Source organism: Onychomys torridus, chromosome 4 (genome assembly GCF_903995425.1).
Source record: "Onychomys torridus chromosome 4, mOncTor1.1, whole genome shotgun sequence".
NCBI classification, from domain to species: domain Eukaryota; kingdom Metazoa; phylum Chordata; class Mammalia; order Rodentia; family Cricetidae; genus Onychomys; species Onychomys torridus.
The window spans coordinates 66,882,659-66,954,520 of NC_050446.1; the positions used below are offsets into that span (position 1 = coordinate 66,882,659).

Here is a 71,862-nt window from a genome sequence, read left to right on the forward strand (position 1 = left end):
GTCACATTATCCTTGTAATGTAAGAAGATTATTAATAAAAGCATTTAAATTGGCGCATCAAGCTTGACTCCTTGCCTCTGTGATGGGCCTCAGTGAGTCATGTGGACCCCATCAAAGGCTCAGCTGTGGGGTTGGAAGGGACTTGATTCCTCTTTAGCTGTTTTCTGCTGCTCTTCATTTTCCCACTGCAGTCCACTTTGGGCAGGAAGCCCCTGCATGGATCAATCAGGCCAAAGAAGGTGTGACTTAAACCGTGTAAAACACCTAGCCCATGGTCACTGTCCCTCCAGGAATCTCTGAGAAGCATCCAGAACCTTTGCAGATCAACGGGCTCCAGCTCTCCTGCTTAAATACCTTTGGGGACTCTCCACTTGCAGGCCTGGTCCCTGCCTGCTTAGAAAGGTCTTTCCTGAGTACTTTGTTGTTGGCACTAGTGGGGGTGAGATTTTTTTCCCACATCTTTTGAGGAAGGAGTTAGGCAGGCATATAGTTAATCATGACATTGCTCTAAGTGCAGGCTTTTCCCCTTGAGATGCTGAGGCCTCCAGTCTTGGTCCTTCTTCCCATCCAACATCCTCACAATGTTCTTCCCTCTTCCTTTCTCCTTATTTCTGCCTTCTTAGCATTAGACATTTTCCTTTCAGCCCAGAAGCACCATCACCTCCACATTGGTCACCTAGTGACTGTTGTGTGACGCTATTTCTAGGGAGATGTGAACAGAAGTCTTCTCAATACAGTGACAGATAAAGTAAGGATTCCACCCAAGTCCAACTTGGTGAGCCAATGAGTTTATTGGCATTACTTAGGGGAATGTGGGTGAAGGCTTACTTACAGTCACATGGATGATTCACAGGCAGCTATATTACCAAAAGATTGTTCCAGCATAGATAATGACTCATGAAAGCTGGAACCCTAGCGATATCTTGGAAGTTTGCAATAACTTAACAGAAAGGAGATTCTACTCTTACCACTTACATAACATTGGAGAGCAAAGGGCCTTGGAAGTCTGATTAAGTTTCAGGGATTTCCTGAGACTTATGTGTTATCCAGATTCTTAAGAAGCTTCTCTTCAGAACCTCTCAAGTCCTAACAAGCATCCACTCAGGATGCAATGTTTCTGTTCAGAGGAAATTGCTACACAGCACTCTACCCCTTTCTCCAGTTCTTTTATTCTTTACACTGCCTGTCTATGGTGTTCTCTGAGGCTTGGAGGGTTGATGTAAATGTCCAAGCCTTTGGGCTACTCAGCTGCAGCAACAGCCTCTTGTTTTCAGGCCTTCACTGATGGTTACTAGGCTCTGCCAGTTCACCATCACTTGCAAAGGAAATATCCTTTTATGACCAGTTGCAGCTGACAGCATTTCCCTATGGCTCATCCTAAGCATACAAGTATTTAGAGGAAAGTTTAACAAAGCCATATCACATCCATGTAACAAAAAATAACAGTAGTTGCTTCCCTACTGGGTCCTGGGACCTTCTCAGCCACAGGTTTTTGTACTAGATTGCAGTATCAGACATGAACTCCTTCCTGTGGAGTGGGCCTTAAATCCAACCAGGAAGTTGCTTGTTGAGCCTTCAATAGTCTGTGTTATGGCTGTACCTGCAGTCCCACCTTTCTTGGCACAGCCAAGTAAGACTGTTGATAACAACTGTCCCCTAGCAGGCTGCACTATACCTTCCAACATTATAAAAACAAACCAGTAGGGAGTGAATATTCAGTTCCATCTCAGCCTTATTTCACCATGTCTTACAATCAGAACATGCATTGTCTTCACCCATAGGGCCATATTATCCAGTTCTGGCATACTGCTAACAGCAGTGGCAATGACATTATTTGGGGGACCTTTGGGACCTCCCTGGCCAACAGCTCCCTGCTCTGAGCTTTTTGTCCAACAACCCTTTGACTCCCCTGAGTGCCCATTCCATTTCCATTATATGACATGTCTGTGTCATACAATGTCAACAATGGCCTCTACTGTTCTTTTACATGTTTTTACAAATCTAAAAATGCTGAAAGGTTGACATTATGCAACAGAAGCTTTTTTTTACAGAGAATGGGTAGGATCTCAAAAGCCCACTGTCATCCACCCTAGATAAGAAGTCCTAGTTGGTCTTGGACAGCTAAGGGGGTGATAAAAATAAAAGTCAGTAAGGACTAATACAGTATAAAAAGATCTCATGACTTTTTTAAAAAATCAATTCTTTAGTCAAAAGAGCAGTGCTGGGTACAGTGACATGGACAGGAGACGCTGCCCCATTTACCCTTCCATGGTCCACTGTGGTGGTATTGTGTTCCCCGAAATATTGTGTGTTCCCTGAAATAAACTTACCTGGGGTCAGAGAACAGGACGGCCACAATATTAAACAAGAGGATAGGCAGTGGTAGCACACGCCTTTAATCCCAGCACTCGGGAGGCAGGGCCAGGCGGATCTCTGTGAGTTCAAGGCCACATTGGAAACAGCCAGGCATGGTGACTCACACCTTTAATCCCAGAAAGAGAGCCTTTAATCCCAGGGAGTGATGGCAGAGAACAGAAAGATATATAAGGCGTGAAAACCAGGCACCAGAGCTAATTAAGCATTTGGCTGGTTAAGCATTCAGGCTTTGGAGCAGCACAGTTCAGCTGAGATTCATGTGGATGAGGACTCAGAAGCTTCTAGTCTGAGGAAATAAGACCAGCTGAGGAACTGGCAAGGTGAGGTAGCTGTGGCTTGTTCTGTCTCTCTGACCTTCCAGCATTCACCCCAATAACTGGCCTCAGGTTTGATTTTATTAATAAGTACCTTTAAGATTCCTGCTACGGATTGGGGATTTAGCTCAGTGGTAGAGTGCTTGCCTAGCAAGCATAAGGCCCTGGGTTCAATCCTCAGCTTAAAAAAAAAAAAAAAAAAAAGATTCCTGCTACAGTCCACAGACATTTCCCTTGATCCATCTGCCTCCTCATCCTGGCATGATGTTGTTGTCATGGGGACACTGTGCATCTCCCAGCCCCTAGTGGTCTCAATAGGCCTGGCTTGTATTCCTTGGCTCAGTTCAAACCCAAGGGCTTCACTCTAGCCTCCCAAGCCCTTGGCTGGAGCTTGACCCTTGGTTCTGACAGACTGCAGACCAGCACTGTGGAGCTTGCTTTTCCATCAGCTACGTCTGGCTGTTAAAGGACCCCAGTCTGGGTGAACAGTCTTTAACTCCAGTGTACTTTACAGTACATACTCGGCGGGGGGCAGGGGGGCGGGGAGAGAATGAGGTGGACTCCATTCATTGAGGAGACATGTCACTCCATACCAAGCAGAGGAAGATGGCCACCTGGGATTCCCTTCCAAAGATTCTCCACTCATAGACAGTTCAGCCTTGTGTATTCTGTCAACCGTCTAATGAACCTTGCAACAACCACTATATTAACAGGTGTTCCATCTTCACATCCATCAGCCTCAGTTTTATGTCTTGGCATCTACTTCAGGTGTCATGCAGCCTCCCCCACCACTACCGCCCACCCCCAGCTCATCTTTGGTTTTATTAGTCCCTGTTTGGGTACCAGTTGTATTGTGTGATACTATTTTGGAGGAGACTTAAATAAATATTTTCTCATCCTAGAGAAAGAACCAGTGACAGACCAAAGCAACAACAGTCCACCTTGGTAAAACAATTTTATTGGAGTTCCTTACAGGATTATGAGTGAAGGCTTACTTACAAAATCATGGATAACTTGAAGGCAAGGTATATCACTAAAAGCCCACCCCAACACAGATTACAATTTATGAAATCTGGAACCCAGAAGCTTTCTGTGCAACTTGCAGAGTCTGGTCAACTCCTACTGTTCCTATACCCTTGGGCAGAGAGGGACCTCCAGAATCTAGTCAGTTTCAGGGACTTTCATGAAACGTGTAAATTGTTTACTTCCTGAGTCTAAAGGAGCCCCTCTGTCTAGGGTAGAATGTTTCAATTAAGAGACATTATTATACAATACCTCCAAATCTGACTGACCCAGGATTGCAGAAGTTTCTGGAATGTGATGATTTTGTCACCAGGAAGCAAGGAGGGGAAGACCCGCCACCCGCCCTTGCCTGTGAAGTCAGTCTCCTCAGAGCGACTCTCAGAGGATGTAGTAACTCCTTATGTTCCCTTCCCTCTTTCTCCCAGTTTCCCAAGGTCGATAGGACAAGTTGAAGTCACTCCAGAGAGAAGACTCAGGAGCATGGCTAGTGGTATGAAGACCAGCAGAGCTTCCTGTGACAGCATCTAGGGCAATCTTTAAAAGCAGACCTAGCCAGGGTGCTCTCTTAGCATGCCACATGGGTTTCCCAGAGGAAATCAGCCCCATGTGCTCCAGCCCTTGCCTGCTTCCTTGTCTTATCTGGTCCTCACTAAGTGGTCACATGGTCCTCCAACCCCTGCCCTAGTTGATGCCCTGAGCCCTATGCCTGGGACAGCTGTTCCCAGCATGGCAGCAGGTTGTGGTAAAATGCCACCTTCTTGGTAGGGGACTTTCATGGCCACTTATATAATTCTCTCTCTCTCTCTCTCTCTCTCTCTCTCTCTCTCTCTCTCTCTCTCTCTCTCTCTGTGTGTGTGTGTGTGTGTGTGTGTGTGTGTGTGTGTGTGTGTGTGCTGTGTACCCTTTCCTTAGTAATGCCCATGAAGGAAAAATAAAAGTGTTTCATTCTGCAGTGGGTAACTCATGTCACCAAATGGATAGGTGACAGTGTATGCTGAAGAGATGAAGGACTGAGCAGAGCCCAGTCCCAGCACCTGCCCTGGCCACAGCTAGAGTCCTGGATTTCTCTTCATTGTCCTCTCTGTCTTGGCTTCCTCATGCAATCAGAATGGTCCTGTACTGGACCTCTGGCTGCATCTGGCCTTGACTCAGACCCTTTTCTGCAAAGTGAGATGTCGTGCACAGTTGGCAAATTTGCCTCTGCTCTTTGTTCTTGCCCTTGGACAGGGTCTCAGCCAAATCACCAAGTATCTCCTACACCCCCTAGGAAAAAAAGATCCCCAGCTCTTTCTGCATTAGCCACCTTTGGACTCTGTAGTTCCATGTAACACTTGGGGGACTATGACCTTCAAGTAGGGCTGCATGGCTAATGGATGTATCTTAAGAGTCTTGACTTTAGGGCTAGACAATCTCATATTACAATTCCCTAGCCTCTTAGAACCATACAACCTTGGACAAATCACGAATCCCAGTCTACTTCAGTTGCTAAGCACAGAGCTGTGACCTGCTGTGCACAATTATCTTTTCATTGTTGTTGTGCCCCTTTTTATCAGGATACAGTGGGTGCCAGGAAGTATTGGGGTTCTCATCTCATTGCTGGGAACATCTAAGAAATGGATGACCTATACTTTAGCCTGAGTGGGAACCACCATTCCTTCCTCAGAAAGAACACTGGGGCCCCTTCCCCAGCTTGCATCTGCTCATCTCACCTGACCCCTTTGGGCTGGAAAAGCAGGTTCTCCTTGCTTGTCCCTGGGTGGCATCCAAGTTTCTGAAGTAGGACTTCTGCCACTCACATTGGCCAACACGCTGTCTCAAAACCTCTGGAAAGAGTGTGAGGAAATTGGAGGCCACTCTGACAAGTGCCAAACCCCACCTGAAGACCAGATGCCACAGGAGCTCTGCTTTACCACTAGACTGGTTTCCATGACAACATCTATTTCCCAATATCAGGAATGGCTTGGCTCCTTCACCTTGGTCTGGGGAAAGCTGCTCAGTTCCCACTTGGGACGATCTGTACTGATTCACCTGCAGGAGAAAAGGGCAGGGATTTCAGGGTGGGCATTCTCCAGCACTAAGGTGGTGCTCAGCCCCTCCATCTCTCAACTTTATCCCTGGCAGATGTCTGCTGTGGAGAGAGGTGGACATGTGCTCCAACTTGGATCTTCCAAATGGTGGCATCCAACTGGCTCTAAAAAGTAAGAACTCTTGGGCAGAAACATACCAGTGTCAAGCAGCAATCAAACAGATGAGACCCAGCTCCCTCTGAGCCTCAGGTACCATGCTATTGCTCATGGGAGCATCAGTAGCCTTCAGAGGGACTGTCAACAGATGGCAAAGCTTTGTTCAATGAGAAGCAGAGAGGGCAGGCACCCACCTTTGTGGGTTTCCTTTTATTTCTACAGAGACATGTGAAAACAAAGTTGTTCCAGTCTGTGTTGGCTAGTGTTACACCAACTTGATACAGCTAGAGTCATCTGAGAAGAGGAAACCTCAGCTGAGAAATGCCTCCATAAGATCAAGTCTGTAGACTGGCAAGCCTTTGGGGTATTTTCTCAACTAGTGATTGATGGGGGAGAGCCCTGGCTATTGTGGGTGATGCTACCCCTGACTGGTGGCCCTGAGTGCTATACAAAAGCAGGCTAAGACAGCCGTGAGGACCAAGCCAGTAAGCAACACCCCTCCATGGCCCCTTCATCAGCTCCCGCCTCCAGGTTCCTACCCTGTTTGAATTCTTGCCTTGACTTCCCTCAATGGACTATGACTTTGGACATGTAAGCCAACTACAAGCCCTTTTCTTTCTAAGTTGTTTTTACTCATGGTGGTTTCATCATAGTAATAGCCCTAATTAAGACACATGCTAAACCACAGAATCACAAATGGTTAAAGCCAGAAGGGGCCTTAGGATCATTTAGTTCAAATTGATTTTATAGACATGGGCACTGAGGCCCAGAGGCAGTATCCCACAGGGTTCCAGGGGCTCAGCTCTGACTCAGAGCTCCAAATGAAGGTGACCTTTTCCTGTCAGAGCATGGTTTGTTGTTGAGGGCTCTTCAATGGGAAGCGTTTGCTTCAGTAACCAAGGGTCTCCACCATTTCTCTTTCATATACAGCCATACCAAATGTTAGTCTGGCCTTAGGTGTGCTGTCTTCATAATTACCTGCAAATTATAGTGAATAATATTTGGCTCTGTGGAATAAAGCCCACTTATCCCATTTTATTACAGAAATACAAATGCCTCCCAGTTGCCATTAGGATGTAACAATGGGTGTAGAAAGTATAAAGTAAGGAGTCACATGTGAAAATTTCACATGACTGTTTTAGAAGTCATTCATCTTGGTTAAGAACCTTCCACTCTTCTGCACTCAGGGAGTAGAAGAAGGCAGATATCTGTGAGTTCAAGGCCAGCCTGGTCTACATAGTGAGTTCCAGGAGAGAGAGATCCTGTCTCAAAAATAAAATAAAATAAAACAAAACAAAATAAAATAAAATAAACCCTCCAAAATCAAAAAAATAAATAAAACTCAGTCCTTTGCTTAATCTCAAGACACCTCTTCCAGACGCCAGCACTGAGGTCACCTGGAAGGCCTAGAGTGGCCCAATTCCATGAGGCCCTTTGCCTCTTCCTGTCCTCTGCTTCCTCAGTCCTCCACAGATACTGGGTAGAGTCTTGAAGAGTCACAAGAGCCCACCTGACATTTATTTCCAGAAATGTAGTCAAAGCTCCAAAGCGCGCGCGTGCGCGCGCGCGCGCACACACACACACACACACACACACACACACACACGCACACGCACACGCACACACACGCACACACACACACACACACACACTTTGCCCTAGCAGTTTCACTCACTTTTACATCTCCAGGAGACTACACATGTACATGGGAAAGACACATAAGATTGTCCACAGTGGCAGTTACTATAAAATACTGCTGAGAAGGAGAAGAGAGACAGGGAGCAGGAGAGAAGGAGAGGGAGGGAGAAGAGGAAGGGAGAAGGAGAGAGAGAAGGAGAGGGAGGGAGAAGGAGAGGAAGAAGGAAAGGGAGAAGGAGAGAGAGGGAGAACATCAATGAAATGGAATATGGTAGATCCATGTAGTGGAATATTATATGAAAGAGAAATTAGTTAGAACCACATGTCTGCATGAAGCTTAAAATTTTAATGTTGAACAAAAATAGTGTGGTGCAATTTAAGAATTTAAGTAAAGTTTAGAAACACACAGATACTCTCTAGTGCCAAAGGCTCACATAATCATACAGTAAAACCATAAAGGAGTGCTTCTGATAACAAGCCGGAATGCCAGACCCTGGTCTTCTCAGCAGGGGACACTAGAGGGGATGCAACTGTAGCTGTCAAGGTTTATTGAAGTTAGCAGTGGTTCATGGGCACTTACTGCACAATTGTTTTCTGAATCTCATATATCTAAAATGTTAAGGAAAAGGAACAAAGAAAAACACTGGGCTGCCAACCCCTTTGGAAATGATTTATTTACCACTGTAAGATTTGGGTTCCAAAGTGTGACCAGACATGTGACCACAATGTCTCAGGCGTCTTTTTGTGCTTTGATTTGGGACTGCATAATGAACACGGAGCATGTGACAACAGGAAACACCAAGGGCAGGAACACTCCGCAGGACTACCTTTCTCCTCCAAAGATCCCCACTTCACTTCAGTTCAGAGACTGCCACCTTCCCCGGGGTCCCTTTACATCTGAGTGCAGCTCACCCAAACTGTACTCAGGACCCCGTTATCTGCTGTTGCCATTAAAGTGATCGCCCCCTGGAGTCATCTCAAATCAGAGTGGTGGGCACTCAACAAACTGACACATTTGTCCTGGTTGACATTGGGAGGGGACTCACAGAGGACTGAGGGTGAACTCCTAACTTTCCACCAGCAGCCCAGCCTGAAACGGCCTCTCACTTTATTTTCGCCTCAGCTTCGGTCTCTTGATAGAAAGTGTTCCCTGGCAGAGACTTAGGTTCCTTCCCACTGATCCCAACTGTTCACACAGATTCAGCCGATTCAGAAGCAACTTACAAGCATGGCTGAAAACAAGCTAAACCAATGTAAAAAGTGACTGGGGCTTTTGATTCCCCAGTCTGACATCTCTGAGTAATTTACAGAGGAGGTTTTGGAAAGAAAGCACAGCCACGAGGAGCTAGGAGTGCCATCAGGTGAGCAGTGACAACTTAAGTCTGCTTCCATGCCTCATTGCCTTCTGTAGTTGGGGAAGCAGGCTCCCGTGATATTGGTGCTGTGTTACAGATGGCCACACCGAGGCACTGTAGAGCAAGGAAGTAACTGACAATCCAAATCCCACGCTTCACAGGTATCCACGCCTGCAGCCACTTACACTTAATTCCCAGTGTGGGTATCTGTTGGAAATATCAATGGAGGCAGATATTTCCAAACCTAGACTCTTGTCACTTCCCAGTTAAAGGGACATGTCTCCCCAGCTGGAGGTCAGTGCGTTTCAAGAGGCCATATTTCCTCTTGAAGCTGTTATCCATCTCCCCATTCACATAGCCGGATGAAATAGGCCAAGCTCAGAGCTGCTTCCTTCTGAAGTATGGCCACACTGAGAAGGACATATCTGTCTCAGAGTCAGTTGGGGGAGGGTGGTGGCACTAGTGGACATGGCAGCTAGCCCTCAGAATGCACCAGTCACCCCAGAGAATGCCACCAGAGCTTGCCAGGGAAGGGTTCCTTGGGTATGATAAAAAAACAAACAAACAAAGCCCACCCCAATTTCTTAAATAAAACAGTCGAAACACACAACACAGTTCAAGAGTGGGATAGGAAAAGCAAACACAGAAAAGGGGAGAATTGGAGCAAGCAGAGCGTTCTCTTCTCCACACTGCCCTGGTGTGGAGCTCCTGGAGGACAAGGATGGAAAGCAGCCCCTCCTGCTCTACTCCAGAACCCCTGTGCTTGTTAAAGACAGGTGCCCTGTGTGTTCCACCCAGAGCATCAATGTGGCGTGACCCCCAAAGGCCCAAGGACTTTCTGGTCAGCCAGTGGGTCTCAACCTTTCTAAGGCTGAGACTCTTTAATAAAGTTCCTCACATCATGGTGACCCCCAACCATAAAATCGTTGTCATTGCTACTTCATAACTAATTTTGCTACTGTTGTGAATCACAATGTAAAGATTTTTGGAGACAGAGGTTTGCCAAGGAGGTCAGGCCCCACAAGTTGAGAACTACTGCTTTAGACTAAAGTGAGCAGAGACTGCTGCCCACAGAGTGTACCTGACACGCATCTTTTTTTCATAACACAGATGAGAAAGATACAGTCTTCTGAGTGATCCTGATGCGCCAATCACACTCACTGCCCTGGTGACTCTGCTCACATTTTAGTATTGGGAATATATATATAGAGAGGAATGAGATCCTGGCTTCAGCCAACACATCTGCATCTGTCTTCAGGTGTAGGCATGTGGGCAGGGGTAGGAGGGGGCGATTGGCAGCTGAGCCTGGAGGATGACCAGGCCCAAGAAGGACGAGGTTGGTGGTTAGCAGCCGACTACAGATGTAATTGGTGCCACATGGCGATCTGCCGGCGTGGGTTTTTTAGCATCTCCTCCCAGTGGCTGCGCTCAGAGCCCGAGGCATGCAGGCCTAGGCTGCAGTGACCCAGCTCACAGCTCGGGCCCTCCTCTCCCTGGCCCAGCACCTCCAGCTCCACACTGGATGCCCGCAGCAGGTCATCTGGCAGCTCAAACATGATCATCTCATTCCACACAGGGTTGATCTTGTGCTTGGCCCGTTTCGTCTGTTTCTTCTTCAGCTTCTGAGCCTGGTGCTTCAAGGTCACCTTGACAGAGACATCTGGGCAAGGGTACACAGGAAAGAGAGACAGGGTGGGGGTGAGCTGCTAGGGTCTGACAGCACCTGGAATACCTCTCCTTCTCCCTGCACCTCCACTGGACCGTGCATTCACTCAACAGGTATGAAGTATCTACTAGATGGCAGGCACTGGTCTAGATTCAGGAAGAGAGACCAAGTTGCTCTGTCTGTAACTTGCACTAGAATGTGAGAGACCAACCATCCAGGTTGAGTATCTTTATCTGTAAGGTTTGAGACCACAAACTTTACAGATCTGGGGTGTTTTTCAGACTTGGGGAATATTTGCATATATATTACAAGATATCTTGGGGATGGGATATGCTTGGGGAAGCATAAAATTCATTTCATGGTTCTTTTTTCTTGAACCTAGGGCCTTACACATACTAAGCAAGCATTCTACCATTGAGCAAAATCTCCAACTTTCTTTTTCTTTTTGGTTTTGAGACAGGGTTGCATGATGTCACTCCAGCTGGCCTTGAACTTTCTCTGCAGCCCACATGGGCCTGGAATTTGAGGTCTATTTGCCTTCACAGTAGCTGGGATTCCAGACCTACACATGCATCATACACACAGCTTGAAGACTATTTTACACAACATAAAACCAAGTTTTGTTTTGTGCAGAATTCTCCACTAGTGGTCAGGAGAGTTCAGATGTTGGCATTTATTGGATTTTGAATTTTCAGATTAGAGATATATTAGCCTGTCACAAAACATATGATGTCAGTGGGTGGCTCAGACCTGGGCATGTTAGAGGGCCTCTGGGGAACCAATGTTGACCGTAAGACCTTCTAACTGACTTGACAACCAAGTCAGAGACAAGGGCTTTGGTGTCTCCAGTTTGATTTCAAATCAGACCAGAAAAACAGTGTTCTCCCTACCATCATTCTCCAGTCCATTGTTAAGATGATGAGTGACCTCCTGGCTGGCTAAGTTCTGGTCACTTGTCTTTTTTCTGAGTTTTCCTTGAGGACCTGGATTTCCTGTGGAGAGGGTAAAGGCAGGCTCCCTGCTCCCAGGTCCCCAGGAAATTCACAAGTCAGCAGGCAAGCTTCCACAGCTTAGGACATTTTATTTTCATTAGTCAAGGTTGCCCAAGCTAATGTGAGAGTAATTGTTACTTTGTATTTATTGCTATCGTTATCACCCCTGGGTGGTTAGTTTGTTATTTCTGCAGAGATATTTCAGACACAAAGTGCTCTTCTGTAATGGTCCTGATGGGAGCAATTAAAAAAAAAAAAAGGCAAGACAGAATTGACTGGAAGGGATGAAGCAAGGCATCCACCTCTGACCTGTGGCTCAGGACTACAACACCAGCCCTTCTAATTTCATTTGCCCAAGACCTGTTAGGAATGCACAGGCAAATCTGTATTGTAACTGTGTATACATAATGATAATGATGATTTCTGTAATATTGTTATCCTGTTTTGTGTGTGGGTATGATCCGGCTCATCCCTGCTCATTTCCTGCTTTACTAGGAGAGCCTGCTCGGTCTGCGTGACTAGGGACCTGTGCCCAGGTATCAGAAGGCAACCCCAAACCCACAGGCTTTTATGAAGAGGCATATGTGGGCATCCATGCTATAGGCTCCTTAAGCTCCAGACTTTACCCTCATAGCCACACATTATCTGCTGTCATCCATGCTCAGCAGGTGTGTGTGTTGGGGGTGGTATTTGGCCAAGGCTTGGGACAGAGAAGAGAGTGGGAGCATGTGGGGTACACTAGCAGAGATGTGAGAGAACTTAAAGGCATGGGTGTGTCTGCCAGAACTGACTAGTGTATCCTGGGTAACAGATGTTGAGGTTGGCTCCACAGCTGGATTCCTATCACCTCCCTGTTCACCCATCTCCATTTTCTGCCACTGCCATCTGCGTGCCTCCCAGAGCTGGGGCACCCTGCCTGTCTCCTTGCAGCCTCACTTACCCTTGCCCAGAAGCTCCTTGGATTGGTTGGAGTGGAGGTTCTTGGCTTTAATCAGCACCACCAGGAGGCGATTGGCAGCCGGGAGGTAGCTGATGGACAGAAGGACCTCCCCGGTCCCTGCAGACGGTTCCTGAAAACAGGAGAGTAAGGGATTACACTTGGCTTCTGACCCATCAACTGAAGCCAAGACTAGAGTCACACAGCCCTCATGCATCACAGATACTCCAGGATCCATTCACTAAAGGTAAGTGTATCTACCACTGCACCAGGCAGCAGGGTCCAGAGGAAGGCGGCTGTGTGTCATCAGGAGTCTTGGTCTACCACAGGTAATCTTTTTGTGTTTTTTGTTTCTTTTCTTTCTTTTTCTTTGTTCTCTTTTTGTTGTTATTGTTGTTGTTTTTGTTGAGACAGAGTCTCATTGCATAGCCTTGGCTGTCCCAGAACTCACTATGTACACTAAGCTGGCCTCAAACTCACAGAGATTGACCTGCCTCTCTCTCTAGAGTTCTAGGATTAGGCATGAGCCACCACACCCTGGTACATGTTATCTCTTTACATCCAACTTACAAACAGAAAATAGCCTCTACTCAGGCTACATTGAGTGCAGAAAACAAGGGGCCCCTCTCCTTCTCTACCCTCTATATTCTGGAGGTGCTTTGGTAGAACTCTAGGGTCCTAGGAAACCCAGTTTTAGAGTCACAGTATGGACCTATCAGGCTCCTGGGAGAATAAAGAATTATGCCCCCCCTTGATTTCACTAATTTTTAAGCATATGTTTATATGTGTGTCTCTGTGTAGGTATGTGCATGTGTGAGTACAGGTCATCAGCTCCCTTGAAGCTGAGGTTACAGGTAGCTGTGAGTCACCCAATGTGAGTGCAGGAACTTGGATTCTCTTTCGGGGTAGTAGGAGCTCTGAATTGCTGAGCTGTTTCCCCAAACCCCGAATCCATTTCTTTGTTTGAAGAGGTAACTCCAGCTCTGCAGGTGATATTACCAAGGAAGTGGCTGTCCTAAAGCTTACAAGGACTGGATTCACCAACAGGAACCAGCGACATCAGCACAAGGCTGAAGCAGCAGGGACGGCTGGCCAAGGACCTAGGAGCAGTGGTATAGTCCAAGGAGGCTCGAATCCTAGTCTCAGGGGCTCCCAGGCACACTCTCTCTCTCTCTCTGTGTCCACCCCATCCACTGGTTTACAGTGTCCCCATCAACCTCCTGCAGGAGTCTGAAATGTTGCCAAGACCTTTGAAGGAACCCTGCCCGGCCCTGTGGCACAGCCTTAGCAGCCAGCTTTTGTCCATTCTTGGTGCACAGTGAGGGACTCAAGGAACCCCTTCCCCACCCGAACACTGAGGTCACTGGTGAGTGAGTGGTCACAGAGCCTTTTACCTCCTTCAGTCACATGGGCACAGGGCCCAGCTGCGGTTAGTGGAAGCTTGCTGTGTGTTCTGAGCACAGCCTCTGCCTCAGAGCTTGCCTGTCATCCAGGACAAATGTCTCCACCATGACCCCAGTGGCTCATTTCTTCCCCGGGGACTCTTTTGGAATTGTCCTCTGCTCGTGAGGGAAGAGCCAGTTCTCCATCCTAATTGACTCTGGCTTGTTCCTCTAATCTCCTCTCCTTTTTTGAGTTGTTTCTAGTTCTAAGAATTGGGGAACCTGTGGGTCATCACCTCATGTTGGGAACCAGACCCCACAAAGCAGAAGCGATGCCCCTGCAGAGAGGCACGATAATGGCGCCCACACCTTAGTCCCCTCGGCAGCTGATCCCAGATCAGGCGGGAAGGCAGACAGTGTTCTAGGAGGTTGCGGGACTTGCTACCCTCCTGACATACCACGGGGAAACAAGCTCCCTGCTCTGACCCCTTTGCATCCTTGAGGCAGCTGGTGGTCCAGCCTGGTCAGTTGAGGTGCCCAGAAACAGGCCATGGGCTTGAGATTCCAGTAGAAGTTTCATTGGATATAGGTGGCTTGTCACGTGACAAACTGAGCAGGGCATCGTGGGATGACAAGAGTGCAGGTCTGTTCAACAAGAGCACTGTGTCCACACAAGTGTGCTGCCTGCCCCCCTAGACTGCAGGGTCATCGCACATCCCTGGTACCAGGCACCCACTGGACACAAAATAAGTGTTGGCCAGAACAATTTCAGACATTTCTCTTAATCTTGGCAACGACCTTGAGAAGGGCACTGAAATTCTCATTCTTTGCAAGAAAGCCAAGTGGGGCTTGTTACCACCTGGGTCACTGGTGACGACATAACAAATCTATGACATCTGCTCTAAGGGAGCCCAAGTCCCAGGCCACTGCTCTGGCTTCCAAGGTAGACAGTCTCTCCTAGAGCTTTTATTTTATAAAAGAGGCACTCAGGTCTAGGAACAAGTGCCAAGACCATCGCCCTGGATGGAGCTCCACAGCTGGCCTGGGCTGCGGTTACAGATGCCCAGGCCTGAGCCTTCTGCTCTTCACAGATCAGGCTGGCATCTTTACAAGGCTTCTCATGTATGTGAGTGAAAACCAGGACCAGGCTTGTGGGTGTCATCATGCAGGACAACTGCAGGAACACCTGCCTGGGTTCAGATGCTCAGAGCACCACAGATGACAAGCAACCCCTTTCTTCTCCTTTCTCCTGTCTCTCTAGCTGCTCAATGAGTCACTCCAAGCTGCCCTCAGAGTTGGGTACTCTGTTGTCCCTAGTGACGCACATACCACTTTTGGCTAAATGTCTTCCGGTTGGAACTGGGGCACTGCTGCCACCTCTGTTAACCCATTCGAGCCCAGAAGAAACAGCTGGGTTGCAATAACTGTAGAGTCCTTTACCAGCTTCAAATCAGCCTTCATTCTCCATCTGGGTGGGGCTTCCTGAGCTGGCCTGAAGCTTGATGCCTCCTCCAACACTGCCCAGAGGGAAAGAGACGTGCCTCGTATCTGTGGAGTTGGTGACAGCCACAGCAAGACCGATGACATTAAGATGGATAAGCCTGAGAACAGGACTCCGCTAAAGCTGTGGCATACTGCCTGGGACACAGTAGGGGTTAGGTGACGTGCTTGTGAATGAGTGATTGTTGTCTTCTGGGGGGTGGACAGAAGCAGGCAAGATTCCCAGGATTTCTGTCTCGGTGAGGTGTGTTTCAGCCCTTCTGGGGTCATACCCAAACACTCATGCCTGCTAGGGGAACCTCCCAAATCACATACTAATTAGAAAGTATGCTTTGAGACAGCAGGTCTCAAAGGGTGGTTGTAGTTTTTCCTATCAGTTTTCCAAGCTGAGGAGGAAAAAAACAACAGATAAACAGGGACCAGAAGAAATGATGACCCAAAGTGAAGCAAGTGAGGAGTGGGGTGCTCTCTGCCCCCTCCCACTACAGTCCAGGCTTATGTAGGAAAGACCCACCCACGCCTGCCACCTCCTCTGGCAGGTGCCTGGCAGTTGAGAAAAGCATCCAGAATGAGTCAGAAGGACATGCCATTGAGGCTGAGCTGTCTGCCCTGTCTGGTATACCGGTGCTGGTGGATTCCTGATCAGGTCAGCCTCAGCTGCTCCTGTGTGCAGACGGGGTGGTCACAGTGTTGCCCTCCCCTGCCTGGGTTGGGAAGTAACTGCTAGAAGGAAGATGACTCCCTGAGCTGAGCCACTGGGATGGGGAGCACAGAAATGGTGTCTCAAAGGGCAGGTGGGCAACTTGCTTTATCCAGAAAGGGTGATGGGAAAGGCTGGCAACTCTGTGGGCCTTGCAAGCTGGTCCAGACTGGTCCAGCCTGTGGCCCATGGGCTGGTGTGGATGCCTCCCAGTGCAAAACCACAAACTCATTTAAAATAGTCTGAGACTATTTTCTGATTTTTTTTTTTTAAATAAAACTTGGTTGTGTGGCTCTTGACAGGTTACCTTTGTAAATGACAACATCATGTCCCAGTGTCAAAAGGTTGGACACATCTTAGTATGTAGACCAGCTAATTGACAGGTCATTACCACAAGTTCCCTGGAGGCTCTTCAGTGGCAGGCTCTTGACTGGACACTGGGGACTTATACACCATCCCTGCCCTGCCTTGACCCCATGCTGCCATGGCCTGTGGGGAATCATGGCTTGCTCCAAGGAGCCCAGCATCTCAGCAGCATCCTCAGCAAAGACCATCACAGAACAGTATCTGTGCAGACCACTCAACTGGGCCCAGGTCTTCACAGAGCCAAGGAGCTCATTTAGAGTCAGTGGCAGAACCCCTGCCTACCAGGCCTTCCAGAACTCTCCATAAGAGCATGTATAGGCCCAGCTGCCTCAGGCTGTAATACATGTCTCAGACAGGCTGCTAGCAGCCAGCTGTATAAGTTTACTCCAAGTTTGCATGCTCTGAGGGCAGAGGGGCTCTGGGCTTCCTTCCTCGGCTCACCTCTGCAGGGCAAAGCTTGAGAGGAGCATAAGAACCATGCATGACTGGATTTAGGTGAGGGCAACTCTGCCATAGCATGGAAGCTGTTGCCACCCTCATCGTGATACTGCTCCTGGTGGTAGGGTGTCTTTGGACAGTAAGAAGCACCCCTTGGAATGGGTGCCAGGAACCCCAAGTTCTGGACCATAGATCTGCTGCAGCCCCTGATCAGGAGACCAAGCAGCGTTTTGTGAGCTGAGAATGTCTCTGAGCCTTGTTTCACCATCTTAGCATTCTGCTCTCACCCTCGATGAGCCCGCTCTTGCTCTGGGGTCTGAAAACCCCTACCTTTGCTGTGCTCTTCAGCTCACCCCACTGTGCCGCTCCCAGGGGCACAGATGCTCCATCCAGACCCAGGCGGAGTTCCCCAATCACACTGTGGCGGGAGAAGCGGTCACAGGTCCGCAGGGTGAGCAACAGGGTGGCTGTGGGGAGCTCATCCTCACCCAGGGGCAGGGCTAGGCCCTCCTCCCAGGTGGTGTGCAGCTGCCGTTTCTTCAGAGCTGTCTGTGCCTCCACAGAACCGGTCTTGACAGCCACGCTGCCTTGGATGTAACAGTCACAGCCTCCTTCGTGGTCACTGGTGACAGCTGAAAGCAAAGACAAAGCAAGACAGACCTGGGACTTCAGACAGGCCTACAGGACACAGATGACCTTAGATATCTGCAGGACCCTGGGGCGACCACTACGTTCTGTCTCTGTGCAACTGTCTTATAGGGAAACTTTTCAAAATAGGACATCGCGGAGGAGGGGATGAGTTTTCATTGGATAATAGGGACAAGAGGAGGCACTTTTTAGGGCCCTTCTGACCTCAAGATTCAGAGATATCTGTCCCCATTGGTGCCAAGGCCCTGAAGAGCTTTTGTCAGGATAGCTACTGATGCTGTGACTCATTTGTTTCTGTATTTTAAATATTTACCACACAGTCACTTGTGATCTGAATCATCAGGCTGCTGCTGCCGCCTTGTGAATGTAGCTTCCGATTCTTGACCTTGATGTTTGGAATGCGTCACACTGTGGATTGTGTTAGTCAGCTTTCTGACACTATAACAAACACCCAAGAGAATCAACTTATAAAGTGAAAAGGTTTACTTGGACTCATGGTTCAGAACCTCTAGGCCATGAGAGCAGTGGCTGCATTACTTTGTGAGGCAGTATCACATGACTGAGCAGAACAATTCCTGTCATGGCTGGGAAACAAATGAGGGTGAGAAAAAGAGGCCAGGGGGGTTGGGGAGCAAGTGTTAGCCACGTGCACCTCTGGGGACAGTTAGGAATTCAACTGTAGCACTTGTGCCAGTCCCTTAGCAGACATTTGGCTAGTCTGATTGGCTTTGGTCTTTAACCTCACCAGGAAAGGAATCTGGGTCTCCCACAGTGTGCCCACTCTGTACCACTGAGCTCCTCCCCTGCTGACAGGAGTTTCTATGGTGTCACAGTGTGGATGTGTCCTGAAGGTCTCCAAGATGCTCTGGTGACTGTCCCTTCGGTGTGGAAGCTAACATGTCATAGAGAGATGCTGAATGAGCTCTGTTTCCACAAATGAGGCCTGAGGACCCAGCATCCCAACAGACAACAGCTTTCTGCTGAGCTTCAAGGGGTTGTTTATACCTGGCCAGGTCACTAGCTATCAGAGTAACCTGGACCCCTCAGAGGAGAGGCTAGAACTCAGTTTCCTAACCTGTAAAATGGCACTTCCCTGAGAGTCAGATGTACTAAAGTACACGGAAGTGTTTAAACATCTTAAACAACTGTAAAAAGGGAAAATTCTCACCCAAGAAAGGAAACCAGGGGCTGAGGGAAAGCTCAGAGGTAGAACACTTAGTATGGTTGAAGCCCTGATTTCCATCCCCAGGACCAAGTTCAACACAAGACTGGTATATGGTATGTGATAGTTAGCTTTGTCAACTTGGCGACAACCCTCCAGGCATGTCCAAGAGGGAGCTTTTAGATCCAGAAGCCCCGCCCTGATTGTGGGAGGCATCCCAGGGCTGAGATCCTAGGCTGAAGAAAACATTGAGCCCGAGTTCCTCACTCTCTGCTTCCTGTCTGCAGACACCAAGTGACTGGCTGCCTCAAGCCCCAGTTGCCATGGCTTCTCCACCACGGTACGCGATGGATATAGATCCTTGAACTGTGAGCTGAAATGAACCCTTTCTCTTTAAATTACCCTTGTCAGGGTGTTTTCCCACAGCAAGGAGACAAGTAACTAATGTGGGTTTGGATCTTAAAATGTACTGCAGAGGCAGTGGCTGAAGCTTGGCTAAGGAGGTGGGAGGCAGTGGAAGAGAATCAGTCACTGGGCACATCTTTGAAGAGGATATTGGGACTCTGCCCACCCCACACTTCCTTGTCACTGTTAGGTGAGTGACTTTGTTCAGTGTGTGCCCTCTGCCATGGGGTTATGCCTACTGTGATGCTCTGCTCACCACAGGCCCAAAGGGCAACAAGGCCAACTATGGACTGAATGACATCTCTGAAACTGTGAGCCAGAATAAATCTTGCCTCCTTTTTAAGGTCACCACCCCACCCCCTACCTCAGGTATTTTGTCACAGTGATAGAAAGTTAACCAACACAGACACAAAAGAAATCAGGAACAGACACACCGCACAGCTGACTCCATCACGAGCCCTCGTTTCTTTCCAAAGAGTTTTAGTTTTGTTGGCGGTGAAGTATACTGTCTGTGTAGCAGTCCCCGGGACAAACTACCCGATTCTTGGGAAAGTTCTCAGAAATGTTCCTGACCTTTGAAAGACTGACTTTGCCTGGCACAAACCCCTGTTCCATGTCACAGGCATTGCCGGCCATGGCTGCTAGCCGGTCATCAATCTCTCCCCATCCTCTTAGGCAGCCTGCCAGGCCAATTTCCTAGGATCCCTGCGAGGGAGTGTGGCGTGGCCAAGTGAGGAGGTTCCAACCAATGGGATGTGAGCAGAGTGACTCGGGCTGTGTCCATTAAGGCTATTATGGGATGGCTGTGCCCTCTGCTAGCTCCCATCTTCTCAGCTAGCAGTAGCTAGCAGGAGGCCTGGGGAGCTCAGAGCACTACAGGTGGAAGAGGCGTGAGTCACCGTGCAGAGGAAAGACGTCTGCCAGCCAGAGCCCCCAATCTGCATGGTCAGAGGAGGAGGGCGGAAGAGTGTCTGTGTCCGAGCATTGTGCATGCGGAACTGTTTGTCCGAGTCCTAACCCTTGCTCTCTGCAACTGCGGACCCTCCCATCCCACCGACAGGGCAAACCTGAGTCCCTGCCAGTCACACAAAGCAGTACCTTCCAGGCTAGTCACAAATAACTCGGCCTTCTTCTGGTCATAGTCCAGGCGAAAGTGGAGTTTGGGTGCCTGGTTCCAGGTAGCAGCCTTCTCTGGGTTCCAGGTCTCCATGACACAGACATCCTCCACCACACCTGGGAGATAGAGTGACCACAGTCATCATGTTGGGGTTCTGCTTCCCTGATCATATTATGTCATCTCTGCCATCTAAGTCATGGACCTAAGCCCAAAACTGTCCCCAGACGAGGCTATAGGCATCCCTCAAGGGATCGTTGGAGTCCAGTGGTCAATCTCTGGGCTTTGGTGCTATATTTACACTGCCATATAGTAGCTGGGTGTCCTTTAGGGGATGCTCTCAGCTCTGTGTTTGGTCTGTAGTGGGCTTTCCACAAGGAAAGCTATCACAGCCTGTTTGGTGGTTCTGGTGGAGAATGGAATTGTGGGCAAATCTCACAGGAATAAACAGGTGGAGACGGGAGCAAAGAACAAATCCAGGGTAGATGCCACCAGCAAGGATGGTGGCTTTGACTTTAACTTGTGTGCTCTCAACATTTGCTGAGTGAAGTAGGACTTTATCATTAATCAAGAAGGTCCTAAAACTGCCAATAAAACTGTCAGTATTGCTGGCTCTGCCCTTGAGCTGGAGCCTAATATATGAAAGAGTCTCACTTGTCAAACCTAAAAGGAGAATTAAGAAGCCACAGTGGCTGCCACAGATGACACTGTGTGCAACCAGAACTGAACCACGGATCCTCAGCATGAATCAGAGGGCAGGACTCTAGAGGGCCATTAATGTCCCCAAGGGCTCATTATTAGATTCCTGCTACAAATGGTCCTCTAGGGAACAGATTGACCAAGATGCCTGTGTGTGCAGGATGCACTTAGCTCCTAAAGCCATCATGAGGGTATCACAGCAGACTAGGTGATAATGGACTTAGTGGTACCTAGAGTTCTCAGTACAAAGACAGCCTCAGCCTGAGAACCCAAACCCCACTCATCTGACATCTCCTATCCCTGAACATCTTCTGTTTAGGGGCAGCATCTGCAAGCTCATTCTGCAGCCATCTTTCCTGAGTGACCAAGGGATGGTGCCATGTGAGTGGCAGGGATGGACTCCTCCTCAGACATGGGGTGCTGAGTACTATGGTAAGGGGAGCAGTGGGGCTGGGGGAGTCAAACATACTCAGTGCATCATGGGGATGTTGGCTGAAGCAGCCAATGCTGCTAGCTGTCTGTGGATCAGAACCAGGCTGCTGCCCTATGGGATGGGAAGGGAAAGGAAGGAAGGAGTCTGTATGTGCTGAAGTCTTTGCAGCCAGGCGCTGCTTCCCTGAGTGAAGAGCTCCACCCTGGTTCCATCCAAGCATCCAGCAAGCAGAGGCTCCTGAGAGAGGCTCCGACTGTGGGAACCACCCCCAAGAGTACTCACCCCCATCAGTCTTCCCTGACTTTGCACTCTCAAGGCTTCAGTTTTGAATCTAGTTAAAATGTGGGCGGGAGAGCCTGGATACTGACAGCCAAGAGGATCGCCCATTCACAGCACAGATTGAAGTGGTTCCTAAAAGCCAGGCTAATGTACACCGTTAGCCCCTGCGGTAGGGCACCGCCCACTGGCCCATAGGAATCCACATAAACCCAGGCCATTGCCAAAGCTGTTGCTTCCTGCATTGCCACATGCAGCAAACCTGGACCACAGGACTGGCTGCCTTCTTAGTTTTAGGATTATCTCTCTTGGAATATTCTCTATTCCTGTGGATTAAGGCCTGTGTCTCAGCTCCCCTGCAATCTCCCTGGATGCACCATGCTGGCCACCTATGGGTGCTGCCTTCTAAAGGCTGATGCTCACAGAAAGAAGAATGGGCACAATATCAATAGCCATGTGTTTTGATGCTTTGTGCCAAGTTCTGCCTCCAGCATTTCATTTGGGTCATTATTTATATATTTGACAGTGGCCTTCATAGCAATAATATGATCCCACTTCATCAATGAGGATGATGTCCCAGAGGAACTTAGCATGTCCAATGCCACACAGTATGCATGTAAAAAGGCAGAGAAGCTTGTTTCTAACCTTGGTTTTCTAAATCCCTTATGTAATCACACAGTTAAGAGCTGAAGGAGACACCTCAGTTCTTGCAGAAAAGCTGGCTGCCAAACAACAGGACCCACCTAACATACCACACCAGGGCTCTGGGCAGCCTTGGCAAGTCGCACACCCTATCAGAAGACACTGGCAAGCCCCTCCCTAGTCCCTGTGCTACCCTCCAGGGGCAGGGAACCCTACCATTCTGAGGAAGGATGAACAGCTCCTCTGTGACCTGCCTCTTGAGACGACTGTCACTCTGGGCCTGGGGACTGGCAGGTGCACCAGGCTCCTCTGTGGTCCCCAGGGTATAGTCTGCGTAGTTGATGACTTCTGGGGCTGTCACAGCTGGCCGGGGACCATAGATGTCTGGGAACTTAAGAAGAGGTCGAGGCTGGACAGGCTCCGTTGACTTTTTAACGTTGAACTACAAATGTGAATAGAACTGATTAGTTGGTGTGAGCATAAGGGTGTGATAGGGACCATCTCAATTCCAAGAAGGAGAAGTGGGGGGCCTGACTTCTTGTAGGAGGCAGGGTGGGAGGTCTGCTTCCATTCTTCCCCACTTCCATTCTTCCCCAGAGAGTATAGCTTGGAAAGAGAAAATGTCACTTCCAACCACACTTGAGAGTACACGTGTGTGTGTGTGTGTGTGTGTGTGTCAGACTCCATCGTTCACCCTCCCTCCATCCTTCATCCATCCATTCCTGGGTACCATCATGCTTCTTTCATACACCCTCCTTCTCTCTCTCTCTCTCTCTCTCTCTCTCTCTCTCTCTCTCTCTCTCTCCCCTTCATCTCTTCATCTTCTTCCACTGGCTGAGATGTGCCAGTGGCTGGTCCCCACCACACCTACAAAACCCAGACTCCCTGTGGTGACCTGTCAGAGCCTGCCTTGCCTCACCCACTGGGCTCCCACACTGCCCAAATCTGTCCATCCTTCTTCTAAGGCCCAAATCTGTCCATCTCTGACCCACCCATCGCCCATCTAAACTACACTCCCGCATCCGATCTTTGGCTCTGGCCTCTCCCCCTGTTACGTTTTAGCTGTTGGTGGCCTGACTGTGATCTGTCCCCTGCCCTAGGGTGTCAGACCCATGAGTGTAGCAACTGGGGCTTGCCTCACTCCTGATTCTAGAATCAGAGCTGGGCTGCTTTGGGCAGGTCATTTTGCCTCTCTGTTGCCTTAAATGACACATCTGAGCTTTGCTTCAGGTTGTAAAGAGGTAGGTGACACTGTCCTTTGGGGAGATTCCCAAACAGCAGAAGTAAAGAACCATCCCATCTGACTGGGGAGGAATCATCACTGCAACAGACTGCAAGTCAAGGGCAGGGCAGAGGCCTGTGCTCCACAGGCAAGGAGAGAGCTGGAGCCAGGCTTGCCCTTGACCTTGAAGGAGGGAGGTGTGTAGAAGGCAGAAGGACCATGTCCCTGACACCTAGTGGTAGGGAGCCACCTCTTACATCTAAGTGTGGGTTCCATTTATTTTACTATTTCACAGTGAGGAAACTGAGCCTCAGAAACACTCAGAGCCACACAGAGCCACTAGATGGGTGACTCTCACCCTTCCTGACCCTGCCCCTTTCTAATACAGTTAGTTCCTCATGTTGTGATGACCCCACTTCATAACTTTAATTTTGTTACTGTGATGGACTGTAATGTAAGTATCCGTGTTTTCCAATAACCTTAGGCAACCCCTGTGAAAGGGTCATTTAACAGCCCTCCCAAAGGGGTTGCGACCCACAGGTTGAGAACCATTGCACTAGCGACTTAGACCAGATTTCAAAACCATTTACCTGTTGGTATCAGCTGTCATTTGGCCACTGCTGTTAATAAAATGGCAATTGCACCACCCTGATCCAGCCTCGGTTGTTCTACCTTGCTCCTCAGCCCCAAAGACTGAACTCCCAGAGACTACTCCACCATCCTTGACTCAGAGCCATCCTGTCTGCCACATACTGGGACTAGAAGTGAGGTTATTTGGGTGGCCTGGGGAGTGTGTCCATGTTTAATTGGATTTCATTCCAGCTCAATTGTTTTGTAGAAGGGCTGAGTTCAGTTCTTGGGTTTGATTCATGGCTGGCTGAGCTTGTGATTTTGGTGGGGACTCATAATTGGTTCCAGGAATGAATGAGGTCCTCCATGGGGCCCTTCACAGAGCCAGGGTCTGCTCTCCTGCCTACCATGGAGCTAAAAGGCAAGAGCCCATCCTGACTCCCCTCCATCCACGTCTCCACACGTATTGCCTGGTTGTCTAGGGCCATCCTCAGCCTTGGGGTGTGGTTGCTTGCTCTGATACTCCTACCCATGGAATTATCTTGGTGACTTTTCCTATTCTGGGGTTGGAGGGCACCTGTCTTAGGGAAGCCAGCCCAGATGCTATGGTTGGCATGTTCTCCACCAGGCAGAATGCATCCCCACTAGGTAGAAAGCACATGGCTTTCTTGTGACTGCAAGGTGAGTTAGAGTTAGGACAAAGGCTACACCATGCACTGAGGGTACAAGGCTACAGAACCCGTGTCTCTGATGTTACTATAACTTGGCCACCAAGACCACCCACCCTGTGGCCACCTCAGCAAGCTCACAAGTGATGCTGTTCCTACTCTTGGAGCTGGTTTGAGTTGGAAATTTCTGCATTGCAACACAGAGCATGACAAACAGATACCCAGCAGTGCAGATAAGACCCTCAGAGGTCATCAGCCCAGCGTCTGCTCAGCCTTGGGCAGGACTCTGTCTCCCAGGAATCTCCGTGTTTCCACACTTTGTACTGATATTTATCTGGAGAGCAAACTGGTCTTTTGCAAGAATGATTAGTGGTCCAAGCTGGAAGAAGAGCTGCTGTTAGTAACTCAAGTCTCCAGGACACAAAAGTGCCTTGTTCTGCATTTCAGGAACCTGTTTTTGGGGCCATTGAGATGGCTCACTGTTTGCCTCCAAGTCTGAAACCTGAGTTCAGTCCTTGGAACTTACATAATGGAAGGAAAGAGTTGACTCCCATGGGCTTTCTTCTTCTCACCTCCACACATGCACCATGGCATGTGTGTCCCATACATACACACAAACAAATAAATGTTAAAAAAAAAAAAAAAAAAAACTCATCTTCCTGTTGCTTGTCAAATAGCTGAAACCTTAGTGCCCAAGTCATAGAAAAGAGGTTGAGGGCAAATGGAGGGAACCTGGGGGAGGGGTCTGTGTGGGGAAGAAGAATGTCTGGGAAGAAGGAGATGTTGAGAAGCAGGCCCTGCAGGCACACCTGCATCCAGGTGAAGGTGGAGAGGTGACACTCAGGACCAAGACTTCTGGTCTCCCTGTCCCTGAAGCCCAGCAAGGGGACTTGAGACAGTGGGTGCCAATAAGTCTGGAAAGGTGTTCAGAGAGGATACTGTTCAGCAGATAGGCATGGATGTCTGTCTGTCCATGTGGAACCAAACAGGAAAGACACACATTCAGGATAGATCCCAGAGAGGAGCCACTTGGAGTCTCCCAGCCTCACCTGAATCCCAGGTTGTTAGCCTCTTACTACTTGACCATGGCCAGCTCTGCAGGTACCAGGCTCAGGCTGGGAGGTGGGGGACTATACCCTAGTACCTGGAAGACCCTGCCACAGGATTGAATCATCTACACAAAAGCAACTAGGGAGTGCAGAGAGCTGAAACTCTATGGGGAAAGTCAATGCCAAAAGCCCAAACCACTCCATCTGAAAGCAGGGAAAGGACTTTTATGGTCTCCAAAGAGGAATCACAATTGAACACCTAAGCAAGGCATGTTGGGTAGTTTCTGTCCACTTGACACAAACTGGACCATCTAGGTAGAGGGAACCTCAATTGAGAAACTGCCTTCGTAAGACTAGCCTGTAGGTAAGTCTGCTAGGGAGTTTTTCATTTAGGATGGAGTGGGGTGGCCAGACCACTGTGGGTGATGATATTCCTGAGCAGGTAGTTCTGAGCTATATGAGAAAGCAAGTTGAGCAAGGCCTGGGGACCCAAGCCAGTAATCAGCATTCTCTATATCCTCTGCTTAAGATCCTGTCTCCAGGTTCCGGTCTGAGGAACAGAGGGAAGGAGAAAAAAAAAAAGAAAGAAAACTGTAGCATATGCATTGAAATACTACTCAGGCTTAAAAGAGAAGAAATTCTGCTGTGTTACTATCTGCACAAGCCTAGAGAACACAACTATAAACTGAAAGACACTAGCTACTAGACAAATCTGAGAGGCTTTGGGCAGTCAGAATACCATGCAGAGGAGGGTGCAGAAGGGTGGTAGCTGGGCACAGGCAGAGGGGATGGAGGTACTGTTGAAAGGAGACAGAGTTCCAGCTTTATGGAAGTAAAGTGATACTAAAATGCTGGAATGCTGTCCAGCATTATGAGGGTATCTGACACCATAGACTGACATACGCACACCACATGTGGCAGATTTCAACTCATGTATGTTTAGCACAATAAAGCAAAGTGAGCCTGGTGTGGTGGTCAAGCATGATGGTACCCTGTGTGCCTGTAATCACAGCAGCTGGGAGGCAGAGGCAGGAGGAGTGCCTCAAGTTGAGGCCAGCCTGGGCTACACAATGAGTTCCAGGACAGCCAGGGCTATGAAGTGAAACTCTCTTTCAAAAAACTCAGTACAGCTGGGCAGCAGTGGCACACACCTTTAATCCCAGCACTGGGAGGCAGAGGCAGGCAGATCTTTATGAGTTAGAGGCCAGCCTGGTCTACACAGTGAGTTCCAGGACAGCCAAGGCTACACAGAGAAACCCTGTCTTGAAAAACAAAAAAAAAAAAAACAAAAGCAAAAACAAAAACAAACAACCCCCCCCAAAAACCCCAAATAACCCAATACATATATACATTCACACACATACAAACACATACACACATATACAAACACACATATACATACATACACACACACACATAAATTGAGGCTGGCATAGGTGTTCACACCTGTAACTCTAGCACTAAGGAGGCAGAGGCAGGAGGATCACAGTTGGAGGCCAGCCAAGGCTATAGTAAGATTCCTCCACAAATGACATCTACAATTTTTTTTTCTTTTGGAAAAAAAAAATGTGAAAAGCCCGTATCTCTTGGGGGATCCTGATCCCTGGACAGAAGCCTGATGTGAATTTCTTTTCTTCCTCCTGTTTTCCCCTACACTGTCTTTGGAGCGTTGGGGTTGAAGGTGACCCCTGAAGCCCCAGCTGTCACCCTGGGTGCTAAGTGGAGGCTGCTCTGCTGTGTGCCAGCCTTGCCTCCCTCCTCCCTGCCTCAGCCCTGCCTTCCTGGCTCGGGCTTCCTAAGGAAGTGCAGTCTGGAAGCCTCAGGCTCCGTCTATATCAGCTGCTGCAGGCTGACAGATGGCTTGGGGGCAGGGCAGGAGGACCTGGATGTGGACCTGCATCTAATGAGCAACTATTGATGGAGCCTCACCTCAGGCTGGGCCTCACCTGACATGAGGGTTCCAGGAGAAGAGACAGATGCCCTCCCAGGTGAGGTTTACGTTGGGAAAGCAGAAGTTAATTACGGAGCTAGCGGTCTGTGATGTGACAGACGAGGTGCTCAGCAACCCTGCTGGTTATTAATTGGGGGTTTTGTGCTGGGGCATCTTTTTTAAAGTAACATTTCAGGGAACTGGAGAGATGGATCAGTCAGTAAAGGGCTTAGTGTGCAAGCATGAGAACCTGAGTTCAGATCCCCAGTGCCCACATCAATAGCATGGTATGATAGCACACATCTGTGACCATGGCATTCAGGGGATGGAGACACACAAATTCCCTGGGTTCACTGGCCAGACAGTTTAGTTGAATCAGTGAGCTCCAGACTTTGACTCAAAAAGTACGATGAAAGACACCCAAGGTTGATCTCCAGCCTCTACATTCACACATACACAAGTATACACATGCACACACATATACATGCACACAAATGTGCATGTACATAATCACCACCTCCCCAGGGGAAGGCTGCATCCTACAGGCTAAATTTGTAGTCAGAATGGCCTTGCTCTCCTGGGAACTTAATTTGGTCAGGGAAGACTACGGACAAGCTCTGTAACAAATAGCCCTCCTTCTCCCCAGTTCGGTGGCTAGACATTGTGAAAGCAGACTATTCCAGTCTGAGGAGGACCTTGGTTTCTCTAAACTCAGGCTTACAGCCTTTTCCACACCATGGTTCTGCCTGCCTGTGCCCTGCACTGCCCCATGCAGCTCCCTGTGCCCTCTAAATCTCCGTAAAGGAAGTTCTGTGAGATCAATGCCACCCTACTGACAGATACCTTGTTCAAATCATGGTCGAGTAGAGAGCAGTGGGGGCTCCTTTCAGCCTAGAGGAACACTTTAGAGTTTTACTCTACTCTCTACTGCCCCCTGCATAGCCTGCAGTCGGGGGATGGGACTGCTGGAGGAGCTAGCTGGCAGACATCACTCACACAGAGGGATTTACAATTCAGATTCCCAGGTCCCGGGCTCAGGTGGAGTCTGGGGAACCTGCATGTCTAAGAAGCCTCCCAGGGTGCCACTGATGTGAATGGTACTTGCACCTTATGTGGTACCCCAGATTGAGGTAGACCCTAGAACAGGTAAGGGAGATCAGCCTGGCGGCTCAGGGGTGAGTCCACCGGGTCCCAGGGAAAGAGGTGTGTGTTTCAAACTGCTGAGCAGAGCTTCACTTTGAAGAAACAGCTGGTCGTCTTGTCCTGGCGCCAAGCAGTGTTTCCATGGCAACCTCCTCTTCTGTGTATTCCAAGCCTGTGTCCCAAATCCCCTTCTCTTGGTACTCACCTCTTCCTACTCTATTTTCTCTGGGAGGTTATTTTTAAACCTAAAAAGGCTAGTTTTGGAGGCTGGGAATGTGGCCCAATCGGTGGAGTGTTTGTCTAACACAGATGAAGCCCTGGGTTCAATCAACACTACAGGAGTCAGTGATGGCATAAACCTTTGATCCTAATGCTTTGGGGGTGGAGGTAGGAGGATTAGCAATTCAAGGTCATCTTTGGCTACAGAGTGTGTCTGAGGACGGTCTAGGCCAGTGTTTCTCAACCTGGGATCATGACCCCTTTGGGGTCATGAGTCAGATATCCTGCATGTCAGATGTTTACATTACGATTCATAACTATAGCAAGATTAGTTATGAAACAATTTTATGATTATACATCATGAGGAACTGTATTAAAGGGTAAGTATTAGGAAGGTTGAGAACCAGTGGTCTATTGGTTGAGACCTTGCCTAGGTAGACAGACAGACAGATCGTGTAGTTTGTACTATACCTAGGCCCCCTAGCCAGCACCTAACACAGCAGACTAGGAGCAGAGTGGAGGTGTGGTAGGTACCCCTCTGTCAGTGGCAGGCGGGTGACATAATTAGAAAGGGACAGCCCTGTGTCTGTGGTCAGTCACCCATCTGACCGTTCACTCAGCACTGACTGCATCTCTGGGGGCCAAGAAGCAGTAGTGACAGTATCTTCAAGTCAGTGTCTTCATAGGGAGGACAGTCTCAGTAGACACAGATCTAGATGCTCCTAGTCACCAAAGATGATTTTGGTTAAAAAGAATTAAGACCATGGCAGAGGGTTACCAAGTGAGGGAGAGAGTTAGTTATGTCCATAAGAACTTGAGTGTCAAGAGAGCCTTCTGCAGCTAAAGTCTGAATTATTAATAATTAATCAAATCTCTGTGTGCCCCACTCAGGAGTCAGCTACAGGTCTGAGCATTCTGCCAGAGGGGTTTCTTTAAACCTCACTACCTTATAAGGAAAGTGCCATCATTCTGCCTGCTTTTCAGAAGAGGAAACTGAGGCACAGAGTGGTAAGTCTGAACTCAATGTGGTGGATGAGATACCAGCTAGGATTTGGACCCAGATATGTGACTGTAGGCTAGCCTGGCCACGTGCATCTCTGCTGGCAGCGGACAGCATCTCCCCAAGACTGTGGGAAGATGTAAGGAGAAGCCAGCTGCGGGGAGCGGGGAGATGTCCCACCTCTGTGTTCCTAGTCCGGTCATTCCCTCATTCATCTGGTCAGTCATCATCCACTATTAAGGGCATTTTTTGTGCTAGCAGCCATGGCAGCCACCTGTCTCTGTCTTCACACATGGTCTGCACCTGTGTGATGACAGGGATGGGGAGGGGTGACTATCCAGTGAAGTTGGCAGCCAGAGGGAGGTCACTGGAATCACAGCACCCAGGGAAGGGGAGGTGAGGGATAAAAGAGCCATGCAGGAAGATGCCCAGAGAACCTGACTTTGGACTAGGCACCCCAAAGTATGAGTGGAGGCTTGATAGACAGAGATACTAGAAAGGAGCATTCTGGGACACGGCAGAGGCTGAAAGTTTGTATCCAGAGAGCATTTGAGTCTGCAAGTGAGTGATGGGGAGGCCCAAGTGGATGAGGAGGTCTGAGCCCCGCCATTCTGAGAAGAGGCAGAACCAAAAACAGAGCCAAGTGTGGCCTGGCGCATAAGGAATCCCAGCACCTAGGAGATAGAAGCTGTGAGACAAGTTCAAAACCAGTCTGGTCTACATAGAATGACCCTGTCTCAAAAACCAACCAAACAAATGGGACCAGGAGCCACAACAAGACAAGGTCCTGCCCAGAGATATTTATCCTCAGAGGTGATTCCTGCATTAACTGGAACCCACTCACAGAGCAGGAAAAGGCAATATGGCTGCCGCCTCCTTAAAAATCCCTGTGTGGGGGACACTATGCAAAATGGAACACAACTTCATTATATGCAATTTCCACCTGCCCCACAGGCAATATTTTCTCTATTCTGCATTGTTTAAGTTTTAAAGTCACATTTATGGATTTATTTGTATGGGGTTGAGGGAATGTACACGGTGTGTGTGTCGGGGGGGTGGGGGTGTGGGTGAGAGGACCATTCACAGAGTCTGTTCTCTCCGTCCACCCGGTCAGTCCCTGGGATGGAACTCAAGCCTCATGTACCTGCTGAGCCATCTCACGAGCCCAATACTACCTTTAGTATTAATAAATAAAAACGGGGGGCTAGAGAAATGGCTTAGCAGTTGAAAGCACTGGCTGCTTTTCCAGAGGACCTGGGTTCAATTCCCAGCACCCACAAGGTGGCTCACAACCATCAGTAACTCCAGTTCCAGGGGACCCAACATCCTTTTCTGACCACCACAAAGGCATGGAAGTGGTGGACAGACATCTATGCAGGCGAAACACTCACACATACAAATAAAATAAAAATGCAAAAACTAAGTAAAAAGCAAAACAACTATTTTCTCTACCAAAGAGGAGAGGGAGTATCATAAAGGCTGAAGCTTGTCCAAAGCTGCACATGTGCAGCTTGGACAGACTTAGAATCCAAATCCCCCCAAAGCCATGCTGCTCAGCGCTTGTGTGGCTCCTTGGTGTCATGTCTGGATACCCACAGTAACAGCTGAGAATGGGAGTGCCCAAGGCTGGCTCTTGACTTGCTCTCAAGTGTCGAAGAATTTGACACTGTGTCCCATGGACCTCCTTCTCCTGACTCATTGTCTTTGTTTCTAATGAACGGCCTGCATGTTTGCACGTCGCCCCCTTTACTATTGGTTTGAATCTGAGTTTATTCCTTGTGTGCCTTCAGTGACTTTGACTCCAGAGCCTTCTGTCCACCAGCCTTTGACCTCCGGGGTTTCCACATGAACCCCTCCCTCAGCACTGTGTTGCATCTGCACGGACTCTGTTAAACTGAGTCAGTCTGTGGGCCAAGAGCTCAGCCAGGCCTGTGAGTGGCTTCTGTAGGACAGGAGGAGTCTTACAGACGAGCTTCATACAGCCGGTGATCCACTTTAATCCTTTAGACACTTTTGCTTCTATTTCTTATCTGTGGTGACCATGTTTGTTTGTTGTGTGCATGTGTGCATGTATGTGTGTGTGTGCATGTGTGTATGTGCATGTGTGTGCACGTGTGTGTGCGTGCACACACTTGAGTGCATGCACACATCTGGCACTCAGAAACACATGTGTGTGCAGGCATGTGGAGGCCAGAGGAACATGCCTTAGCTGTTGTTTCTCAGGTGACACATTTGTTCTTTTGAGGTAGGGTCTAACTAGCCTAGAACTCACCAAGTAGCTGGCTAGCAGGCCTGTGTGTGACTCCTCATTACTGGGTTACACATGTAACCATGCCTGAATATTACATGGTCCCTGCTCACTTTCCTTGACATTGAATCTAGAATCTTCCTCCAGAGCAGCCAGAGGAATTGTTGATTCTATAATCCTTGCATAACTGATGAAGCCATGGGCCAGGACAATAGTTTTCAACCCTGCTATTATGCCAATTTCTTGAAAAATCACATGTTACTGGAACAGGATTGTTTTTACCCATGAAATGATGAGTACACGCAAGATTATCCTTCTAACAACGCCTTCTGCTCACATTTGCATCCTCAAAGCTTTTCTCCATGTTAGAGAAGGAAGTAAATTTGCTGAGGCCGTCAAGCATATAAATCATCCATCAAGGGTGACATGGGGTGGAAAAAGTGCAGAGAGGTGCAAGTCTCTGGTAACGGCTGCCCTCTTTGCCCAGCCATGTGGAAGGCACAGCAGTCTCTACCCTGAAGGTGTGCAAACAGCCAGAGAGTACAGTGTGGCGCAAACAGGTGTGCATTCTCCTTAGGTTTTGGGCTGAAGCCCAGATCCTCCTCATCTGGTTAGGGTCCAATTAGTCAGCCCCACTTGTTTCCTAGCTGTGTATTCTACCAGCCTCCGAAGCAGACATGAGCAAGGCCCTGCTCTCAGGGAGTGGACTGAGGGGTTGTGTGAGAGGATCCATAATTAGGAACAAGGAAGTACTTATGCCACAGCTCCCAGCCTGAGCTCATGGCAGACACGGCTAATTGATCAAAGGGTCCTTTCTCGCTGAGCTCAGGCATCCTTGTGCTGTATTAATGGATAAGAACTGATATGCAAGATGGAAGGTATTTGCTACCCTGGGTGCATCTGTACAAAAAGGTTTTTTTGGCAGTTCTGGAGGTGGGGCCCATGGCCTCATGTATGGGCAAGCCCTTTATGACTGAGTTACTCTCCCAACCTGCTGAATGTGGCCTTGTATAAGTAATAGTTATTTTTCTTTATGTGCATGTGTCTGTGTGAGTGTACGCCATGTGCATAAGGCGTGTGAGAGTGCCGAAAGAGGATGTTGGCCCACCTGGAACTGAAGTCACCTAGGTGCTGGGAACTGAACCCAAGTCATCTGCAAGACCAGCCAATGCTCTTAACTGCTGATCCATCACTCCAGTTCCCTGAATATGGTCTTAAAAGGTCCAATGTCTGGACTGTGTGCTGCCAAAGGCCAAAAGAACACCTCCTCACCATCGGTGTGATCAGAAGGAGGAGGTCTTCAGCCTAGAATCTGAAGATACCAAATGGTGGAAGAGACCATTCCAAATGGCAGTGCCCTGGATCCAGAGGGTAACACGCTCATGGCAGGGTGAGTATGCAAGGAGGAAGGTGGGGCTGGAAAAGAATGTGAGACCTTGAACATGGGACAAAAGGTTTAGAATTCTGTGTTGTAAGTGTGCAGTGAGAGCGTTGGACAGTTAGAGATCGGAGAATGGTCTGAACAAGATTGATCTCGAAGACTCACGCCAGCGGGTGCATGCAAGAAGAGCAGAAAGAGAAGGGAGAGGAGGGAGAGGAAGCCACGCAGTAGGGTGGGAGAGGTCTGGGCGGGGGGAAGCCACGCGGTAGGGTGGGAGAGGTCTAGGGGGGAAGCCACGCGGTAGGGTGGGAGAGATCTGGGGAGAGGAAGCCACGCAGTAGGGTGGGAGAGGTCTGGGGGAGGAAGCCACGCGGTAGGTTGGGAGAGGTCTGGTGGGGGGGAAGCCACGCGGTAGGGTGGGAGAGGTCTAGGGGGGAAGCCACGCGGTAGGGTGGGAGAGATCTGGGGAGAGGAAGCCACGCAGTAGGGTGGGAGAGGTCTGGGGGAGGAAGCCACGCGGTAGGGTGGGAGAGGTCTAGGGGGGGGGAAGCCACGCGGTAGGGTGGGAGAGGTCTGGGGGGGAGGAATCTGGGGCACCAAGAACCAAGAGGAAGAAAGGAGCATCAGGGGAGACCTCTGAGGAGATGGGTGGCTTAGGGTGGAACTGGGTTTGGGGGAAGGGGTGTGTGCAAGAGAGCAGCGCTCAGGAGGAGCACGTCCAGTTTTCTCTGGAAGCTTTCTAGAGAAAACTATTCAGGAAGGTGCTGCATGGCTGCCCACAGTAGGGCTTCAAGGACAGGCTGGTTTCTTCCTTGACCCTCATGTCTAGACAACAGGGGGTGTCCTGTAAGGGGCAGATACTGGTTAAGCTAGGAGTTGGAGATGAGGTAGCCGAGGATACTGGCATCTTGGCAGTTGTGTTTCCTTGTGATCAGAATGCCCCTTGGTGGCCGTGGTGAGGTTGTTGCCATGAGACCAGAAATCAGGGCACTCACCCAGTTCCCACATGTGTGCTAACTGAGGGTGTGTGGGGGTGGGTGGGTGGGTGGGTGGGTGTGGGTGTGTGTACTCTTAAAGATTCTGGCTTTATGACATACATCATTCACATTGTGGTTTTGACTTTTCACTCTTGTGGCTTTTCTAAAGAGAGTCATGGAAAGAAATACCCTAAAAGGGAGATCTGGTCCATTATGATTTGGGAGCGAAATGGCTTGCTTACCTCAGCTCATGAATATGTCATCTACCTCATAAATAGTCATAAAATTTCTTTCAAGCCCATAATGCAGACCCCACTGGGGTGCTTGGCCCCTTAGGGAGCCCCATTCCAGTTTCTCTTTGGAGCATCTGCTTTGCTTAGCTTTGCTAAAACAACAGCAGCCACAAAGACAAGGCAGTGAGCAGACAAAACCCCCACAGCCTGTCTTGCCTACTATGTTCTCTCCTTTGAGAGAATACGGACCAAGAGACGACCCCATGCCCAACCCCCATAACAGAGCCACCTGTAGCTTCTCCAGTCCAGCTGCCGTTTGGAGACAGCTGTTCTTCCTTTTCAACCAAATGCAGACCTACTGCATCTTCCCCATATTTGCCAAATAGTGCAAAAATATGATTAGACCATGGGAACATCAGAACAGCTGGCTCCCAGTTACTATAAACGTGGGGTGTTTCTCCTCAGGTCTTTGCAAGCTTCTTGAAATGAGAACCACCCTGAAGTGCCCCGCTCCCAGATGTTGGTTGGCAACAGGTATTAAAAGCTGTAAGATGCACAAGGTGTCAGCTGGACATTGGACCAAGAGGGAAAATGAAAGTCTGTGCTAAAGGTTGGGATCTTGTGTAAACAGAAGTGTCTTCACTGTTGGTCCCCACCTTGCCAGTTTCCTTGGTACTTTCTCTTGACTATCTGCTCAGCTTTCTCCTGGCCAGTCCTGGCCTCACCCACAATTAAGGTGGGTCTTCTCACTTCACAGGCAGGCCCAGGGGCTTGTCTCTTTTATAATTCTACATCCTGTCAAGTAGACAGTCTATACTAACCATCGCAGCGTGCTACCCAATTTCATCTCCATGATGACGCAGTAACGGGGACACAGCTAACAGGTGAGGAAAGCTTAGGTCACTGGCTGGGGTCAAGGAGAAGGGTAGACCTACTCAGATGCCTCATCAAGTCACTCATTCAAAGACTAGAGCAAAACCGCTGGAGAAGAGCCTTTGAAGGCAGCTTAATTATTCATACTATTTATTAGCCCAATTACCATTTCGTTTACTGGTGCAATTAGCACAGCCTCCCAAGGCAGCCTGGAGTCCCCAAGCAGAGTTTCCTCCAGCTTAGTCAGCCTAAGCCAGAGCCACCCTTCTGTGCTCCTGAGGAGGCCATGGCCCTGGGGTGCCTCCCCCAGGGACAATCTCAATGCTGCCTGGATCCCTGGAAATAGCCACAACCCACTCTTCCAGACTTCAAGGCTCAGGTATAAGCAGACACAGAGAGCCACTGGGAGTGCCCTGGAGGACTCTCCCATGGGCTTCAGTGGCTACACAGCCGAGGAACTCCCTCTGCAGAAGGATTCTGGAGCTTTCCTAAAATGAAGGAAGATTCTAGAAACACCACAGGGGCAGTTTAACAGGCATTCACCTCCTCTGCTGCTGGCAGCTCATTCTCTTTTGTATGGACTGCAAGTACTCCCATTGTCCTCTAACACTTTGCCCAGTAAGTCCCCCATTGGCCTCATGGGGATCTAAAGGATGCTCTGTCCATTTAGACTCTGAGGGGCATGATGCTGTCAGTGCACGCTGACACACGGTGCCCTCCATTCCCAGCTTTTCTTCATGCCAGCTGGAGGCTGAGCTCTCCTGCCTCATCCAGGAGGCCTCTGACTAGCTTCACCTCCAGCTTCCCTATTTGTCTCTATGACCTATTATTTCCAGAATGCTGTGGAGTCTACAGACAACTACCCCCCATTCCTCATCCTTGGCCTGATGTCGTCTGGCAAGCTCTGGCCTTTAGTCAGCCACTCCCAACACTCCTGCACTTCTTGTTACTCCGTGTTTTGCACCAAAGGTGCCTGTCAGGGGGCTGCCTCCAAGATCCTCTTGAGCAGAAGAAGCTGAGCTCTTCATGGGACACACTTGCACAGCTAGAGGATGGCCCCACAATTCTGGTTGGATTTTGTCTCGAAATAACACCACCGCCTGTGTGCCGGAAGTGGAGGCGTGTCTGCTGCTGCTGCAAGGCACTGAGAGAAGGAAAGACAGGAACTCCAAACACGAAGGAAAGAACGCGGCCTGTGCGCGGCCTGTGACCACTCTGTCAGTTCCCCTGCTGTTCCCTTGAGTGCACTCCCCTGCTCCGAATCCTTTCCAGACCATTCTTCTTTAGTCATCACTATTTTGGTTTCTTTGAGATAGGGTCTCCTGTAGCCCAGGTCAGTCTTGACCGAGGATGGCCTTGAACTCCTGCTCTCCTGCCTCTGTCTCCCCAGGGCTGAGATCACAAGCTTGCACTATGTCCTACTTTTTAACAATAAGTGCTTTAGTTGAGTTTTGTTGTAATATTTTCATGCCTGTGTGTCACTTTTGTGCCTTGCTTCCATTTGCCCTTCCAGCTAGCCTCCCTCCCTCTCAGCCCATCTATCTTCTGCTCCTCCCCCCTCCCTCTCAGCCCATTTCCCCTCTTCTTTCACATGTCATAGTCAGTCCTGTCATCCTCCAGTCACGTTGTCTGCTCCCTCCTCCTTTTGTGACAGCTGAGGACAGAACCAAAGGTCTTACCCATGCCAGGCAAGCATTCTACCTTTAAGCTACATGCCCAACCTGAAAGTTGGTCTCTCTTCCCATCCTCACCCCCTTCTTCGGTTCTCCCTTTCTTTAGAGAGCTTTCTCCCCCGGCACAGTCTCCCTTCTACTTTCCTGTCATACACATATGCAGACAAATACGGACCGAAGGACGGACGGACGGAGACACACACACACACACACACACACACACATTCATGCACACTTATGCATGCATTCATAAACACACTTTTCTCTCTTCCTCAGTGCTTCCCATCCTCTCCATGTAGCTTCAGCAGCACAGCCACCCTAGGCAGGCTGGACCCTTTGTCAGGCACAATATGAAGTTTGGGTGTTGGAGCCTCATCCTCACAAGTGAAGATCTAGACATGTTTACACATGTTTGTGTGTGTGCAAACACACTTGCACTTGTGTGCATGTGCACGTGGAGACCAGAGGTCGATATCTCGTTCTATGGCTCTCTGGTGCTGGGATTATAAACACTCATCACTACGCCAGGCCTTTACACGGGTGCCAGTGATTTGAACACAGATCATTCTGCTTGCACAAACAGCACTTCACAGACTGAGACGGCTCCCCTGCCCACAGGTGATGATTTTTATTTTGCCCTAGGCTAACCAAGTGAATGAAGGCCTACAGGGAGGGAAGCCAACCTGCTGTGAGACTGCCCCCCCCCACACCTCTCACTGCTCCCTGTTGTACGAGAAGGTTGCCCAGTCCACCTGGAGCCCCCTGCCTCCCTGTGTCGGTGCTGTGAGCACACTATGGCTGCAGGGAGCTGCTCATCCATCACCTGTCCAGTCCCCATCCATTCACTCACTGAGCCTTCCTCACTTCTTGCTAAGCAAAGCTCTGTGCCTGTTTCTAAGAAAGTAAAGTACACTCTGGCTTTAATGAACAGAAGGGAGGGTAAAGAAAATCAATGAAATATATCAAAAGGCCCTGGGCCTTTGCCAGGTGGACTTAATCACACACAGTTCCCACGGGCCTTCCCTGCTGCTGTTCCAGCACACACTCACATGTGTAAGTGCTCCTCATGACTGCATCTTGACTAGTTCCTGTAGAGAACCTTTCAGAAGGCAAGCAATACTCCATCGTTTTAATGGGAAAAATCATAATGCATGCCTTGTGCACCCTAAAACCCCAACCAACCTCTCTAAATATCTCTGAAATTACCCTCCAACGCTGTATGAAAACCATCCAAGACTTTTCTGGACTATAAAGATATGAAAAGCCCTTTAGCCAAGGAATTATCACTTAGTGAAAATTGTGGTGGGAAGGTGTGTGTGCATGCGTGCATGTGAGTGTGTGTGCACGCATGCCACACCAGCCCCACTGGGGACGTCAAAGCTCCTCCTGACATTGCTCTGGCCTGTCATCATCAAGACATAAAGAAATTATATGCAAGATGAAATTGAGCTTAGAGGACATCGAGTGTTTGGGTGAAGCATCTTGGGATCCATGAGGGGCCGAAGCTTGGTGGGGTGGGGGCGGAGGAAGAGGACAGTAACAATATTCAAGCAGCAGAATGGCAAGTATAGACTTCTCAACTGTGTCGCACCAGCTCTTCTGAGACTCGAGGTCTCAGGTGTACCTGTGTAGGTCCATGTCAGTAAACAGTCAGTGCAGACAGCAAATGGCTGTTAAAACCCAGTTAAAGAATTTAGGAATCTAAATCAGAATAAAAGCACAAGAATAATTTTAAAATGAGTGTTTCCACGAATGGCTTAGAAAACTCTGAAGTAAGATATGCTTGTGTGTTAGTTCCTTCTCTTGCTGCCGTGACCAGACCTGACGGGAAACAAGCTAAGGGAAGAAGGACTTGTTTTGGCTCACAGTTTTAGGGGACATAAGCCATCATGTGGGAAAGGCAGGGTGAGGGGAGCCAGTTGGTCAGATTGCTTCTGCAATCAGGAAACAGAGAGCAGATAGGAAGTGGGGCCAGGCTGTAAAACCCCAAAGCCCACCCTGAGTGACCCACTTCCCCTGGCAAGGCTCCACTTCCTCAATCTTCCAACACAGCACCAGCAGCTGGGGGCCCAGATGTTAGAGCACGTGGGCCTGGGCAGGGTGTGTGGGTACAGTTCAAATACAGCACAATTCACACAGTTGCTAGGGTGGCTGTCTCAGAAGAAGAAGGGGGATGAGGGAGGAGTGGAGGAGGAGGGAAGGAAAGAGGGAAGGAAGGAAGGAAGGAAGGAAGGAAGGAAGGAAGGAAGGAAGGAAGGAAGGAAGGAAGGAAACCAGAACTAATGCCCAAAGAGCTATAGAATATTGCTGGGGGAATAGAAAATAGCAGAGTGTCCACAGAAGGCTGTTTGGCTGATCCTCCAAAAGTTAAAAATAGAATTGCCTTATGACCTGGGAATTCAACTCCCGTGTATATTGTGTACCTGAAAGAGCTGAAGGCAGAAACTCAAGCATCCAGCACGGGAATGTCCAGGGCAGCAGACTAAGGAAAGAACAACACTGTAGAAATGTTGTAAGTGACGGGGCTGGAGAGCTGCTTTGGCAGTTACCAGCATTTGCTGTCCAACTGAAGCTGGGCTCACACGACCCACACCAGACAGCTTACAACCAGCTGTAACTTCCCATCCAGGGAGACTCAGCCAGCCTCCTGCCTCCAAGTGTACCTGCAGCACATGCTCAGACACACACCCATATACATAACTAAAATAAAACAAACCTCTTTTTTATAAAAACAGACATTATGCTAACTGCAAGACACCAGGCACAGAAGGTCACTTGTTAAATGATTCTATTTATGCGAAATGTCCAGAACAGGCAAATCCATGGAGACAGACAGCAGATGGGTGGTTTCCAGAGCCTGGGAGGAAGAAGGACAAGGGGCTGCCTACTCAGTGGGTACAGGGTTTTCTGCTGAGGTGATGGAAATGTTCTGGAACTTGGTGGAGGTGGCAGTTGCTTAACAATGTGAATGTATTGAATGGCACTAATTCCTAATTCATGCACTTTTAAATGGTTAGTTTTGTGTGTGAATTTTTACCCTACTACAAAAACACATTGAAATTAAACAGAATCTATCCACCCTCCACAGAGGGGTTAGAGCATACTGAGCATGCTTGAGATGATGAACCTGACCCTGGGCTGCAACGGGCTGCTTGCTTGACCGCAGCTCTCTTCAGTTCACACACACTGACCCTTCTATTGGCTCTGATCCTGCCCACAGCACCACATGCTTCATGAAGATAGAGAATAAGTCACTGTGTCACTGGTGAGGGAGCAGCCACAACTGTATACCCATTCTCTAGCGCTGAGTCGGGAACACAGTATGTGCTCAATCAATGTAATTAAAGGGGTAAGAAAAGGAATCGAGGACCGGTATAATAGTATGTGCCTTTAATCCCAGCACTTGGAAGGAAAGGTAGGAGGGTCTCTAAGTTCCAGGACAACTTGGTCTACATAGCTAGAACAGTGAGACCTTGTCTGAACCCCTCAACCCTCAGAAGAAGGAGAGACAGAGAGATAGCAGGAGGGAGGGAGGGAGGGAGGGAGAGGGAGGGAGGGAGGGGAGGGGGGAAGAAGGGGGAGGGGAGGAGTGAGGGGAGGAGGGGAGGAGGGAGGCACATGCCTCTTCCTTATGTTTTTCTTTCCCCTCTGCTGACATATTTGTTCCTATAACTTGGTTATGGGGTATTTTGTGTGCTTGACTGTGTTGGTTCTGATGCCCACACAGAGAATTCCTTAGTTTTAAAAACTCAACTCTACTGGGGCTAGAGAGATTGCTCGGTGGTTAAGAACACTTGTCCTTGAGGCAGACTTGGGTTTGGTTTCCAGCACTCACATGGCAGCTCATAAGTGCTTGTATCCCAATTCCAGGGGGATCCGATGCCCTCTTTGGACGTCTGCAGACACCTGTATTCCTACACATGGTGCACATGTACTCACACAGACACACAATACACATAAAAACAAACAAAAATCCTTGCTGCTGTGAAGCCCTTCTTCTCATCCTCAAATCAGGTTTTTCCAAGGCTAGCAAGAAATAAGCTCTGTGGGTTCTGAACACAGAGGCAGGATGATCAAGAGGTACTGCTGCTCTTCCATAGAGGATGGTGCAGAGCAGCTGTGCTCACAGTAGCCAAGAGAGAGCCTCGGCCTCAGTGCCACTGTGCTGTACACCAGGTGCCCGGGAAAGAGCTCATGTCTGTGTTCTCATAGTCCCTGGGTCCTGATTCAGGTGCAGCCTCTGTCTTCCCTTGTCCTTCTGGGTCCTCGCCTGTTGTGTCTACTTTCCCTTCTCCCTTTGCCTCTTCAGCTCTTCTCCCACTGAGTCCTTCTCCTGCATTCCCAGTTGCTGATGACCTGATCAATTTTCAAAACCCTGCGTGGGGCGCATCAGTGCTTCCTGTACAGGCTCCACTAGGGACAAGTCATGAGCCTGACTGACTCTTAGCTACTTTTCCTACTGCTGTGATAAGATGCCAGGCAGAAACAATTGAAGGGGAAGGCTGTCCTTTGGCTCACCATTCACAGGATAGCAGGGAGGTCAGGACGCAGGATCTCAGAGCAGCTAATCACATCACCTTCACAGCAGGAAAGCAGAGGGCAGTGAACGCTCACTGGCTCACTGCAGTTCAACTCCTTCTCTCCACGTATTTCCCAAGAGATCTCAGCCAGGGAATGGTGCCACCCACAGTGGACAGGCCTTTTGACCTTGGTTAACATAATCAAAATAATCCCTACAGGCATGCCCAGAAGCCCACCTCCCAGGTGATTCTGTCAAGTTGATAGTTAACACTAATCATCACACTAACTAATCTATATGCCATACCAAAAAGAGAAACTGGGGGAGGAACCAGGAACGTGATAGGTCAGGACCCGCCATTAGGAAGCCACTGATGGGTCCAGATACAGAGACTCTCTCTGTGTGTACTTTGAAGGGCTGAGCACTTCCTGAAGCTGTGTGCTCATCTCCCTGAAATAATTTATGCTAATCTCATGATGAAAAATTCATACTGTCTTTGTTGTTGCTAAGCAACCAGCCCAAACATGTTTACTGTTTAAAATCTCTCATGAGGGCCCAGGGTTGTACCCAGTGCCTGGAGCTGATGGGTATACAAAGCAGATAATAACCCCAAGCATCTGGGGAGGTTTTTGGAAGCTAACCTTCAAAGACATAGGTTCACAGACACCTGTTCACCTGTCTGGGCAAACTGCAGGCTGAACAGAATTTTGACTAGCTTTTTCTTTCTAAGCTCTAGCCAAGTGATCAAACATGTAGCGCTAGAGCCAGACTCCATAAGTTTGGGTCCTAGCTCTGCCTATGACTATGTTACTTAAGCTCTCTGGATTCACATTTCTCACCTGCAAAATAAAGAGCATGCATAGATGGCGGTGCCAGCCCTGATGTTTATTACTCTGTGGAAGTGGGTCTTTCATTGTTGTTGTACAGATGGAAGGAGATTTGCTAACAGAAATTTAGGAGTTGGATCCTTTAAAAAGCTGGGAACTGGTCTCAGGTGGTAGCTCAGTAGTACATGTAGTTAGCATGTAGGAAGCATTGAGTTCAAGCCTCCCCAGCCCCCAACAACAACAATAAAAGTAACAGGCTGAGACTCCATGGAGGTCAGACCTTAAAGCAGCCAGAGTCCAATCAGTTCCAGGAGTGGGGTTAGTAATTCACAGGGCCTCCAGTCATTAAGAGCCAACGAAAGAGATGTGCAGAGAGTGGTCACCCAGAAGTGGAGAAAGGCGTACTTTGGACTGTGGGTGGCACTGCTTCTCCTTAGGATTTCTCATGGCTCCTGAATGTTGCCCATCATGCAGCACCATACCATGCTCTGTGGCAATTGCTGGCTGCACCTTCTGTCTCCTCAGGAGGAGTGTGTCTGCCTTTCACCACATGCTATGCCTAGGATGCACTCATTAACCTTTAATGAATGATGTGATTAATATGTGGTACAACAGCTGTGCCTGGCCAATTTCATTCGTGGGTGTAATGGAAATAAGCAGCCTGGGGGTAATGCTCTGAGGTCATGGGAAGGAGAACACTTAAAGCGTCCTGGGGCCCCATTGATGGCATTGAGACCCCATTTCCTCGAGTGAGTCTTTTATGTTGCAGGTGGAGAAACAGCAAATGGATAGCACCAGGAGGAGGCTTGTGATGGACCATGTCCAGGAGGATCCCAGGCCTAAAAGCCCCCATCATGAGAGTACTGGCCCAGTCCTCATAATGTTCACAAACACTATGTCCCAATGAGATGGCTTAATAGGAACCATGTTGATGCACAGTTACTTAGAGGAAAGCACACAAACCATAACCATAAGTCTAGGTGAATTTTAAAAGAAAGAAACTTGCTTCAAGAGGCTGAGCAGGGATCAAAGTCTAGAGGCTCCTCACTCCCTCATCAGCCAGATTCACCCTGTTCCTCATTTGTCTTGTAGGGTAGCACCATGCGTGCCTCAAGCCTGGCTTCCCAGGTCTCCTGCAAGTGTGTACTGGCCTGTATGACCTCCTTTGTTGTTTATCCCTCTACACCATGTTGGATATGGTGTTTTCATTCAATGTACACATCACGGTGATTACATGCCCCGCTTTCCAGCAGAAATTGTCAGAGACATGAAAGAGTGAAGGGTGAATTCCTGATCTTGTGGGAAAGGACTCTACTATTCATATATTATTTGACATAAATTCGGCATTTACACATCCCATAAAAACTTGGAACTAAGCTTCAGTCCGAAGCCATCATTTCAGTTCTGCTGCAGGGGAAACACTGAGTGAGCTGGGTACTTGTGGCAATGGGGAGCAGGGGTGTGGACAGGGGATTAGGGGTATGGACAGGGGAGCCGGGGTGTGGACAGGGGAGCAGGGTGGCTATTGTTGAAGCCAAGCAAGTTCGCTGAAGTCTCTGGCTCCATGCTGCCTTGGAGAGGACAGCGCCAGGTCCCCTGGGAACCTAAAAGGTCTTTGAGAAGATTCACTTAAGGTCACAGCCAAGTAAATGCCATGTAAGGGGAAACAGGACCCTAAAATGAAAGCTTCTTGACCCCTTAGGGTCATGCAAGGATGACTTCAGGATGCTCAATGAAGAGAGCAGCTTCTCTGCCCACCCAGGAATGCCAAAAAGGGCAGCTGTAACCTGAACCCCAGGAAGATGAAATTCCAGGGGAGGAGGCCAGGGGGTCTGAAGACAGCTTACAGTTAAATTCAGAGACACTTGCAGAGGAGAGGAAATGGTTATCAGGGCACCCCGCCCTGACCCAAGGCCACCTCCCTGACTATGCTTCAAGCCACAAGTCACTTGTAACCGAACTTCTTGGGGTGGACTGAGGTGTCCCACTGATCTTACCAGACCATGAATAGAATGGCCTGTGTAGGAAGACTGAATTCTCTGCATTCCCCAAAGGCTGGACACAAATGAGGGGGGACATTGTCCAAGTAGGTGGGACAAAGAGACCTGAGTCTAACTCTAGGACAAAGCACTGTGACCTGACCTGAAGCCAGCAGGGCACTAGAGGGGATGCTGTGGAGAGCTTCCACCCTCTGCCCCCTGGCCCTCAGCAGGAGCTCCCGATCATTTGTGACCTGATGCCTTCCCTGTCTAGAGAGGCTTGCAGATATGTCTCTAGGATGCTTAAAAAGCAGGAAGTAAAGTGTACAGGCTGTAAAGGAATAGTCAATAGCATATATCCAGGAACATGCAGTCTTTTATTAATGTAGTAAATCACAGGATGGGTCAGGGACTTTAACAAACACCATAACTTAGAACGGAGGGGGGTGTAATCAGCATGGGAAGTGTCTGCAACCCCGGCAGCATATTTCTGACAAGCTATGATTTTCCTTGAGAACAAAGTCTCAGGGATCAGAACACTCCCGCGCTTTCATGTTTATAGTCCCACTTATAGAAAATGCCAAGTTTCCTTTGAGTTAATGATGGAAAAAAAAATGATTTTTTTCCTCCCTATTCAAGACCCTGACCAGAGAAACCCTGTCTCAAAAAAAACAAAAACAAACAAACAAACAAAGACCCTGACCCCCCTTAAATTCCATCTGCAGACTCTTGGCAGATGATGAATCCCTTGGAAGACCTCTAATCTCTTTTTTAATACAAACCTCAATTTTGTTTATTCATTTGGATTCCCAGGCCTGCCCTTTGATACCAAAGGCATTTCCCAGCAATACAGCCAATGAGATTTAGAAGCATGAGGCAGGGATGCTGCAGCCTACAAACACCCCAGGCCTCAGCAGGGACACAACTAGCCACAAGACCTCTGTTGGAGACAGAAATTTACAGTCCCCTTCCTCTTGCAGCACCTCGTCCTCTCTTTGAGGAACATCTTCAGTGAGCCTTGCTGACTGTCCCTCAGTCATATCCCACCCTGGGCCTGTCTCCTTGGCTTCCTTGAAATCAACTATGTCATCTTTGTCAGTTACTATATCTGGGTCAATGGCTGAATCAGAACACAGTGGCCACCAAGACACCTTGAGTTCTCACACCTATCGATTTAGCCTTTGTTGCCAAATTCCCTGGCACCAAGGAACCAGGAGGAGAAACGTAGGTGGGTGGGCATCACATATCAACAGATATTCATTGGCAGACATCATTGAGCCTCCAGAGAACTGGCCCTGGGCTGCAAAGACACAGCCCCTCGGAACAGAAGGCTGGGTGCCTTTGTTTACCAGTGGTTTCTTATTGTGCAAATGCCAGTTTCCAGGTACTGGGAATAAATAGCATGCAGGTGGCTAATATGAACGACAGCCAGCATAGGGAGTGTTATAAACAGCTTTAGAAGGAATGATGCGGGCCACGGTCACAGGGATGTTTGTTTCATGGGCCAGTAGGTAAAATCCTCCCTCGGAAGAGAACTAAAGACTGTGGAGAAGCCATCTGTGTAGAAAAGGAGTGGGAGACCAGAAGAATAATCACCAAGCCAGAGAGGCAAGCCTGCAGAAGGAGGCACTGGGGTGAGCCTGGCTGCAGAGACAGGCTCCCTCCAGACAGAGGGGGCGGGCAGGGAATGGCTGGAGGGGCTACTAGCAAGGACTCTAAAATCTGACCAGCCCAGGGACAGCTGTTCTCCAAAACCGTGTGGCCTTGGGCAAGTCACTTGTGCTTCCTGAGTTTGTGTTTCCTAGTTTGTGAGTTGGGCTATTCCCTTGTACCCTTGCTGGGCTGTTAAAAGCACAAATATGTAAAGGTCTTACCAGTAAGGCAGTATAGTGGTGACTAAGCCAAGGCTGGTTTGCTGCAACTTATTCTAACGAGGTGTTTGAAGGGTTTTAAGTTGCTGAGGAATAACCTGGCAGGTCGATGACCAGCATTGTGTGGGCTACCAGGGGGTCAGTAGGACAGTCGGAAGGGAGCCTGGAAGCTGTTTACACTAACTGCTCCCCAGTTAGGGGCAGGGCAGGAGGGCCACCACTAAAAGGCAGCAGAACGGCCATCTGTCTCTCAGGTGTCTCTCAGCACCGCCAGATGGGAGGGAAAGGCAGCCAGCCACACCCTCACTACTGGGGAGCCCACTGTTCCCAGTTCCTGATCATTCCAGGCTGACATCCCACGGCTCACCAGCTCCTATTTACCAGTGACGATGTCACTTGTATGGGATTCTAAGTGCCTCAAGGACAGCAGCCAATTCCTTTCACTCTTACTACAGTGACCAAGGACCAACACAGGCTCCACTCTGGGACCTGGGGGGCTTCTAAAGAATTAATTTACTAGAAGAGTAAGGACTGGCTCAAAGCAAGATGCTCTCAGAAGGCCAAAACCAGGGAATCTTTATGGTCCTGGGAGGCCCTTGATGCATCCCTGACCCAGGGCCAGCCTTCCTCTGGCTATCCAAGGAGCACTGTCCTCCACCTGAGAAGCATCCTGGAGGTCACAGATCATGGAGAAGGCTCTTCCCCCAGACCTCCCAGACCCCGCTGCCCTTTCTGCCTGGGATACACAGCCCATAGCCCATTTCCAGCTCGAGGGGGCTCTGAGAACCACAGATGAAGAAGATAAAAAGCCTTCCAGTCTCCCGAGATCTACGGGGATGCTGAGGCTCAGCTGCTGGGAGTGGGGGTCCTGCAGGCTCCTCCTCACTGGCCACGCTTGGACCCGGCCATCGCCTGCTGTCCATCCGGGGGACACATAGGGAGGAGGTACCACCTCCCCTCTGGTTATTTCTCAGCTATCTGTTTGCCCTAAGGTCCCCCTCTTTCCTCTGACAAACCCCATTACCCTTGTCTCCTGATTCTGCAGGCTTCTCTCCAGTATCCCCCAAAGGGTGACCGAACCCTGCAGCTCTCCCATCTCTTTCCAAGGCTCACAGCCTGTCCTCCCTGCACACCGTCCCTGCCACCCTCATTCCTTTCCCAACCCTCTCAAGCCTTCATCCCCCATTCTCCTTCAAGTCCCTCCCCCAACCTCGAGGACCACCGCGACCCCTGCTTGCAGGTCTGCTGTCCCCTTCCCGGTTTGGCAAAGCGTAAGGTGGCCCAACCACCCCACCTGGCCCGAACTCACCTGTTGGGTCGGCCGAAGCACGCCCGGCCTCGCCTTCTCAGGGTCGGGCTCGCCGTCCCGTGGAAGCAACCCCTTCTTAGGGTGCATATGTCGGCACAGGCAGGTGACCCCGCACAGCGCAAGGATGCTGGTGGCAGTGCCCAGCGTGGCGCCCAGCGCGATCACAGGCACCGACAGCACCATGGTGCCTGCTTCCCGCGGCTCGCCCGCCTCCCGCCGGCCTCCTGCACCTCGCGCTCCCGCCGGGCTCCAGCAGCTCTCCAGACTCCGAGGGCGGGGACGCAGCCAGCCGAGAGGGAGGATGGCTGTAAGGACGTCAGAGGCGGAGGCTGACCTGGAGGCGCGTCAACCGCAACCCCCTCCCCGCCACCATGTGACCCACCCCCTGTCGCCAGGAAGGTTTTAGCAGGTGTTGCCTCAGGGTTGTGCAGGGACATGCTTAGTGCTCTGTGTCTACAAACACACGTACATACATACATATACACATACACATTAGCATCAGGGTAGTTTGGGGCCAATCCCCCCCCCCCCGCGCCCCCCAGACACATACACACTGGTAGGTGATAACCTCCAGGTTGTGTGGTGCAATTCCTAGAGCACACAGATACACACATACATACACAGATAGATTCCCTGTATGCACACACATATGCATACACATGCATGGGCACACACATGTTGGCATGTGATAACCTCAGAGTGGCTTAAAGCCATTCCTAGTGCTCTGTGTATATACACACAAACACACATACACTTATACACAAGACAAGTATAGTACATACATGCACACATACACAAACACACACACACACACACACACACACATACACACTCCCTGGGAGGAGGGTAATCTCAGTGTTATCTATTTGCTCTGTGTACATGTGTACACACACACACACACACACACACACACACACACACACACACACACACACACACACCCTGGAAGAAGAGTAATCTCAGGGTTATCTAGATGCTCTGTGCACATGCATGTACACATGTACACACACACACACACACACACACACACACACACACACACACACACACAGAGGCACAGAGGCAGTTGGACTTAAGGAAGGACTGGAGCTTAACTGAAGTCCTACAGTGTTAATCAGCTCAACCAACCAGGACTTCAACTCAGACCTGGAACTCACTCTGGGTAGCTGGTCACCTCATCAGACTGCTAACTCTTTGCTCATCACACCACCCCTCACACTACCCCAGGGCTGCTAAGGTAGCAGCTCCAAGCTTTGCAAGCACTCACGCACAGGAGTAGAGGTGTCTCATTTCCTGGGCTCACAGTGGCTTCCCACCAAGGATGGAACAGACAGAGGCTGGGAGAGGGAATGTGGGGGGAGCAAGCAGAGAGGTGAGGCAGACTGGGGTGTGGCAAAGGACTGACTGATCAGTGTGGTATCTGCTTGAAGGTCCTGTGTCCAGGTAGTTATCTATGGGCTACACTGTGGCTCACATTTACTACTTGATCAATCAGGGACCTTACCTTCTACCTTTAGTGGCTAAAGATGCTGAGGCTCAGAGGGGACATGGGCCACTAGAATCATTGTCACCATCCTGAATCCACACTCAATGTTTGCTGGTTCCAAGCCCTATCTTTGGAGGGCTGATAGTAACAGAGATTGCTGCTGGGACAGAGATCCCACAATGTGGAGAAGATGTGTGCTTAAGAGCAATGGAAAATGAGAATTTGTGCAGGAAGGTGACTGTCTTAGCTCTGGAAAGCTGGGCTCTTGATGTTTTCCATTATGTGGAAGGTTTGACTTATGGAGAGCTAGATACGGTTTGTGGGCTCTAGGTGTGCTGGGTACTTATGAAAAGGGGCTTGGTGCAATTTACTCCATAGCAGCTGATGACCCAGAGCTGGAGATGCCCAGCAGCTCTTGTCTGTCTGGCTTCAGGTGTGATCATTGCCTGGGTCCTCCTTTGCCTCCCCCTGATTTATCACTTATTCACTGCACAGAGTACCACCCATGACTCCGTGGCTTAGACTAGTTGTTTTTCTACATGGTGTGCTTCTGTAGGTTGGCTAGGCTAAGCTGGGTGGTTTCAGCAGGCTTCAGGGACAGCAGTTATCTAGGAGTCCAGCTGGGCTGGACTGTGCATTCACACAGGCAGGATCTGCTGCCAGGTCACCACAGGAGACAATCCAAAGCCTCAAATGGCACCCTTGGCTCTCCTCCACATGGCCTCTCCCTGTACCCAGAGCTCTCGGCATGGCAGCCAGGTTGGAAGGGGAAGGAAGACCCAACTGTCAGTTCATCCACCATGTCCAGTAAGGCTTAGACACAGAAGAAAATCATTTCTTTGCTCAAAATAGTTAGTGCATCCTTCTCTATTCCTTTCAGCATCTACCAGAATGGGTGTTTCTGAGGCCTACAGCTGATTCTGTCACAATACATATAACCTTCAAAGGCTCTCCATGGAGGGACCCCAGGGGCAACTTAGATCCAAACACTGCTGTATGGTTGGCCCTGTCAATCCATCTATTCTTCTCTTCAGTCATCCCTGGTGGATTGGAGATGCATTTAACAAACTAAGATCCTTAGAGGCTCCACAGCACCCATGACTGCACACAGCAGGCACTCAATAATTAGTAATTCACATGATCATCTCTCTAGGCACTTCTAGAAGCTTGGGGAGGAGTTCTATTTTCAATATAAAGTCTATTTTATTGTATTGATTTTTCCACAGTTATTAGTTATACACCTGCTGTATACTAGGAATATTTTTCTACTAAGCCCTATTTGTTCATAACTGTGAACTGCAACCCCCCCCCCCCATCTCCTGTGCTCTATTTAGCTGCCCTTGGAGGTTCTCTTGGCTCCTGAGCCTGGCAATGCAAGACATTCTGGGGAGATAAGAGGCTTAATTAATGCAGTCAGCTGCAGGTCTCCCAGGCCTGAACTGCTCCCCTGGGAGACTCTTAATGTCACCAGTCAGAATAGAATCTAAGGGACACATGGATGGAAAGATGAAGAGCACTTAACACCAAAAAATGTCCAATGGACATCAGACACCTGCCATGTGGTCCATTGTTGCTATGGTTACTGGGGATGCAGTGGCCCCCAGCCTAGGAAGAAGAGCTCACCTCTCATCTCTTTTATATGCAATGAACCTACTACAGAGTTAGGGGTGGAGCCCAAGATGGCAGAACCCCAGGGGTTGTCAGGATGCAGGGATGCCTTTGCTATCCAACCAGACAGCCTCACACATCCCATCAAAGGGGTGACTTATGCTTTCTGTGACTGATATCTAGGAAGTGGCCTTTAATGAAAAGGCCTGGCTGGGTTTCTTTGACAAATGAAATCATGTGGTCTGATAAAAGTGGTTGACAGAGTCAGCCTAGAAGAATGGATGAGACAGTCTGAAGAAGAGGACATTTGGATAATTGGGAATGCTCGGGTTGCCAGGCTGCCAAGGTCAGACAAGGGCAAGATTCTGGGGGAGCATCTCAAGCAGATGGAGATTCTCTTAGGGCTATGCCCCAGCCTCAGGATGAAATGCTATCATTGTTATTTTAATGGCTGCTTGGACGTTTCAATAGTGGGAGGATTCACTTCTAGTCTCTAAGATCCTGAAATACTTTCATCCTGAAGAAAAAAAAATTCAAATGCAGTCACATGGCTGCTCACCATGGGGTAGCTTCTGAGAATTCTTCGGGCCACAGTCCCATCATAGGATGCACTTACACAAAGCCAGAGCACACAGATCCGCTGAATCCTATGGTCCCTGTGTGCAATTAAGGGCTACCATCACCATGGGCTGCACAGAGGCTGCATCCAGCAGAATACAAATACTCTTTCACAGTAATAGATTTTTAAGTAGTGTAAGGAGTGTAATAGAAAATGCCGTAACAGTAACAGTGGTTGGTTGACACGGCCACGTGTTATGCTCTGTACACACTGTATGCACTGTGCTTCTCTATGACTGATGGTGCAGTATGTCTATTCTCACAAGCATTCCAGCATCACAGCAATACCAGGTCAGCCCCACTGCCATTTTATGGGATGTGTTGCCTGTTGTTGACCACAGCATCCCTGTAATAAAACACCCAATAGTGTAGAGAATCAAATATAAGTGACCATGGCCCAGGAACATGGATCCAGGTTGCCCTCAAAATGCAATAACTACTTCAGGATTTCTTCTTTCTTTTTATTTTATTTTTTATTTTTTGAGACAGGGTTTCTCTGTGTATCTTTGGAGCCTGTCCTGGAACTCACTGTGTAGACCAAGCTAGCCTCGAACTCAAGAAGACCTACCTGCCTCTGCTTCCTGAGTGCTGGGATTAAAGGCTTGTGCCACCACTGCCTGGCCCATGATTTCTTTTTATGCTAACAGAAGAAAATAAAGTTGGGACCGGAGAGATGGCTCAGAGGTTAAGAGTACTGGCTGCTCTTCCAGAGGTCCTGAGTTCAATTCCCAGCAACCACATGGTGGCTCACAACCATCTGTAATGAGATCTGGTGCCCCATTCTGGGACACAGGGATACATTCAGGCAGACCACTATATATATAATAAAGAAGGAAGGAAGGAAAGAAGGAAGGAAGGAAGGAAGGAAGGAAGGAAGGAAGGAAAAGGAAATAAATAGAAGAAAATAAAGTCAACCCTTGCTGAGCAGCAGCTTTGTGGGTTTTAGTAAAGCAGGTGTGGTGGTTTGGGTGAGAAATATCCTCCACAGATCCACATATTTGGACACTTTGTCCCCAGTTGGGGGTGCCTTATTGCCTGGCCCCACTTCCTGTTCTGATCCCTCTGCTTCCTGTGTGCAGATGAAATGTGACCATCCAGCTTCCTGCCCTTGCTCTGAAGGAAAGCTGCCCTGATGACTGTGCCACACTGTGCCTTCCCTACCATTATGGAACCCCTCTGAAACCAAATGCCCATACAGAATCTCCCTCAAGTTGCTTTTGATCATGGCAGAGAACTCTTAGTATGGGCCTCAGATGTTGTCTGAAGGTACACTTAGCTTTTGGGTGGTCGGAAACTAGCCATTTGTTATTATATCCCAAAGGATTTTTGCCAGATAGTCACCAGGATGTCAGGTCAGACACAGAATTGGGCAACAAATATGACTTTTAAAAAAGGTGAAGATAAGCCCGGTGGTGGTGGCGGCAGCGGCGGCGGCACACGCCTTTAACCCCAGCACTCCGGGAGGCAGGGCCAGGTGGATCTCTGTGAGTTCAAGTCCAGCATGGTCTACAGAGAGAGATCCAGGACAGGTACCAAAGCTACACAGAGAAACCCTGTCTCAAAAAAAAAAAACCAAACCAAAACAAAACAAAACAAAACAAAAAAAGGCAAAGATAGCTCAAGATAATTGTCTCTGGGCCTGTGACATTCCAGGTCTCCACAGCCACGGAGTTCCAGTCAGTCAATTGGCCTCACAGATGCTGTAATGGTGGTACATTAGTTTCCTTTGGTTTGGTTTGGATTTTGTCTTTGTTTTCTGGGAACTTCAGTTCACCGCTCCCTCAACTGATCAAGTGTCTCATTTGGTGTAGAAGCCAAATGCTTTGTTTTTTGTTTTTTTGTTTTTGTCCTGTGGCACTAGAAAGGTTTATTCCTAGAGTCTGATAAAGATGAAGCTAGAGGGACGGGAAGATAGCCAGAGAGAGAGAGAGAGAGAGAGAGAGAGAGAGAGAGAGAGAGAATAGTAAAGTCACTAAGGAAGAAATTCCTAGACTACATTAAATTTTAACAGCTATTATGACTCAGATCTGGCCTTTCCTTCCTTCCTTCCTCCCTCCCTTTTTCCTTCCTTCTTTCCCTTCCTCTCCCTGCCCTCCCTTCCCATCCACCCTCCCCTCCCCTCCTCTGTAATTGACACAACATTTCCATGAGACTGTACGGTAGCAGGAGCATTACACCCACAGAGAACACAATCAACAACACAGTGTGGCCTGAGGCTACAAAGGCTGAAGATGAGGGAGACAGGCATTTTAACCAACTATAAGCCATATTTTAATATTGGTTGATCATGTGTTTCCCTCTGTGCCTCCAGCTCCTTGTACTGTATAAAACAGTTATTTAATATTTAGACTACTCAAAATAATTCATCATCTTTTAATTTCAATTTTTCTAAAATTTGAGGTTTGATAGTAGGAATAACTTTACAAGAAGTGCTCAGTTTTAATTTTAGGCGTGATCACCCTTTGATGTCTAAATTACTGTAACTCGTATTTGTGACTGACATTTCATTTGTCCAATCATTTTGATATCACAGCAGATTTCAGTTTGGGAAAGCAGATAGAAGCATTAGAGAAGAATCCAGATGACAATATAACATCACTTTTGATTTCTTCTTAGCAAAATACATTTCTAACTTTTACATATCCTTTTCTTGTTTGAAGGCTGATTCCTTCAAATTTTTTCCTTATAAATTTTAGGAAATGTTTCATTCCTAAAAATAACTATAGTTCACTGGGTGATGGTGGCACAAGCCTTTAATCCCAACACTTAAGAGGCAGAGGCAGGTGGATCTCTGTGAGTTCGAGCCCAGCCTGGTACACAAAATGAGTTCCAGGACAGCCTGTTACACAGAGAAACCCTGTCTCAAAAAACCAAAAACCAAATCAAAACAAAAATAACTATAGTTCAAGGAAACCCAAGAAAGCTCGGTCTAAAGCACAGGAAACATGGACATGGTGCACTCACTAACAGTCATAGACCATGTCAGGTTTCCGTGTTGTCTCAGCACGGCTGACTCTTTTCAGGATGGAAGTCTTGGTCTAATGGGTATCAGGAACTGCCTTTGTAAAAGCACTGACTTCTTGTTTGGGGCAGAAGGCAACCAAAGGGCATGGCCAGAGGCTGACGTCTCTGTCCAACCCTGGTTTTCATTTTCTTTACATTTGCGTCATTGGTTTAATCATTCAGTGGGCATCTGGAGGCCCAGAGATGAGTTATTGTCTCAAATGCACTGTGCAAGGGTGAACCTAAGTTATATTTAGGATGCGATGTAAGACATTGGTATCATCTGTACATGTGGCTCTTTTTGTTTAAATTCTAAGTCCTAAGCAGGCAAAGTCGGGAGTAACAGCTTAATTTTATAATGACCTTGAAGACAAATGGGTCCTAAACTTTCAGAGCTGTATCTTACCTCGGCTTGGGCAAAATAAGGACAGCACTGTTTTCCAAAAGTTGTTAGAAGTAAGAATTAGCCTCAAAATGCTTACATTCACCTGCATACCTGCACACACAGATGTACCAGATACATGAACACACACACACATGCATGCACACAGGTGCACATATGCATGAACACACACATATACACACTCATGCACACACATATTAAATTAGACATATAAAGAATAGTAACTCTAGTGCACAATAAATTAAAAATGTAAATTGAAGTGTCCACAGATTTTGTTGTTTAGTTATCAGTTAATTTTAGAGGCAGAATGAGTTTTGTCTCACAATGTCTCAGATACAAAAGAGACCCACAGAAATGATCACGCACACGGTGATCATCAACACACATGACATCAATAAATCAGAGTCTGTCTTGGGAAGACGAAGCAGAGAGTCACACTACTCTGGGATGAAAGAAAGGCTGAAAAGGAAGATCCACGGGAAGCTGGCCATGCAGACTCGGAGAAGTAACTTTCTCTATTCCATGGCCACACAGCAGAGGACAGGATACCACACAGGTGCAAAGTTTATCCTGGAGCTGACCACCAGCATCTTTCCTTTGGTTCAGAATTTCACTCTGTTGAAGATGAAGAGGTAAGAGGGAAGGTCAGGGAAGACTAGATGAGAGGAAGGGGTTGAGAAGAATTAGATTACTCAGAATTTAGTTCTGGAACAGACTCTAGAATTTTTTATTAATTTCTTTTTCATCTTTAATATTTCCTATTAACTTAAATGTAGTTTCCTGGCATGCTGAGGGTTTCCACAGTCCATCACTGTATCCCGCCAGGCACCATGTGAAGAAGCCCAGTGGATCTTGAAGGAGTGGAAGTTGAACTGTGCTGCTCATTCCTATGACCCCAACCTACAGCAGGCCCATCTTGAAGGAAAGCTGCCCTGATGACTGGTTACTCACTTCAGACACATGACTGAACCAAGCAGAAGCTAGAAGGAACCCCCCCCCATCACTGAGCCCAGCTGAACACCACTCACAGAACTGTGAGCTTCTTTAAATAGTGAGTCATTTTCAGTCAGTGAGTTTTGGAGTATTTGTTACACACCAATAGCTAACTGATACAAAGGGTGTATTTTTCTTGGGTTCATGGTGAAGCAGGTAATACTCTTTGTCTTTTTAATTTTTAATTTTTTTATTTTACTTTTATTTTATGAATGTTTTGCTTTGCAGGTCTGTTCACCATGTTTGTACCCGGTCCCTGTGGAGGTCAGAAGCGGGCATCAGATCCCCTGGAACAGGAGTTACAGGAGGCCAAGAGCCACTGTGTGGGTGCTGGGAATCAAACCTGGGTCCTCTTCAAGAGCAGCCAGTGCTTATAACCTCTGAGCCACCTCTCCAGCACCCTAATACTCTCTTTTGTAAATTACCCACCACAGGACCTTCACAGTAAGTGATTAGTGCCTTTGATTATTTTTCATGCTGACCAGGGGCAGCCCTACAAACAAATGCACAAGAATCAGCCTTTCAGATCTCAATACTCAGGAAGTGAGTACCTCTTCCCTGAGCTGACCTCCACTGGACCAGCTTCTGAAGCAACTGGTGCCTGGCATCCTCATTCTGATCTGAAGCTGCCTCATAGCCCACAGCCCATACTCTAACTGCCCTCCTCTGGCCCTTCAGTGCAGTCTTCCAGCTACTTAGGGATAGCTGTTTTTATATCCAAATCTTTTTGTATCCCATTATTAAACCACATGTCTTAACCAATTAAGAAGTCAGCCAGTGAACTAGAAGTCTAGAGAGCGTTTGCTCTATGGAAACTAAGATGGGTGCTTTGCCCAGATACACTTGGTAACTGGTGCCTTTAGAGTTGCTAATGGAATAGGGTGAGTTATCCATAAAGGGGTAGGAGACATGGCCCAACAGCTGCGAGAGCTCACTGATCTTCCAGAGGATCCAACTTCAGTTCACAGCACCCTTGTCAGGTGGTTCACAACTGCCTGTGACTCCAGGCACCCAATACCTTTGGCCTCTTTGGGCACCCACACTCATGTGCACACACCATACACACATAATAAAATAATAACAAATCTTTAACAGGCTGGGGAGAAATTCTAGCCTTGTAGGATGCTGCCATTGGATTCCAGGCAAATCTCCGCGTTCTCCCTTTACTGTAAAGAACAGCAGATAGTCCAGGAACCACAAAGGAGGCTCCATGGGTGTGCGTCGGAGATAAGTGCCTCCTACCTGTCAGGCACACTCTGAGCTTTCTGTCTCTACTAATCTATTACATAAAATCTGAGGGGAATGACAGCTCTTGCCAATGTGGGTGGGGACAAAACAATGCAACCATGATTTAGATTAAAATAAAAGTTTAGGGCGTGGGTGTCATTGCCGTAGTGGGTTCCTGTAGTGTGGGCACCCCTGTTTACCAGATCACAGAACAGTATTCATTCTCCCCAGTGGCTCTTGAGGTAGTTTCTAAGATGCTGCTGTTGTAGGAACAATTTTAGATGGAAGTTGTTCCTTGAATGAAGAGATGCTTCCCCCTAGAGGCCATATTCAGAACTGTGCCCTCTCAGGGTATGCTGCAAGCCCGCCTTGTCTGTGCAACCTTCTTTGGGGTCTGGTACATCTAAGATCAACTGTCTGCCCCTTGCTCCATGGCCTCCTGTTCCTCTTCCCTGCTTTGCTTTTCCAAACCTTAGCACTTGCGATATTTAACCTTCCATAGCATGCTGCTTATCTGTCTCATCTATCCTGCTGATATCCCGGGAAACAAGGCCTTTGGAAGGCAGGGTAACACAGGGGTCTGTGTTGTTCATTGGTGTATTCTGGTCCCCAGAATAGAGCCAGGCACACTACAGCTCTCCATAATGACACCACCTGGTCCTGAGAGCGCCTGTCCCTGCCCCACAGCCCTGCTAGGCTTTCATTCCAGTCCCTGAGCTCTGCCTGTCGCCATGCATAGCCCTTTGCAAGTTATCTCTGCTGCTTGGGGAGTAGTGGGGTCTGTGAATCCCCCAACACTGTCAGACCTCTCTGGAGCTTGACTGACCAGAAGGAGTCTTTGCCAGAGCCCCTGGCCTCTCTGGCTTGTCTCACAGCCTGGCCAGTGGTCAAGCAGACTGGAAAACAGTGTTGTGCTTTTATCAAGCTAGAAGAAAGTAGTCCCAGTCAGCCCAAATGAAGCTGAGTCCCACAGGGAAGCCAGCTGGGAAGCCTTGGACAAAACACTGTCTTGAAAGCTCAGCTCAGTGTATGAAATTGGTGAGAAGGGGGAGGGGGCAATGTAACCGGTGTGAAGGTTACACTTAACACCTGGTACAAGATGGGCACTGGACTTGGAATGATTGCTGCCATCCAAAACACTATTGCTGAATGTGAACGGGGTCCTCTTAGGATACCGGAGGGATTTCAATCATGGGGACATGTGGAGTAGGAGACAAAGGACAAACTGCTTTGGGGGAGGAGAGTGAGAACAGAGTCACCCGGGCTCACCGTGTCCCCGAGCATCACTTCCCAATCACCTCTGGGAAGCACCAAAGTCACACTAAAGTATGTGTGAAGCCCCTGGTGGTGGTTTGGGCCCTCATTTTATGGATGGGGACACAAGGATGTTTGCAGACACCCTCTCCCAAGGAAGTTGCACTCAGAATTTTGTCAACAACCCTGGTCCTAGCTGCACCCCCCTCTGGACTCCAGGTGGTGCTCATGAAATGTCTACTGAGTGGTCCCTGTTATGTGGAATCCAAAGGACTCCTGGGAATCTCGCTCTGGCAGACACTGAGGGACGTCTCCACCCCGATAGCTGCTGTCTGAGTACTTTCTGGAGGCTTTCTCAGAACCGTTTGCCTTCTGTGGACAATGTGAACCTGCCATCTATGATCTAGTCCTCAGAACCCACTCTGCATCACCTGGTCTTGGCACCCCCCCCCCCCACCTCCTCTAAGATTTGGTGATAGAATTCATGCTGACCCAGCTTCTCAGACATTTGTCCCTTTGCCAGTCTAGATTACCAGTCATGTTAGTCACATGCTCGGCCAGCAAGGGTTTCCTGTAGTTTGGGTTTATATCAGTAAACAAAAGAGACAGTGGAGGCTATGGAGATGGCTTGGTGGATAAAGTGATTGCTTCACAAGCGTGATGACCTGAGTTTGGATCCCTGGGACTTATGTAGAAGTCAGGCACAGAGGTGTATGTCTGTAACTCCATCACTATAGGGCAGTGGCAGGGGAATCCCTGAAGCTCACTGGCCAATCAATGAGCTCCAGGTTAAATGGATCCTGTCCCCAAATACCGAATGCAATAGAGAAAGACACCTGCCACAACCTCTGGTTTTTACACACACACACACACACACACACACACACACACACACACACACAATTTACAAAGATGGAGTGGATTCTCATGGGCTTGTACCCTTGTTTGCACATGTTATGTTGTGCTGGACAGTCCTATTGGTATAGGGAGGATTTCCTGTGCTCTGTGAAATAGTTAGCAGACTCTACTCTTTACCAATTAGATGATGTCAATAGAAACTCCTTTTCTTTGTTATGACTCCCCAAACTGACATGCTATCAAATGTCTCTGAGAGTAAAATCATTACCTGCTGCAAGCCGCTGAACCAGGGACACATGCACTTGGCATCTCCCATTTCCTTCACAGCTGGGCTGACTGCTTCCCAGCCCTTGGGCCTCTCCAGTCACTCTCCTAAACTGTATGTTATACTTCTCTGTGGTGGTACTGTGTTCCCCAAAACATTGTGCACCCTAATAAACTTATCTGGGGTCAGAGACAGAACAGTCACAATATTAAACATAGAGGTTAGGCAGTGGTAGCACATGCCTTTAATCCTAGCATTCCAGAGGCAGAGATCCATCTGTTCAAGGATACAGCCAAGCATGGTGACTCACGCCTTTAATCCCAGAAAGCGAGCCTTTAATCCCAGGTAGTGATGGCAGAAAGCAGAAAGGTATATAAGGCGTGAGGACCAGAAACTAGAAGCTTTTAGCTGGTTAAGCTTTTAGGCTTCTAGCAGCAGTTCAGCTGAGATCCATTCGGATGAGGAAACAGGATCAGCTGAGGAACTGGTGAGGTGAGGAAGCTGTGGCTTATTCTGCTTCTCTGATCTTCCATCATTCACCCCAATACCTGGCTCAGGTTTGATCTTATTAATAAGAACCATTAAGATTCCTGCTACACTCCTTTTTTTTGTTGTTTATTTACTTTATTATTGAAGCACATAACATCCTCAGAAAAGGTGTGTGACTGGCCAGATTCCTGGTAAAGCTGAAAATCTGTCTTGCCCCTCCCCACCTTAAGATTCTAGTAAACTCTGTTAACTACTTGGCCACAGAATGGAGTCTGAAGGTGATTTCCCCCTCATAATTTTACAGACCTTTTTCTACTTCCCTCCACCAGTGCTCGGTATTTCAGATGCCAGTTGGAACTGTTCATTTTTTTTTTTTTTGAGCTGAGGATCGAACCCAGGGCCTTGGCTCTACCACTGAGCTAAATCCCCAACCCCAGGAACTGTTCATTTGGTGTGACATTTTTTGTTTGTTTTTCTCTGAAAGTTTCCAGAATCTGATCTTCATCACTGAGCCCCAGATGTCCCCTGCTGTGTGGTGTCTTCTCTTTGTTAAGTTGGGCACTCTGGGAACTCGATGGTTTAAACACCGTATCACCTTGCCCTGGGGAACACGTTCGTTCTCTCCATTTTCCCCGGTGCTGTCCCTGGAATTGCCACTGATCAGATGTGCCTCTTGGACCGGCTCTTCACGTCTCTTTCTTTTCTTCTCCTACTTTCTGAGGGATTTCCTATTTCAGACTTACAGCTTAAGTTTTACTTTCACAACCATATTTTTACTTCTCAAGTGCTCAGTGTATTAGTCTCCAAACAACTGGATTTCTTGGCTGCAGCATCTCAAAACTGAAGTATTGAAAACTATTGCCTATCACTATCTCCCCTCTCACACGTGGCCTTTTCCTTTGCTTATCTTTTCCTGTCTGTTTTATATTACATTCCCCCTCCGCACTTTTCTCTGAGGACCACTCTTTTTTTTTTTTTTTTTTTTGATGAAGCTAAGTTACTAACTAAACAGTAGAGCTAGTACAGTACTCAATCTTAGTGTTAGCGTGACTGGATTGGAAGCTATCCAACTAGTTGGTAGTGGAACTTGTGTGGTAGAGTCTGAATATATCTTCAGAATTTGTGTGCTCCAAGCATGAATCCCCATGTGTCAGTGTAGGGGTCAGGGCCCTTCGGGAGGCAGGGAAGAGCCTCACAAATGGGTGAATTGCTCTATACTGAGGGAAGAGGGGTGGATTCACTCTGTACTCCATGTCAGTTTGGAGCACTCCTTGAGGGGGAAGATTCAGTACCCCTCCTCCCCCTCCCCCCTCCTCCTCCCCTCCCCCTCCTCCCCTCCCCCTCTTCCCCCTCCCCCTCCTCTCCCTCCTCCTCCTCCTCCTCCTCCTTCTCTCCTGTCTTCCTCCTGCTCCTTTCTCTTCCCTTCCCTTACACTCTCCCTTCCGTACTTTGGGACTCCAGGTTTTACACCAGGACCCTCCCAGTCTCTCAGATAGATCCACTTTTATAGCTGAACTAGGTTTCAGTTCTCTGAGAAGGACAAACAGGTGTCTTTTCTACAAGGCCCTCACATTCAGGGTCGAGGGAAAGAACACACACAAAGGGTCTAAGTCAGTGTCACAGTATCTCAAGGACAAACCCAGCAGCCCCCTTCTGAGTCACAGCCAAGCTTGTGCAGATGTGTCCAAAAATGATAAGACTAAACCTCAACCAATTAAGAATATACCAATGTAACTGCTGCTTGCTTAACCAATTATGTAGTTCACCCTGAAACTTCCCTTGGCTGTGCTTAAAAGGAGCCTGCACGTTTCTCTCAGGTCGTCACCATTTTGTACAGGTGAACAACCCCACATGCAAGCTGGTATAATAAACTCTCTTTGCTCTTACATACAGATCCTACACCACACCATCAGCTTTCCTTGTTCTGAGGCTTTTGAGTTTGCACTGAACATCCTACTTTCTTCCCTGGTTTTCCAACTTACAGATGGCTTACTGTGGAACTTCTCAGCCTCCATAATCATAGGAGTCAATTCCCCTATTAACTCCCTCTCCTGTCTGTTGGCCTGCCTACCTATCTATGTATCTATCATCTTTCTGTTCACCTATCTGTATGTCATTTGTATGACTATATCTATGTATTTATCTATCATCTATCTATCAATCAATCAATCATCTATTATCTATCCACCTATCTATTATCTGTCAACAATATATTATCTATCTACATTGCCAGAAGCCATCCCCAGTGGTGGATGGGTCCTGCAGAGGGTATAAGGAGTTGGCAGGAAAGAAGTGAGCCAGGCCATGGTGGTTGGGAGAATCTTGCAGCCTGACTGACTAGCAGCCAGTATTTCTTTATTTATACAAAATTTAGTTAGCAGGGATACATTCATGATGTTCCAAAACATAGATCATATCATTTTTGGTTTTGGACATGTGTTTCACTTTTGCACATCTTTTAGTCATCATTAATAAACTATGACAGAACCATCATTCCCAATCATTTTTCCTCATGTTTTGACATCATTAATAAACAGAGTTATCATTCTTACTCATAAACCCTATAACCCAATTTTTGAGAATCTAGGGGCATATGACAGCCTGTGCTCAGGCTGGTTGTTTTAGTTGCTTCAAGGACACTAGACCAAAACAAAATCAACCACCTTGGGCATTTTGCCATGTCTCAAGCAATGTATTATTAACTCTTAGTGGTCAGAGTGCCCAGGAAAAATCCTCAGGCTAAAGCTGTTATAGTTATTATTTAAATTCTGGCATAATCCAATCAATGTTCACATTTATATCCTTATAGAATTTGTCTATATGTCTAACCCTGGCATTCTGTTGTTCCTTGGTCATATGACATTATAGTGGCTTACATGAGCTAACTTTGAAGAGAGGGAGGTCCAAACATCTCATCTTTTACCATCTTTCCACTCCATACTTTGCTCGTCAGTATATCTCTTTTTATGGCAGAATTGTATGACATGTAATCATCTGAGTGCACAGTGGAACGAGGCTTGTAATCTGAACTGTGGACAACTCCTCTAGCCCACCAGATCTTGTTGACCTTTTTGAATTTACTTCATTTTGAATATCTTGTTCCTGTGTAAGTAGAGGGACAGATGTTTCAAGAATGTCTCATAGCCACATGAAGAGACCTCTGGCTTCCTCTTTATGTGTCACAACCTCCAAGGCATAAGGAAGACCTTCAAGTAGATAAGGATATTTCCCTCAAAGTGGGATGGGGGATAGTATGTTGAGGACTTTCCTGGGTAAGCTTAGAAGCGGCATTCCTGGGAGAAGGCATAAATATTTCATAAGGAATTTTCCATCAATTCAACATCCCCAAATTGTACAAATATTAAAAGTGCCCCAAGTATGTAACAGGTGGAGATTAAAACCAAAGTTGGCACAGCAGCCGACATGTGGCTAAGCTTTGCTTGATCTTTGTCAAGCAGCTGTGCTGGCTTTATGACTTCTGCCATTCCATTTAGGTATGGCTGTGCCACTACATATCTATTATCTATGTATGTATCTATGTACCTATCACCTGTCTGTCTACCTACCTATTTTCTATAAATTTATCTGTGAATAATCTATATATTTATGAACATATCATCTATCTGCCTGTCTATCTACCTGCCTATCATCTATGTATCATGTATGTAGTATGTATATGTGTGTGTATGTATGTATTATGTATGTATGTATGTATTATGTATGTATGTATGTATGTATGTATGTATGTATGTATCTATCTATCTATCTATCTATCTATCTATCTATCATCTATCCTTTTGTCTGTGTCTTTCTGAGAGCCCTGAATAGTACAGTGGTGTACATAACTTACTAATTGGTGAGCTTATCTCATGACCAAGGACAAGTACAGGCTTTTTCTTAGAAGGCTCTATGTGTCAGGATGCAGGGCAAGTCCACGTCAGCAGCAGCTCCAACAACTGGAACCCACCAGATGTGTACTGACCTTCAGCAAGTGCTCTCCCCCTGTGAAGGTCCCTTTCCCCTCCTATGAATGAAAGGGGTGACGATGATTCTTGCCTGCTTCCAATGAGTCAGTGAAGGCCATTACCCAGGAAACCACAGCCTGCTGTGACACTTATGGTTAGCCTTGTGGTGGTCCACCTTTTGTTTAACCTATTTGGAATTGTAGCATAGCTTCTCTTCTCTTCTCTCTCTCTCTCTCTCTCTCTCTCTCTCTCTCTCTCTCTCTCTTTCTCTAAGAAAGAATGTCGCTAAGCTTTTGTTTCTTTGGAAAACAGAACTAGGGGAAGTAAACCAAGCTGAGCTGCTCCCCTTCCCCTGCCTCAGGAGGAAGGCTTGGCAGAGTCTGGTCTTCTCTGGGAGGGCTTGGAACGGATGGCTTTCTCACTTTGTTTAGTTTACTTTGTTTGTTTAGTGCTTTGCACCCATGGCAGGCCATATAATCTCCAACTGAGTTTAATTGTTATTGATGTTCAGTGGGCCATAAAACCCCAATTTCCTGGCTGCACCCCCAGCTATAAAGGACCCATTTGCAGCAGCCTAATAGACACTGTTGTTCCCAGTTTTCCTTCCCCAAACCTGGGGGCTGTTCAGACATCAAAGTCTCTCCCCATCTTTTGCCTTGTTGGTTTCTCTGGCCTGCCCCATCCCATGGTCTCCTGGCCTAGCTTCTCCACTGAGCAGTAACCACAGCAGCTACACTGTGTCCCAGAAAAAGTTAAGAGTCCATGCTGAGAGCCTGTACTCTCCGGCAGGGGAAAGGGGGGGGGCTGATGGTTATGGCCCTGGAAATGCAGTGCTCTCTTCCTCCCCCACCCCACAAAGCTCCAGGGGACCTGTCTGAGAGCAAGGGGATATCAGGAGCCACCAACAGCAATAAAGTCACCTCCACTGATCAGGCCTGGCTAAGGCTGCACCCTTCGCCCATACCTCCTGTCTGCATATGTGCCCCTTATACCTGTGGTTTCCAGGGCCTCCATGGCAGCCAGCCTGTCTCATCCTTTCCCAATAGGTCCGACACTAGCAGCCACTTCAAAAAATGCTGGTCTAGAGACTCCTTGTGCTTCAACTGTGGCAGGCACCCCAAGGGGAGGAAGCATGTCTTACCTTCCCCTTACCTTCCCTATCCCTCCATAAACTCAGCTAGGCCTGAACCAGGTGCTCAGTACCTAACTCTTTTTTCTCCACTCTCCTGGGTCTCACTATGCAGCCCAGATTGGTCTCGAACTCTCAGTCCTCCTGCCCCAGGCTCCTGAGTGCTAGGGTCACAGGTGTGCACTGCTGTATCCTGAAGTCCTGGGTCTTTCTGAGGAGACAAGATAAAGCAGACAACCAAGCAAGGACTAGAGAAGAGAGAGAGGCCGGTAGACTGGAGCACAGCCTGGTGGCTTGAATCCTCTTCACTTCCTGTACTCTAGGTCCCTGGGAACACAATAGAGAAAGTCCAGACAGGGAGTCAGAAATGCTCTGGGCAAGTCTCATTTTTCTTTCTTTTCCTTTTTTAGGGTTATTTATTTGGGCATGTGCATATGTGTGCTGTGGCGTACAGGAGGAAATCAGAACGGCTTTCAGGAGTTGGTTCTCTTTCTACCCTGTGGGTCCTATGGACTGAACCTTCACACACTGAGCTAACTCACCGGCCCTTAGACAAGCCTGCTCAGAGGCTGAGAGTCCACCTCCTGTTGAAGAGGGATAGCGCTTCCTGTGTCTAAGATACTAACAAAGAATCCACAGGGACGGAAGCCAGGCTTTACTCGTTCACGTGTTAGGCTGTTAAGGTTAGAAGGTTGCACCTCTCACCTCCAGGTCTTGAGAGCCCTATCCTCTGGCCATGGTAGATACCAGATACACATCTACACCTGGCAGAGTGGAGGTCCTGCGCTCACTGCTGCCCACAGCACGAGGAGCTCCCTGATCCTTTGGGAGTCTCCACCCAGGAAAAGCTAGATCCTTGACTTCCTCAGAAACAAATGTCAGGGTGGTCTGAAGTTCTTGACACTCCACAGGAGAGACTTCACCCAGACTCAGGAGTGAGGACCTGCCTTTTCTTTCCATGTCCCCATAGCTTCCTGTCTTTCTGTTCTGCCTCAGTGGGGGTAACTGGGCACCATAGTAGTGGGGGAGGGGCACTGGATGTAAATATCATGCAGAACCTCTTACCTGGGGCAGCTGAAGCAAGCACCGCTGTTTCTAATTTCTTGCAGGCCCTCAGACCCTGTCGCTAGCATCCTTTGGCACCCTAGGTACCAACAGCCAGAGGAGACCGTCATGAGGAGGTGGGCAATGGCAGCCACCTCCCTCCCCCCCATGCCTAGGGATGGTGCTGCCCTTAGTGGGCTGTGTCCTTCCACATCAATCCTCAATCAAGACAGTGTCTTACCACAGGGTGCCCGGGGCAAACCAGCAACTTGGCATCTGAACAAGAAGGGGGACATTTAGAGGTCCAGATGGAGCAGTGGGACTTCTGATGTCACTGAGTCCACAGGACAGCTGTCTGCAGGTCTTTCTGGAGACTGCAGAGGAGGCCAGCTCTATTCACCTTCCTAGGATCAGGAGGAAGTAGGGAGGCCATGCTGCTCCCCCAAGCCCAGCAACTGTCCAACAGGACTCATAAACTACTTTTTGGGCAGTGAGTTTCACTTTGCTTTAAGAGACAAGGCACAGAAAGCCGTCCCAACACAGTTTAATCAAACCAGGGAGCTGTTAGCTTAGCCATCCAGCTAAGAGAGACCCAGGCAGAGTTAGTTCGAGGGCCTGTGAAGTCCAAGGGCTCATTGGGACTGAGTGTTTTCTTTCCTTCTCCCTGCATTTCCTCTCAGCTCCTGAGGCCCACATCAAACTGTGTGGTTTTAAAGAAAGAGGGTTCCCTTTGGCAACAGGCTTGTCTACAGTTTCAGAGAAAGTGCTTGATTGGCTGATTGGTTCAGGTTGGATGAAGACAGCTACAGGGCCGGAGGAGGTGGAGGTGAAGTTGGTCTGCTCAGAACCACAGCAGGTGGATGCGGTACTCAGAGAAAGGTGGCTGGAGAGGAGAGCTGAGAGCAGGCCAAGGACACTCCAGGGAATTCCTCCAGAGCAAGGGCTGATCTGGCCGCCATTGAGCCCCCTCCAGCTCTCAGAGCAGTCTCCAGGAGAGGGAAACAGAGCAATGGTCCAGTCACTCACCCAGTGGTTCTGGCTCTACAAGTGGCCCTTCTGTCTACCTGGCTGCAAGGGCCAAGGGCAAAAGAGAAGGTCACTGGAGTCTTTGGTGAGATGGATGACCAGGGTCAGGAGGAAAGACGCCAGGGTTGAGGTGGGCAGTCCTACTTGAACCTTCAGTATCCCCAAGCAGTGAGGTGTGCCAAGTCCCCAGGTCCTACACACCCAAGTCCTACAGAGGGAACAAAGGAGCCAGAATGTTCTGCAGAAGAGAAGGAGGTTCATGCCAACACTGGACCCCAATGAGGTCACAGAAAAGGTCATCAAGCAGAAGAGGTGCCTGGAGCCCAGCAGGGGCTCAGAGCCTGCTCCACTGTGGGTGGATATGGCACGTGGATAATTTCCATCTACAGATGAACAGGCAGGTGTGTCAGAAGCCAGTCTCCTCCCCAGGTTAACAAGGGCACAAAGCACCTTTAAAGTAACCCGTGGGCATCTCAAGAAGCAGCAAGTGGTGGCTCTGTGCCCAAATGCCACACCCATATCTGACTGTATTTCCTGGCATCTTATCATGTCATCCCTGTGGCCTTGTCCCAACAAGGCTGTGAGCGTCTCTGCTCCAGCAATTTGCTTTCCACAAGCTTGCACAGCCTGGCACTCACAATGTAGCTCACTCAGGCTGTCCTTGAATTGGTGGTAGTCCTCCTGCTTCAGCCTCTGGAGTGCTGGGATTGAACCACCATGAGTCACCATGCCAGCTCATTCAAAAAGTTTAAAAGGTTGTATTTCCCACTTAGGCTAACAGCTCACTCAGGACACTCTTTCTGTGTCTGGCTGCAGGTGGGGAGCACATCACATTTTTCTACAAGGAGCACCTATTGTCAACATATCCTGGACTGGCCACTGAACCCTTCCACATCAACATGCAAAGCTTCCTCAGGCAAAAATGAAGACTCCTCGCCCATTAGGGGATGTGAGGTTTTGCTCTGGTTTTTGAACTGTGTCTGTCCTTACTCAGCTGCACAAAAATTTTGATTACATTGGCTTTAAATTAAGTCTTCCTACCAGCCGAGACAAGAGCCACTAACTTCCATATATATGGACCATATTGAGATTTAGAAGCCAATTGTCAAGTTCAATGAAAACCCTTTTGGAGACTTTGGTTGGAATTAAATTAAATTTATAAATGCATTTGAGAGAAACAGATATAGTTAAGAGTTCAGATTTTCCCATCTATGAGCACAGTTTATCTCTCTATTACTGGGGACTTTAATGCCATGCAGTAAAACTTTTACTCTTTGCTACATCAAAATCTCCTATTATCTTTTGTTAGATTTATTCTTGGCTTATTTATTTTCATTGCTATATTTCATGGAATGTCACAATTTACTTTTCTTGTTCTGGGATGCTTTGGTGTAGAAGTGCATTTTATCTTTGTTTACTGACTGTGCATGTAGCGCCAGCCCAGCTCTCTTAGGCCTGATAATTTGCAATGAAGGTAACTTTGTTTCTTCCCATTCTGCTCCCTCCCCACTTCAGTACACAAAAGGAAGTGAAAACACAGGAGACATTTTCTTCAGCTGTCATTTCTTTTGAGGCAAAGGTTTAGGCTTTCCATTCCTTTGTCTTTCTCTCGGTTTTATTTTATACTTTCCTATAAGTGCCATGCTTTAGATTTTTCCTTTTGGTTTTTGTCCTTGCCTTTGAGTCTCTTCAGGAAAAAAAATTAAGTTCATAGAAACATTGAAAGAATGACAGGTGAACACTATACCTCCTCATCTACATTATTGATCTTTTTTCTTTAATTCATTTATTTTAGATTTTTATTTTATTTTATGCATGTGAATGTTTTGTCTACATGTATGTATGTACATATGTGCACCATACATAAGTGTGTCTAGTGTCCTTGGAGGTCAGATGAGGACGTTGGATCCCACACAGCCACCATGTGGTTCCTGGGAATAAACCTCATTTTCTCTGTAAAAACAATACATGCTCTTCACTGCTGACCCATATCTCCAGACTGCTGTTGATCTTTAACAATGTGCCATAGGCTTCCATTTTTCTTGAACTACACACAGTTCCTCTTCATCAAAACACTCAAAAAAGCAAGAGACAAGTACCTAAAACCTTCAGCCTGAAGCTTCCAAGACAAGGGCTTCCTTCCACACAGCCTCCTCAACATATCCTAAGAACACTGATGTTAATTCAGTAACTCCTAACATACAATCCATGTACTCCAGCTGCTGCCAGTTGCCTGGAAATGTAGCATTTAGCTTTATAAAAAAAATCTGGAATTCAATCACGTATGCTCACTGCATTCGGCTAGTGCTTCTCCTCTGTCTAGAAAAGCCACCTTTATCTCCCTTGGCTCTTGACTAAATGAGTGTTGGATTGTGAATGGCATCGACGCTGTTACACACAGCAGGAGCTCATTTGGTCTCACTGCAGTGTAATGTTCCATAGGATGCGACTTCATCACTATTATCTCCCCACACCCCCGCTGCTGAGCCACGGCCACTCTCCAGTGGTTTGCACCCATTAGTTGACCCAGTAATAACAGCCTTGTATGTGTCTCTTGGGAAATGGATGCTCATGCCTTGAAAAGGTGTCACTAGGTCACTGGTTAAATTCGTGCTCAGCTTCAGTAGGCAGGATTTCTCCCAAGTAGTTTGCACTGACTCTCCCACTAGCAATGGGTTAATGTTCTGTTTGCTCCAGTGTGGATGGCTTACCTTGAGAGATCCTGGATTTGTTAGATTGTCTTCACAATTGGAGGCTGGGTAGTCAAACAGTGGCTGTCTTTGGTTCAACAGTGGAAAGGCAGAGAACTCAGAAGCTGCTCGGTTCAAGAACCTGAAAGCGTCAGAACCAGGCTGTCTTAGTCAGGGTTTCTATTGTTGTGATGAAACACCATGACCTTGAGCAAATTGGAGATGAAAAGGTTTATTTCACTTCTACGTGCATGTCACAGTCCATCCATAAAGCACACACACACACACACACACACACACACACACACACACACACACAAACTTGGGATTTGATTAGAATGACTTGCAGGCTGTGGTCCAGCTAGTTCAGTCCAGGAGGCTGGTGTTTCAGCTGGTCTTCAGTATATGTCACAATCCCAAAGAAGTAGGTTCTAGTGCCATGAACTTCCCAGAAAGAACAAGGGCAAGCGGGCAAAGAAAATGTGCTTTCTTCTTCCATGTCCTTTATACAGAGAGCTAGCAGAGAATGTGGCCCATATTTAAGGTGGATCTTCTCACCTCGAAAGATCCTGATTTAGAGTGGGTCTTCCCACTTGAAATAGTTCAATCAAGAAAAACCCCTCACAGGTGTACCCAGGTGCTTACAGTTTTAGTTAATTCCACATGTAATCAAGTTGACGACCAAGTCTAGCCATCACAAGTATCAATTGCGAAAATGCTTCACAGGCTTGCCCATGGGCCAATCTTGTGGGGGCATTTTCTGAAGTCAAGTTCCCTCTTCTCAAATGATTCTGGCTCTGGCTTGTGTCAACATGAACATAAAATGAGCTAGCACACAGGGCAATCAGTGGAATTGCCTGGAGTCATTGGTGTAAGTTTGTGTCGCAAGGCTGAAGAATCTGGAGTGGGATGTCCCTGGATGATGGTAGCAGTAACAGCTGCATGCACTCAAGAAGAATGGAGCCTGCATGAGCTGGCTGTCTCTTCCTTTCCTTCTGAATAGATGGTGCTGCCCACAACTACTGTATCTCCTGTCAATATTCTCTGGACATGCCCCCTAGACACACCTAAAGGAGTTAATCCAGTCAAACCAACAATGATGATCCATCACACTTATTAAGATTTTAGCACCTTTTCACATGCCCAAGGAGCAGGTTGGGGAAAACTTACATCTGCTTAGTTTTTAATTGTCAACTTGACACAACCCAAAGCCATCTAGAAAGAGTGAACCTCAGTGGAGAAATGGCATCATCAGATTGGCTTGTGGCTGTGGCTGTGAGAGAGACTGTTTGATTGATGGTCGATACGGGATGGCTCAGCCCATAGTGGGTGGCACCATCCCCTTGCAGGTATGTTTGGGCTGTATAAGAAAGTCAGCTGAGCCATAAGCAATGTTGCTTCATGCTTATGCTTCTGCTTCTGCTTGTGTTCCGCCCCCAACTTCCCCCAGTGGTAGACTGTGACCTGGAAGTAAGCTGAAATAAGTCTTCTCTCCCCCTATGTTCTTTTTGGTTGTGGTATTTATCACAGCAACAGAAAGCAAACTATTCAACCTTATTCAGCCATATTATTAAGTTCTTATTATTGCCTAACTGCTAAGCAGTTGATAGTCTATTTGTTGTTGATGACTAGCTTGATTCCACAGCTGTTCGAAGATAGGCTCTGAATGCTTCTAATATTTTACATTTTTTTGAAGTTTCTTTAAATAGCCCAACATATGGTATTTGAGTAAATATTCTATGTGCACTTGGAAAATGTGTGGATTTTGTCACTCTGTTACTGTGATCGACATGATATATATGTCTTTACCCCAGTTTCTGGCAGAGAGCTCCTAAAATCCTTGTAAATTCTCAACCAATAGAAC

The 71,862-nt window shown here is 48.1% G+C and overlaps 1 protein-coding gene across 1 annotated transcript; it reads right to left on the reverse strand.

Moving 5' to 3' along the window:
• Window positions 1-9,879: 9,879 nt before the first annotated feature.
• Syt13 (synaptotagmin 13) lies at window positions 9,880-48,247 on the reverse strand. The gene is made up of 6 exons (XM_036185736.1): window positions 47,941-48,247; window positions 22,466-22,691; window positions 20,184-20,318; window positions 17,201-17,502; window positions 12,488-12,617; window positions 9,880-10,549 (listed from the first exon to the last, which is right to left on the reverse strand). Exons 1-6 carry the CDS (start codon window positions 48,121-48,123, stop codon window positions 10,245-10,247), a joined length of 1,281 nt encoding a protein of 426 aa, XP_036041629.1. The 5' UTR covers window positions 48,124-48,247; the 3' UTR covers window positions 9,880-10,244.
• Between the last annotated feature and the right edge of the window lie 23,615 nt (window positions 48,248-71,862).

Bases quoted from the DNA above. Each gene is read 5' to 3' on its own strand.
- Syt13 (XM_036185736.1), bottom strand. From the start codon at position 48,123: ATGGTGCTGTCGGTGCCTGTGATCGCGCTGGGCGCCACGCTGGGCACT. The intron at 20,319-22,465 runs GTAGGGTTCCCT...TCTATCTCCCAG, and splicing joins GTTCATCCTTCCTCAGAATG to GTGTGGTGGAGGATGTCTGT. The intron at 12,618-17,200 runs GTAGGGGTTTTC...TCCTGTTTTCAG, and splicing joins AGCTGAAGAGCACAGCAAAG to GAACCGTCTGCAGGGACCGG.